The sequence below is a fragment of the Haliotis rufescens genome, unplaced genomic scaffold (genome assembly GCF_023055435.1).
Source record: "Haliotis rufescens isolate VD_foot unplaced genomic scaffold, xgHalRufe1.0.p SCAF_31, whole genome shotgun sequence".
NCBI lineage: Eukaryota > Metazoa > Mollusca > Gastropoda > Lepetellida > Haliotidae > Haliotis > Haliotis rufescens.
The window spans coordinates 5,382,723-5,453,919 of record NW_025964013.1 but is presented as its reverse complement, the minus strand read 5'-3'; the positions used below and the strand labels follow the sequence as shown (position 1 = coordinate 5,453,919).

The following is a 71,197-nucleotide window of genomic DNA, read 5'->3' as shown; positions in this document are numbered from 1 at the left end:
GCACACGCACCCGCACCTGCCCCCGCATACGTATGCACATACAGACGAGAATGTTTTTTTAAATATATTACATATGTCTTGTCAGTTCCCATACATCAAAGCTTATGCAATGTTTAAAATTCATGTATCGGATTCAATACCAGCGGCACTGACGGATATGCATGGCCCGATGAAGGAATGTTTAGCTATATCATGAACGGTTTTTTGACGAAGCAGTTAATTATTCATAGGTTTCTTACTAGTGAGAAGACCCGTGAAGATCCGGGGTAGAATAGATCTTCAGCAACCCATGCTTGCCGTTAAAGGTGACTATGCTTGTCGTAAGAGACGACTAACGGGATCTGGTGGTCAGGCTCGCTGACTTGGTTGATGCATGTCATCGTATCACAATTGCGTGGATCGATGCTCATGATATCAATCACTGGATTGTCTTGTCCAGACTCGATTATTTACAGACCGCCGTCATATAGCTGCAATACAGCTACATACAAACAACGAACAAAGAAACAAAGAAATAAACAAAGTATTGAGAATGTAAACGTGAATGCCTCAGCTTTTCAGTCATGTGTGGTTATTCGGTCTTACATATATTTCCAAAGTATATATATTTATTGTTAAATTCAATACATAAGTTGGTATTCTCTTGTAGTATAGGGATGATATTGCTTTTATTTGAGAAAGGGACATTGGGATAACAAGCTTATTTCGCTATTAGATGTAGCAGGTAAACGTTTTACTTGTACTACTCTCATATATCTTCGCGCTTGGTTTGGGATCGAGCATTTGCTATTTGGAGGGAGTGGGATGGGCTGCCAAGGATTTAAAAAACTAATTTATCCCCAGGTTTTAGCCCTAAAAGTAACTTGTGGTTGGATGTTCTGAAATAATGTCTGGTGAAGTAAACTCAAATAGTGGGACTCTTGGGACACAAAGTGCGTGTTTTGAAGCAGGGGCCGATACACTAGCCTGTGTTAAACAAGAATCCCGGCCAAACATATTGGATAGTGGGTACGGTAGAAGTTACTGATAAGTCATAACAGTGTCACAAACTGGTGTCAGACATGACAATTTGTCTTATTTTATAGTAATTATAAACAATGATTTTGTATTGCCTATGCTATGGTCAGAATCGCACAATGGTAACAGTGCTTAGATTTAGGTACGTCAAATGGTAATGGAAAGGGTTTTGTCGCTTGTATATACAGTCGTTAGCTCAGTTGTAAATGTCTTTGATTTGAAAACTAAGCATCATTTCTACGCGGAATTCATTCATTTTTTGCAAGGCTTTTGATTCAGTTGAGAAGAATAAACTGTTGTTCTTACTTGATGCAGAGTGGAAATGTGAAAATATGTATAATTAATTATTATATCATTCATTTATATACCGTACTTATCCAAACATATCTGCCCAAAGGCGTTGATGTTATATGTGTTCCTCGATCAGTGGATCCGTATTCATTCCGGTCGTCATTCTCAACTCCCTCGGGTGTATATAGTCTCATATATCGGGGTAGCCGTGAAGATCCGGGGTAGAATAGGTCGTCAGCAACCCATGCTTGCCGTAAAAGGTGACTAAGCTTCTCGTAAGAGGCGACTAACGTGACCGGGGGGTCAGGCTCACTGACTTTATTGATGCATGTCATCGTATCCCAATTGCGTGGATCGATGCTCATAATGCTCATGATTCTCATGATTGACTGGTCCAGACACGATTATTCATAAACCTCCGTCATAAAGCTGGAATATTGCTGAGTGCGGCTTTAAACGACAAATAAACAAACAAACATATATCGGGTACCCGTCCCTGTTAGGTAAACAGGGGTACGTTTAACTAAGTAACCTGCCCATAGTAAAATGACACCGTTTTGACACTTGTGCTACGGGTGTATGTTCCTATTCGTGTTTTAACCAACAGATGAGTAGTTTTGTTTGGAGTGCACATAGTGAATGTAACGTACACTCGGGGTATTGACGGTACCGTGAAGACCTGCTTGTCTCGCGCTTTAGACCGCTCGGCCACTCCACCCCAGTAATGTGAGGAGAGTTGAAATGGGCTTTAACGTTACGCCAAAGATTATTGCACTTATATAGCGACTTGCATGCACGTGTGACAGGGAAACGACGCCATATACAACAAGTACATTCTTTCAACGTCTTTTGGTTTGTTGCGAGCGGGGATCGAACCCCGGACCTTCCGCTCTCCAGGCGGACGCTCTACCAATAGACCACGGAGGCGGTCAGCCGCAGTGCGAGTCAATCACAGATATATATTCTGTACTTCTTTTGGAGTCAGGGTTGGAGGCTGAACTCTCTGTTCTTCATATTCTTAATAAATCAACAGTAGAATCAGAAACGGGTGGAAGATATGTCTGTTTTTCGAGATTTTAATTGCAGAGAAAACGTATTTTTTCCGGACACATTTTGTGGATAATTGAGGTTTTGTTTGTAGTTTGCTTAGAAAAGTAAAGTAAAGTTGTGTTCATTTTCTTGCGGTCATTGACGAACAAAATACTTTTTCGCTTGATCAGTCTTATTTCAAGAACGTGTAGTGTAATTCTGTTTTTGTTAAATTCAAGTAGCCCAGTAGTTAAAGCGTCCGCTCGTCACGCCGAAGACCCGGGTTCGATCCCCTACATAGGTACAATGTGTGATGCCCTTTTCTGGTGTCCCCCACCCTGATATTGTTGAAGTAATACTGAAAGCTCACTCACTCTAGTTAAATTGTGTCGGTTGATTCAGTATTATTACCAATCGGTAAGTTGGGATAGACACATCTATTTGTCACAAAATCTAAACTACATGTATGTACTGTTTTGACAGCAAGTGATCCGTAACACATAAACAACTGAACCGTGTTATATTCCGTGTATGGGATGCAGTGTTTACAGCGTTTCAAGTCAAGAATAATTTGTCAAAAAGGATAAAACAATTCTCAATCTAAACTTATATGGCTGAATTTCACCTAATGACAACTACCTGTCATTTGAGTCTTTTTTCGATGTGTGGGTGGAATAACGATAATGATAGCTCTGGTAATACTGCCAGTATTTATTAGTTGTAAACAATGCATGAGCGAGGTAGAATGTGAAAACATAACGAACCGTGGACTGTAAATAAGTGTTACGTTGTTTTTATATTCAAGCAAATCTGTAAAAAAGGAAAATGTACCAATGTTTTGGCCAAAGAAATACAACACTTGGACGTGCTTCAGGGATTGAGTGAAAAATCAGTCAGTCCACCAATCTGTGCAGTTGCACAAATTACCCAAGAAGCTTTTTGAAAACTAAAGCTTGCATTATACTATTGATTACACAATAAAAATCACAACATCAAACCTACAGGCAATATGGCTCTACATTAACAGTTCAGTCTCAGTGTTGGGCACTACAGAATGTTTAATTTTGTCCATAGCTACAATGATAATCTTAACAAGAAAAAAGCTGATCTCCATCCCAAGGGGAATTAACGTTAAGATTGTGTTTAGGTTTGTCCGTCCAATGTTTGCATCCACTACTGAAACAATAATAATTAATTTTGCAATGTAAGTACTAAAGGTGTACTCACTAAACTTCCTGACCACAAAAATGTCAACAATGTCAAGCGTTGTCAATAGGACAATAAGAAACCCTAATGATACACATCCGCCTGCAACTGGGCCCAGTGGCGTACTGGACAGGGAGGTCATCACCATAGCTAGGGTGAACAGTGCATTACCAAGAATCCAGATCGCAAAGGCACCAATGGCATTCTCAACAAATAGTATGAACAGCACGTTGTCAACATGCCGTCCCTGCTTCTGTAGCTCGAGCTTGTGTTCGAACCTGGTTCTGTAGCTGAGGACGAGACACGCGTAGTAACAGAGCTCCGAACCTAGGAGGAAGACGAAGGCTAGTTCCAGAGCCTGTCTATCGAGGAGAAACAGCCAGCCGATGTAGAGTAGATCACCCAGGATGTGCACCCAGAAGAAGGCGGGGGTGAAGAGGACGGGGTGGAGGTAGAGAGGCCCCTCGGGGCCCTTCCTACAGATCAGGGTCAGCGAAAAGATGAGCCAGAGAATTTGAAGAGCAAATATGAAGGCAAAGACGTAGATAGACCATCGGGCTTTCCTGAACACGTTGTTATTAAGGTTGGACACATTGTTTGTTGTATCCAGGAAAATGTCTGAAATTTGATATCAAAGAATTCAATTTTTTACACAAAAATGTACAGCATGCATGGGATCCTTGAGTATACGGTATAATAATTTCTTACAAGTACCAAGAGATGGTACAATGGGTGGAATGAGTGCAATTACCTGATCCTCCAAGCTCGGCAAAGAAGGTGAGTATGACTGTCACCACAAACACCAGCAGGGTCAAGACGTTGAGAAGAATCAGGGAGGTGCCCGACCACTTCATTGTAACTGAGGCTCACTAAGTAACAAAAGAGAACACGTAGAGGAACAAACATTTAAGTGAGCGAGTGAGTTAAATTCAGTCATATAGCGACGACAACACGTTTCAATATCCAAAGCACGCCAAAAAGATACATCACTGATTTAATAACAATATTTCAGTACAACAAAGCTCACCAGTGCGTTGGATTAAAACAATAGCTGACGATAGTTACCTCGATCATGATAGGTATTGCATGTCACACAGAGGCACAATCACGTTAACTTCCAAAAAGAGAGACTTCAATTAGATGCCGTTGGTAAAGTGAAGTGGTAACATGTTGGCAAAGTGAGTGGACTTGAGGATGTACAAGAAACATGTTGGCAAAGTGAGTGGACTAAGGAACTTACAAGAAACGTGTTGGTAAAGTGAGTGGGCTTGGGAATGTACAAGGAACATGTTGGCAAAGTGAGTGGGCTGGGGCCTGTTTCAGATACATGTTGGTAAAGTGGGTGGACTGGGGAATGCACAAGGAACATGTTGGTAAAGTTAGTGGACTGTGGAATGTACAAGGAACATGTTGGCAAAGTGAGTGGACTGGGGAATGTACAAGGAACATGTTGGTAAAGTGAGTGGGCTGGTGAATGTACAAGGAACATGTTAGTAAAGTGAGTGGGCTGGGGAATGTACGAGGTACATGTTGGTAAAGTGGGTGGACTGGGGAATGTACAAGAAACATGTTGGTAAAGTGAGTGGACTGGGGAATGTACAAGAAACGTGTTGGTAAAGTGAGTGTGCTGGGGAATGTACAAGGAACATGTTGGCAAAGTGAGTGGACTGAGTAGCTTACAAGAAACATGTTGGTAAAGTGAGTGGGCTGAGTAGCTTGCAAGAAACATGTTGGTAAAGTGGGCGGATTGAGGAACTTACAAGAAACATGTTGGTACAGTGGGCGGACTGAGGAACTTACAAGAAACATGTTGGTAAAGTGGGCGGACTGAGGAACTTACAAGAAACATGTTGGTAAAGTGGGCGGACTGAGGAACTTACAAGAAACATGTTGGTAAAGTGTGCGGACTGAGGAACTTACAAGGTAAAGTGAGTGGGCTGAGTAGCTTACAAGAAACATGTTGGTAAAGTGGGCGGATTGAGGAACTTACAAGAAACATGTTGGTACAGTGGGCGGACTGAGGAACTTACAAGAAACATGTTGGTAAAGTGGGCGGACTGAGGAACTTACAAGAAACATGTTGGTAAAGTGGGCGGACTGAGGAACTTACAAGAAACATGTTGGTAAAGTGTGCGGACTGAGGAACTTACAAGAAACATGTTGGTTTGAAGCCACGTATTCGAGTCTACAGTGGCGACGCCGTCAGCACTGTGTGATACTGAAAACAACAACTCTGTACGTAAATATAAGTGACAAAGCCCCTTGTCCATATTCATAGAAATCTCAGTCAAAGGCAAAGTCGATGGTACGATTCCGACTATATCATGAACATGTGTTTATGAATCACTATCAAACAGTGATGACAACATGTTTTCGAATATATTTGAGCGTATCCTTTTGAAAGCTATATTGGGGCATTGTACGCTATAACCCCGACCAAAAAATATTTTGAGCAAGAGTCTGTCTGTCCTTGTCATTTTCGAAATGGGAAATCAATATAACCACGTAATGACATGTGACAGATTATTCTAAACATCAATAGACATTGCAGGCAGAGAGTTAAAAATAGGATATCCGAGTCGGATTGTATCTGACGTTGACGGTTTGAATTCTGTAACTGTAATTTAATTAAACGGGGTGATGATACATCCTCCACTTAGTTGGTTGTTGGTTGGTTGGTTTTTTAACGCCGCGCTCAGCAATATTTTAGCTATATGACGGCGGTCTGTAAACTCATTCTTATCAAATAGTCGGAAAAGTTCCTATTTTGGTGTGGATTGTATGGTTTGGTCGCTCTTATTTACTGTCATAGGACTGTCTGGCGGTTCATAAAGGAAAATCGGTTTCATCATCTATGACGTTAATGTTTCTCGAACGCTTGGACATTGCTGGCAACGCCTTGAAAAGAAGGGCAAGGTCACCGTAGAACAGATTATGAGAAACGGCAATAAACATACGTGAGTAATGATCAGCTCGGCTAAAGATGACCCCACACAAACCACATTGAAAACATCATTTCAAAAATAAACATGTCCATAAATCGGCATATGTCAACGCAATACATAGTGTGGTTATAACTATGTAACACCTGCAGGTAGTTTATAGAGATGTTGTAACATATATAGGGAGGTTAAAGAGATGTTTTAACATATACAGGGAGGTTATAGAGATGTTGTAACATATACAAGGAGGTTAAAGAGATGTTGTAACATATACAGGGAGGTTATAGAGATGTTGTAACATATATAGGGAGGTTAAAGAGATGTTTTAACATATACAGGGAGGTTATAGAGATGTTGTAACATATACAAGGAGGTTATAGAGATGTTGTAACATATACAGGGAGGTTATAGAGATGTTGTAACATATATAGGGAGGTTATAGAGATGTTGTAACATATACAGGGAGGTTATAGAGATGTTGTAACATATACAGGGAGGTTATAGAGATGTTGTAACATATACAGGGAGGTTATAGAGATGTTGTAACATATACAGGGAGGTTATAGAGATGTTGTAACATATATAGGGAGGTTAAAGAGATGTTTTAACATATACAGAGAGGTTATAGAGATGTTGTAACATATACAGGGAGGTTATAGAGATGTTGTAACATATATAGGGAGGTTAAAGAGATGTTTTAACATATACAGAGAGGTTATAGATATGTTGTAACATATACAAGGAGGTTATAGTGATGTTGTAACATATACAGGGAGGTTATAGAGATGTTTTAACATATACAGGGAGGTTATAGAGATGTTGTAACACATACACGTAGTTTATAGAGATTGTACATACACTTGTAGTTTATAGAGATGTTGTTACATATACAGGTAGTTAATAGCGATTTTGTAACATAATGCAATTAGTTAACAAAGATGTTGTTACATCTACAGGTAGTTTATAGAGATGTTGTAACATATACAGTTAGTTAACAAAGATGTTGTTACATCTACAGGTAGTTTATAGAGATGTTGTAACATATACAGTTAGTTAACAAAGATGTTGTTATATCTACAGGTAGTTTATAGAGATGTTGTAACATATACAGTTAGTTAACAAAGATGTTGTTACATCTACAGGTAGTTTATAGAGATGTTGTAACATATACAGGTAGTCTTTAGAGATTGTGTAACATATACAGTTAGTTAACAGAGATGTTGTTACATCTACAGATAGTTTATAGAGATGTTGTAACAGATACAGTTAATTAACAGAGATGTTGTTACATCTACAGGTAGCTTATAGAGGTATGTATACAGTGTACACAGATGTTGCAAATTGTATCAATGAACTATGGCTTACCTCACACAATGAATTGTCATGAAGATTGAAGATAGATAGAACCTCGTGGCTGCCGAGTGCTATGGTATAAACAGGTGACACCGCCTATCCCGGGGATAATTTCATCGACCAATCATCAACGTTAGATCTGTGACGGTAGGACTGCGTCTGTCAGGTGATGCCAAACGCTGGATAAACTGTCATGCCATGGATCTCGCCTGAATTAAACATAATGTCGACATCTCGTTATTGTTGATGCAGCTGATTCTGAGCCAGGAACTCATTGGCCATTCCGAACGTGTATTCTAACACATAAAACTAACGCAGCTATAGGTCTGTATGCAGAAACATACAGAAATTATGAATCAACCATGGGGGGAATGACTCGAATATGAAAAAGGCTAGATGATTCATCTTCAGGATCAACAGAGTCCCGTGTTTTTTTTCTCTATAACAGGAATCTTTCTGCTTCAGTAGTACTGCCCCTCCGATACAGTTTCTTGTTATGTTAGTAAGTTTGCTGGGCGTTGATTTTCTCAGATGTGGAAGTTGAGGTGAATCAGAGCAAAATATAGATATACATACCAACATCAGTAACATACTTGATGCCGAGCACGTATGGTAGACATTCACGTCATGCGAAAGTCCAGGGCCAGCGATGTGCCTTGCGTGCTACACTTGCTTGACCTGTTTTTGAAATCGTATTGTGATATGTTCTGTACAATAAAACATTGACAGTCCATACTATCTGTACAAGAACACACTGACGGTCCATAGTATCTGTACTGGAAACATTGACGGTCTATATTATATGTACTAGAAAACATGGATTGTCCATATTATCTGTACGAGAAAACATTGACGGTCTATATCATATGTACTAGAAAACATGGATTGTCCATATTATCTGTACGAGAAAACATTGACGGTCCAAAGTATCTCTGTAAGATACCACTGACGGTCCATATTATCTGTAAAAGAAAAGACTGACGGTCTTTATTATCTGTACTAGATAACATTAACGGTCTATATTATCTGTACTAGATAACATTAACGGTCTATATTATCTGTACTAGATATCATTAACGGTCTATATTATCTGTACAAGAAAACATTAACGGTCCATAGTATCTGTACAAGAAAACATTGACAGTCAACATTATCTGTACTGGAAACCGTTGACGCCAATATCATCTGTACTACAAAATATTGACGTTATTATTTCCATTTAACAAAATCCAACAGATTTAGACAATGTAATTTTCACTACGACGCACATGAGTATTTATGGTTTTATAAACAACTACTATAATAGTGCTTTCGTCATAAAACACTGTACGTTGTGATTTACTGTGGATTTCGAGTTGATTGTGACATGAATGTTTGTAATGTACCGAGGCGATGCTTAACGAGGGATACGAATTACACATATACAGTAACCCCGCATAGCACGTTTGAGAGGCACGTCACGTTTACCAACTGACTGAGTCCGGCTTTCTCCGGTACCTTCAATGCTTGATTATAACACAAAAGGTAAGCACCTGTTTCTTTTTATTGAATATTACAGATGTGTAAATGGTACTGAAAATGAACAGAATTCGTTCTAGTACACACAAGCGCCTGGGGATCAGCGACAACTATTGAGAAGATACGAGTTGGGTGATCCTCGTCTCTGCCTCGTTCAGTCATCGGCGCCATCGGGACTTGAACGTCATCCAAACGCATTATCATCAAATCTAAACTTAACGAACCGTAGAATTAGACATCGACTCATTGAAACCAGTTAACACTGATGTAAGGTCACACTTTAAGACACGGTACAGGTGTAGCAGGACGTGGTGTCACACCAAACAGTTGACATCATCAACGCCTGCTCGCGTGGTCTTAAATTTATTGGTATTTTTAACTTTTTCAGTTAGATAGATAGATAATTTATTCGTTCAAAACTGTGAGGCCACAGGCCCATAGTATACAGCGTTTAGGAAGCAGTTTTATACAACATAAACTTATTTCTAACAGACATAGCATGATATATATATTGACAAATTGCGTATGACATCAAGTTTAACTGAAGCTTTTAGAGTGACAAGTCTGTGGTACTGGTACACAAAAAGCTCTCATTTTTTAAGTACAGACTTCTTAGATTATGACATGTATGGAAAATTAACAGGAAGTGATATCCATCTTCAATAAGATCTGGATTACACTGATTACAAAATCTTAATTGTGTACATTCAATTAGTTTGTGGGAATTTCATCGAAATTATGTAATTCTATATTTTCTAAGATTGAAATAAATAAATAAGCTGGTGTGTGTATGAGATTTTAAAAACTTATTGCAATTACATTTACTAGAAGAGTCTACAATAGAAAGCGTTTTTGTGAAGGTATATATCTTTAAGTGTTTGCCTAATGGACAACAATACTTTATCTGGGCTTTCTGGTACACATTGTTCATTCCATACATAACTGTATCCACATTCGTTTAACAAACGTTTTACATATTAATAAACCAAATTTTGAACTCCATGGCTTTAATATAACAACATCATATTTTCACATTTTCTTGTCAATCTGTAAAAGGCATATTTAAAATTTTAAACCAAGATTTTATTTATTCTAATGTACTGAAACACAAAAAGGTACCCGCCCACTTTCGCCATAGATCATAACACTACACTGTACACAGTACACTGTTTGACACCAAGAAATCTTTTACATGCATACAAGTGTACTAGTCCAATCGCCCTGTACCCATAGAAGCCCCGTATCTCTGAGCCATATCATTAGTTATTGGGTCTTTAGTGGCCGTATACGGTGTTATATTGGGTTAGAAGAAAAATATTTGGCCATATGTTTCCGAAAAGTGTACACTATTTGGTATCTTTATGGCACATGTCAAGTCAAAACGTACAACCGGTACAAACGACAGGACCAGTTCATATGTTTCCGATTTAATGTAAACATAAACGTTAACAATGGAAGATATTATGTGAATGTTTAAACAAGTTTTATAGGTAAAATGTATCGAATTTTCATAAAAATACTCGCATGTTAACAGAAATCTGCGGGCAACTGTAACTTACAGCAGTCCGCTTACCTCTAACGACGGGCTGCTATCAATTCTATTGCTATGTGAAGTCATTGGCGTCACGTTTCTTGATTGTGACGTCATCCAATATTATGTTTATGCTATTTGTAACTCAGTGACCTCCGTTGTAATTTTTTTTTCTTTATACTGTTTATTAATAAAGTCACGAACGTGGTTTCTTTAAACACAAATGTCCTTGTGCATCACAATTTATGATAGTAAAACAAAAGACAGTGTCGAATAAAGAATTTCTGTACCAGAATTTTCATGTGAAATATATCAGGCAGGTTTTGCAAAATCTAAAATGGCTGTTACTGACGGTATACGGGCTCATATGGGGGTTAGTCGTTCTGCTCTCTGATTGGTCAATCTCACTTTGAGGCATAATTAAAAAGTATAGCACATAGTTTTACATCGTTTATCTTTAATAATGTGTTATTAGAAAGATCACTCCGGTTTTTAAATTTTGTAATATTCTTAATAATATTTTCTAAGCTTACGGTGCTGCATGACAAGTACACTAGTATTCCTGGATAACTTGCTTGAAAATGAAACCCCAAGGTATTTATATAATGTGACAGTTACAATTGTTTCCTTCGAAAGACCAGTTTTATCCATATTAACATTAAGTTTCCATTTCTCACAGTATATTACTAACTGACTGATCAAATGTGAACCTTCATAGTACTTGAAAACATAACAATATTTGTTGTCGTTTGTACTAGTCCGGACTTATGCCAGTGTTATGGTGCAAACCCACTGAGATACCACACCGCAGTTTAACATGGATCCTCTACTCAGACCTCAGACTTGTTGTATGTCTTTAAGGGTATGTTGTATGGCAGGGTAAAACAAGTACATCTGTTAAAGTCCTGTCGCATTACACAATCAGGGAACTGGGCAAATGCTCTATCCACTGGACCACGGAGGTGTCCTGTGTTCGGCTTCAGGGGAGGGGGTGACTGGAAGAATATATTAATGAGTCGAAAAGTATTATATCTGGTTAGGTCTACAACTACAGGGTACGTTGCATGCTGTTCAAGGTAAATACAAACTGGTTTAGATTTTGATAGTTATTTCGCTGTTTAATGTTTGGATGAAAATGAGAAACGTAAACACAGCCTCAACGTTTTTATGAAAACGAATTAGGTCAACTGTGATTAGTCCAAACATGGAAATATATGGCGGCTGCATGTAATTGTATTTCAAATCAGTTGTGAGTATTTGATGTGTATTTGATACTCTCTGTGTTATACAGTAGACTGAAGATGGTGAACAAGACCACTCTCCTCCAAGCCTTCGCCATTCTGGTGCTTCCGGTGTTTTTGGTGACAGTGATCTTCAACATCCTCGCCGGTCTCCCAGGCACAGGTAAACATGGGGCATCACAACAGGGCATGTGAGCAGGGTGCAGAGTTGCGTCCTAGGCCTGGCGGGATCCGATGTTCATTGGTTCCAATTCCAAATTCGACCTCATCTTGATCTGTGGTCTGTTAGAACTGCAACCGCGGGACAAAAAGTGTGTGGTCTACGAAACTGCTGGGCAAAAGAAAGTATACACCAATATTTGATGGTGGCTAAAGCTGACACAAACAACAAATGGTTATTCGACGATGATGTATATGACAGGGTATTACAGTTTTGTTTCGGACATGTTGGCAGTGTTGCGGCGACTCGATGCCCAGCAGCGTTTGGATAACGTTTATAATTTTTTATCAAATCCAATTTTCAGGTGCTGAATTTTTGTTCCCCGGCCGTTTACTTTTTTGGCTTTTGTCAGTTTTGGATTTTCTTCCACATTAAGATGTCAGTGCCATGCAGTTGTGAAGCACGATCTAGTAGACCTACTTCTGCCTCTTGCTACCTTGTGTTCATATATTCAATATTAGTCTTTTACAAATGGGCCAAACCTTTACAGACATAATGTATGTTATATGATTTACTAGTGATATGTAATTAATTACATCATCAAAGAAACACGTAAATACGTTCCTTATATCACTTTGATTGTAACCAATATACCTCAATTTCAGGTGCTTTCGTGTTTCTGACCACAACTGCCGCAATCTCTGACCGGTTCATCTCACAAATAACCCCCGCCGGCTTCACATTCATCATCTGGGGCCTGATATACGTCTGGCAGCTCGTGTGGATCATCTACGAGCTGACCCTTCTCTGCCGGAAGTCGGCCTCGGGGGAACCCCTCTTTCTGAAACCGATCCTCCTGACGACAGCATTCTTCGGCATCTACATCCTCAGCCTCGTCCTCAATGTGTTCTGGTTGTTCATGTTCGACCGAGAGTTAATAGGACTGGCATTCGTGGTTCTGGCTGGCATCTCAGTCACTCTCTACATCTGCCTCGGCCTGTCCTACCTAGCTATGTACAAGAACAGGTTCATCCTGTCCAATCAAAGTCGGAGGGTAGATATTGTCCTCATCTCTATATTTGTCCACAATGGTCTGGCCCTGTACGCCGCATGGACAACTGTGGCCACCTTCATCAACATGGCCATCGTCATCACCTACCAGTCTCTGCCCCCAATTGACCCGGGTACTGCCTCAACCATTGCTCTCGGCTTCCTGGCTGCTGTCATCATCATCTACGTGGTCGTCGACCTCTCCGTATTTGACAAGTATACCCGCTACACCTTCACGCCCTATCCTGTCGTCATCTGGGCGTTTGTGGGCATCATTGCAAGAGGCTATAATTTGCTTGACGCTAATACTATCTTTATCTTTGTCCTGTTGGCGCTGACTGTGGTGGCTTTCCTTGTGAAGATCGCATTAGCCATCTACAGAGCAATGACACAGCCGCTGTTTCCTCCTCCTGGGTCCGGGCCCGATGAGACCAAGGGAGAAGAGGTGACTCCGGAGGAAGACATGGAGAAGGCGACCACCACTGTGGAGCCCTCGGTCACAACGAATGAGGTTGAACATGAGTAGAGTGAACATGGAACTGATGACTTGAAACCAGTTTTAAGGATTATCCATGACAATTTCTGCTAACTTGACTTCGGCAACATCCAAGTCTCACGATTCAGATGACTAAAATAGTCCCAAGACCAGTCGTGTCGGGTGGTGGTATATATTCGTTTCTCAGTGCAGGTGCCCTTTGATATCACGATAAGATAAGACACTAAGTCTTGATCAAGTGAACACGAACGGGGACGTTCTTTTTGACAGGGTTGCCATCATGAGTGGTGATAGCTCACGTGAATGAACCTCACATTTAGATCTACGCTTTTTCTTTAATATGGCTCTGCATATAGATATTTTAATGTTGATTATATAGTTATATTTGCCACCATCTTGAAAGACATTTTCACTCACTTGCATTTATTAAATATATTATCGTAATATATGATAAATATGAATGCCATTAACAAACATATCGCTATGATAATGGATCGGTATTTTCGAGCAATTTTACACCTTTATTTTGCAGATGAATAATAATGGCCGACGGTGCTGTAGCTCACCTGGTAATTCAGCCTGATATTTTCATTGACAGTTCATTACCATTCTGTTGTTTTAGTGTTGCACAGATTTGCAATGTAATCAAAGTGTCACCAGTGATTCATCAGGAGATTGAAGCTTTTTTTTTTAACGTTGTCTGTGGTCGCCGAAGCACAGGTGGACAGCAGGACATCTGCGTAGACAGTGAGTTGGACAGCAGGACATATTTGTAGACAGTGACTTGGACAGCAGGACATCTTTGTAGACAGCCAGGTGGTCAGTAGGACGTCTTTGTAGACAGTCAGGTGGACAGGCGGACATCTTTGTAGCCAGTCAGACATCTTTGTAGACAGTCAGGTGGTCTGTAGGATATCTTTGTAGACAGCCAGGTGGACAGAAGGATATCTTTGTAGACAGCCATGTGGTCAGTAGGATATCTTTGTAGACGGTCAGGTGGACAGCAGGACATCTTTGTAGACGGTCAGGTAGTCAGAAGGATACCTTTGTAGACAGCCATGTGGTCAGTAGGATATCTTTGTGGACAACCAGGTGGACAGTGGGATATCTTTGTGGACAACCAGGTGGACAGTAGGATATCTTTGTAGACAGCCAGGTGGTCAGAAGGACATATTTGTAGACAGTCAGGTGGACAGAAGGATATCTTTGTAGACAGCCATGTGGTCAGTAGGATATCTTTGTAGACGGTCAGGTGGACAGTAGGATATCTTTGTAGATAGCCAGGTGGACAGTAGGATATCTTTGTAGACAGCCAGGTGGACAGAAGGATATCTTTGTAGACAGCCATGTGGTCAGTAGGATATCTTTGTAGACGGTCAGGTGGACAGCAGGACATCTTTGTAGACGGTCAGGTAGTCAGAAGGATACCTTTGTAGACAGCCAGGTGGTCAGAAGGATATCTTTGTAGACAGCCATGTGGTCAGTAGGATATCTTTGTGGACAACCAGGTGGACAGTGGGATATCTATGTGGACAACCAGGTGGACAGTAGGATATCTTTGTAGACAGCCAGGTGGACAGAAGGATATCTTTGTAGACAGCCATGTGGTCAGTAGGATATCTTTGTAGACGGTCAGGTGGACAGTAGGATATCTTTGTAGACAGCCAGGTGGACAGTAGGATATCTTTGTAGACAGCCAGGTGGACAGAAGGATATCTTTGTAGACAGCCATGTGGTCAGTAGGATATCTTTGTAGACGGTCAGGTGGACAGCAGGACATCTTTGTAGACGGTCAGGTGGTCAGAAGGATACCTTTGTAGACAGCCAGGTGGTCAGAAGGATATCTTTGTAGACAGCCATATGTGGTCAGTAGGATATCTTTGTGGACAACCAGGTGGACAGTGGGATATCTTTGTAGACGGTCAGGTGGTCAGAAGGATATCTTTGTAGACAGCCAGGTGGTCAGAAGGATATCTTTGTAGACAGCCAGGTGGTCAGTGGGATATCTTTGTGGACAACCAGGTGGACAGTAGGATATCTTTGATCTTTGTAGACAGTCAGGTGGACAGCAGGACATCTTTGTAGACAGTCAGGTGGTCAGTAGGACATCTTTGTAGACAGTCAGGTGGTCAGCAGTATATCTTTGTAGACAGTCAGGTGGTCAGCAGGATATCTTTGTAGACAGCCAGGTTGTCGGTAGGATATCTTTGTAGACAGTCAGGTGGTCAGTAGGTCATCTTTGTAGACAGTGAGTTGGACAGCAGGACATATTTGTAGACAGTGATTTGGACAGCAGGACATCTTTGTAGACAGCCAGGTGGTCAGTAGGACATCTTTGTAGACAGTCAGATGGTCAATAGGTCATCTTTGTAGACAGCCAGGTGGTCAGTAGGACATCTTTGTAGACAGTCAGGTGGTCAGTAAGACATCATTGTAGACAGTCAGGTGGTCGGTAGGATATCTTTGTAGACAGTCGAGTGGTCAGTAGGACATCTTTGTTGACAACCAGGTGGACAGTAGGACATCTTTGTAGACAGTCGGGTGGTCAGTAGGACATCTTTGTAGACAGTCGGATGTTCAGTAGGACATCTTTGGAGACAGTCGGGTGGTCAGTAGGACATCTTTGTAGACAGTCGGGTGGTCAGTAGGACATCTTTGTAGACAGTCGGGTGGTAAGTAGGACATCTTTGTAGACAGTCGGATGTTCAGTAGGACATCTTTGGAGACAGTCAGGTGGTCAATAGGACATCTTTGTAAACAGTCATATGACGAGTACACACATGACGGGGGACAAAGTAACCACCCTGAAAATTTGATTCTGTTCCCAAAACCAGTACATTTATAGTTCAGTGTCTGGTTTTTCCCGAACCGTTTTCTGTCTCTACCAAATATCCACCTCCCCATAAATGCCGGACCCCCACCCCGTTCATAGTCTCCGGAATACTACGTAGTCTTGTTCTTGTTTTGAGCGGGAATACATGGCGATACCAGATACATATCGATGTTCTAGGATGTGTCTGAATACTGCTATCAACTTACTAATAACTTCAGCCAGGTGTTTTAATATTTAATTTAGGACCGAGGCTCCACTTTCTTCAACCTGCAGTGACACACCTGAGGGGACCATCTCAAAACCCATGCGATGTTTTAAAGTCGATTCATTTCAACAAGAGATGGTTAGAAACGCCATTAAGACTCTGTATAAACAAAATATCTATGAATCTCTCCGTACTCTAAAAACATATATGGAGACAAATCATTCTTTGACCATTTCAAAATATCAGTTATGGAAATTGCTACACCAATTTGGTTTCCGTTACAAAAAAGTAGGCTCCGACAATAGACATGCATTATGCGAGAGGTCTGATTGTTCGCCTAAGGAACCATTTCTTACGCACAATACGAGAAAAACGTTACGAGGGTTATGAGCCCGTATACTTGGACGAAACGTGGGTAAACGCTTCCCATACCACAGGAACACAATGGTTCCCTAGCTCCTCCTCTGATTTCTGTGCAGGAAATTGCCACTTGGCAAGGGTGAGCGGCTTATTGTGCTCCATGCTGGCTGCAAGAGTCGGGGATTCCTACCAGGCTGTTCGCTAGTCTTCAAGGCAAAATCCAAGGACAACCGAGACTATCATACCGAAATGAACGGAGCGGTATTCCTAGAATGTGTTAAAACTCAACTGCTACCGGTATTGCTCCCCAAGAGTCTGGTTGTCATGGACAATGCTCCATATCATGGCGTTCAGGTACCTAACACAAAAGCCCCAACGTCTAACAGTAGGAAGGGCGATATGACAGACAGACAGACAGATAAATTTATTCGATACTTTAGGCCACCGGCCCATAATACAATGGAAATATACTGTATATATATTTGCATGCTGAATAGATTTAATAATGATTTACCGTTTCCTTTCGATATTCATGACTTGGGAGAGAAATTTACCTAAGCTTTTTTATAATTTGTTCGTTTTCAGCTGACAAAAGTCTTATAAAATTCTCAATAGAGGGAGGGGTAACGAGACGCTTGGGAAAAGAGTTTCTTCTTGCTCTAGAATACTGGTCATAAATCATGAGAACATGGAATTCATCTTCAGCATGGTTATGTCCCTTTGAAAAACAGAAAGTGCATACACGTTCATTATATGGGATGTTGTTGTGACGCCCCAGTTCAACAGCAAGTCTGAAATTATTACACCGGAACATGGCTATAAGTCTACGTTGGTAAGAAGACATAACACAAGTAATATATGATTCCACATTTAGTAATGAATTGAACTGTGAGTAGTAATTGCATTTCGTAGATGATGACAGGGAAAAGTGCCAATATTGATTGAGGCAGTCGTAAAATCTTCGTTTAAAATATGTCATGAAATGTTGAATATTACCAATGTCTTGGTTTAGCCAAACAAAACCAAATCCAAACTGGAATAAAATCATTCTAATGTGTGATACAAGTCAAGTTTTAATCCATATCATCAAATAACCGCCCGTTTAGTACATGGACATCACGTGTGCAACATAATTTTGCTCGTTTGACACCGTAACTGTTGTGTCGAGTGTCATCCTTTGTTTTACGGGGAATATCGAACCCAGCAGTTGGATAGTCATCACTGTTCTCATGGATGAAGTTGAGGTCATCAGCTGGGATATAATCCAGAAATGTACGCATCCTTGCATTGAAATCTCCAGCAAGTAGTGGGTTATGATTGTTATAGATATTTTTGATTGTCTCAATATATCCCTCAAGACGACTTATTGGATCAATGTTAGCCTCATTATTAACAGGGGAGTTTTCAGGCGAGATATAAACACATATTGAAACTGAATCTTTTTTGTAATCCAAAATAACTTCTTTGAAAGTGCAACACAACACAGTCGATAAATGAATGACATATTCGACGAATAAGATTGTTCTTGATTAAATTATCTTTCACCAATACGGTTACACCACTACTGTAACGCCCACGTTGTTTATGTTTAGGTCGACAAAAGTTAAATGATTGAAAACGGACAATAGATCAAGTCATCTTCCTGCTTAACAAACGACTCACAGAAACTAATAATGTCGCATCTACTGCAGAACTGTTTAAAATCACTAAATGAAGAGCTCGCGTGTTTGTACAATCCATCAATATTCCAACTGAGAATACTACAACTTGTGCCTTGGCCTTTTCATCTCCATCTCCATGATATGATAGAATGGTTGACACACAAAGCAATACCGTATCCACAAAAGGCAACGAAACCTGTTCTGTATGATATTATAAAGTCTAATAAAACCTCACCTGTCTTTAAAGATGACGAGTATCTTAAAGAACATGGCCATTCAGTTTTGCGATTGCCGCCCTATCATTGCGATTTAAACCCAATAGAACTAATTTGGGGTACCATTAAATCGGATGTTGCCAGGCAAAATACAACATTCAAACTGTGGGATGTACAGAAACTGGTTCAACAATCAATAGACACCATCACGCAGGAAACGTGGCAAAAGTGTGTTGAGAAAGTTGAGAATGAAATAGAGAGACAATATTGGGATCATAGTGGATTGGACCATGCCACAATCAAGCCAGTGATCATCAGGGTAGACTCGGACAGCGGCGGTAGCGATTCGGACAACAGCGACACCGATTCCGAATGCACTGTCACGGCTTCAGAAACCTGCAACAGTGACTCAGATTGAACACCCAAAACGTCTTTTGAGATGACCCCCATATACGGTGCACATGGTTGTTCATTACCTGGCTGCTCCATGAGCGACTGGTCCTCCCTGGTGTGGGATGGCGATAAATGTCAACAATATGATGATCGTTTGTTGAACAGTTGTTTTATTCGGTTGTCCAAAATTATGAGACAAACCATCAGAGTTGGTCTGTCCAATTCATGTCGCTGTGCACATTTTGGTTTTGTTGCAATTATTGATTTTGAGTTAGTGAGCAATTCATCGGTCTCAGATAGAATCAAACGGACTGTACTTGTTTTTAAACATTATTTGTGTCCCTTAATGTATTCATTCCGGTTGAGATTCAGGGAAGAATTAGTCCCCTCCCTCCCATGCGCGTCACGGGAGGAGGCCGCAACTACAAGAGAGGATCGGCTGGTCAGTTTCGGTGGCTGTTCAAAACGTGTCATCGTACGACCACAAGTCGTTGCTGATGTATTCAGTCACTCACTAATCATAACAGACCCCCGCAAAATAGCTATGACATTGCTGATTGGGGCGAAAAACAACGGTCATACACTTATGTATATGTGAGCTTTTGTGTATTTAGATATGAATGTCCTTTGTAGTTTATATTCGACGTAAGCACTGTTACAACTGATAAACGGCAATGTCTTTGTGGCCTTGAACATAGAGCAGGGATTGCCGAGTGATTGAGGGTGACACATTCGTTGTGCCGAGTTACCTTATTGGCTCGCTGACCGTTCTTCCGAATCCAACATCAGAGATTTTGCAGCTGAATATCAAACCTTACCAGAGACGTAACGTCTATGATCTGCGTTCTTTGAGTTTCGATCTCATAACGTTGAGATGTTGGGATATCTTCTTTTTAAACTCACTGAATCTTAACCTGACACTTCCCCGGCCGCATCATACCAAAATACATTAAAATATAGTACTTGTTACCCTGCCTGGCGCATTAAAGGGCTAAAACAAGGACTGGTCGGCTAGGAATCAGTATACTGTGTCTGAGTGGGGTTTCATGTTAAACTGTAGCATGGTATCTCAGTGGCCTAGCACTTTCAATTCAGCATACTTCCGGTATAGCGCGCGCACGCACACAGGCACAGAGGCACACATCGCTATATAAGTGCAATGATATTGGACGCAACGTTAAACCCCATTTTTCCTCACGAAACGTTCAATGAAGAAAAGACTCAGAATATTATGAGTTAAGATTTTAATCAAATAAGTTATATTTATATATACAGATTAGAGCATCATTGCTTTTCAAAGTTAAATATAAATAATAACACGCTTCTATTACAAAATACAATACAATATGTAAAAATGTCGAGAAATAAATCAAACAAGAAAATCAATTCTTGATCATGAGTTGAACACCTGGGAGATAGTCACACTTCAAATCATTGACTGCATTGCATATTACGCACATCTAAATATGTACCATGTATATGTTATTGTGTTGTCAGGCTTGTTCTGATAACAGAACATGCTTCAAAGAAGGGCGATAACTCGTGTTGTTGAGATTTGTATTTGACACGTTACTCGTTAATAGGGACAAATGCGAAACGAATCCGATCTTGTGAACAATGTGTTCACAACACTGGGAATATGATATAAATGCGACTTTGGCAATTCGCCAGCATAAAAATGTTTAAATACATCGTCTCCAGCTTATGAGTGTTTTCTTGTTTAACGCTGCACTCAACAATAGTCCAGTTATGTGACGGCGGTCTGTTAATAATCGAGTCTGGAACAGACAATCCAGTGATTACATTCATGACCATCGATCTACTGGATACGTGGCATGCATCCTCCAAGTAAGACAGCCTGACCACCCAATCCCGATAGTCGACCCTTAGGACAAGCATGGGTTGCTGAACACCAATACTGATACTGATCTTCACGGGTTTCACCAGTTTATGAAACGTGTTGATGACGTCAGGCCATGCCGACAGTGTCCTGCTTCTCCGGCATGGTAATGTTCGTGGATGAGGTAAACACAGGTTTGGACTTGCTTCTGATGATGACGAAGACTATCTTGGCAATGAGAGCTAACACGCCTATCACTATGAGTACAATGGTGAAGATAGAGTTCCCGCGAGCAGCGTCAAAGTTCTTGGCCAGGCTGCCTGAGAGAGCCCACACGATGACGCCATAAGGCGTGATGGTATACCGACTGTATCTGTCGAATAGGAAGAGGTCGGTGATGACGAAGAGGAACAAGGCGGCGGTGATGAAGCCGAGGGAGATGGAGGACGCGGTGCTCTGGTCGATGGCGGGGTTAGCTCTGTAGGCAATCACAAAGCCCATGTTGAGGAAGGAAGCAATGGTGGTCCAAGCCGCATAGATTCCAAGCCCGTTGTGGACGAATGCACGCACTAAAGTGTCCTCAATCTTAAGATTGAGTTTAGCCAGGACCTCCATGTTGTTATCCAGGGAGGTGTAGGAGATCCACAGGCAGATGTACAGGGTGAAGGCAATGGCGAACAGGAAGCTGAAAGCCAGCTCGATGAGTTGGCGGTCAAACAGCAGGAGCCAGCTGATGTTGAGGAACATGTTCAGGATGTACATTCCGAAGAAGGCGGGGGGCAGAAGAACGGGGTTGAGGTAGAGAGGTCCTTCTGGACTCTTCCTGCAGATGCGGACCAATGAGTAGACAATCCAGACAGCCTGCCAGGCATAGATGAGGCCCCATATGCTGAAGGTCCAGCCGGCGGGAGTGATCTCGATGTAGAATACGTCCGAGATGTCCCCTGTGGAATTTAGGAAGACGCCTGCAAGAAACACAAAGTAAAAACATCCACAGCTTGATTAATGAGTCTTATATTCAAAATAACAACCCATAACGGGTTCGCACAGGAGTGCACTGAGCACAATTCAAACAAATACTGATCTTGTTACTTTAACGCTTTATCCGAAAGATTAACTACTTCAAATAGCCACATCAGATGAGATGATCATTGGACGCTTTTTACGTCTCAGTCGGATGACTAATATCTGATGGCAACGAAATTAACAGAAATCCATGATGCGAGGCTTCAACACGCAGCCACATCACCCGTCTGTGGCATCAGCACAATATAAGACCCACTTAGGAGCGATAGAGAGTGAAAGATTAAAGACAAAAATTAGAGACAAATCTTAAAGAGTCGCACATCACTATATTTTCATAATACGTGATATATGTTCGCCCTGTAAAGGTGAGTTGATTTTAACGGCGCTTTGAACAGTTTTCCAGTCATATCATGACGTTTCAGCAATGTAGTGGTGGGGGTGGTGGGGGTGGTGGGGGTGGGGGAAGCCCGTAGTGATGCAGGTCTAACATTAAACATACCACTTACATAGTAAAATAAACATGGACATACTACCACATTTATTGGTGTAAACACAGAAATACAAATTTTGCTCAACTGCTATTTGACATTTCAACATTTCAAGAAATTATAACTTTCCACATTATTTCTTCAATGGTCACTGAAGCGGACGTAGAATATCTTTATAATGTTCTTGTCAGAAGTAATAGCCTACTCTCCTCATCAGCGTTATTATACAACACATTTCACGTTAAATCAAAAGATAAACACACTCAAACAAATTTACCAAATGCATATATTTCTCATGGAAATTTCCCCTAATCCCAATAGTCCAAAATTATCACCACCAAAGACTCATGCTTGTCTACAGCACATAGGAAAGACATACCATGCGCCCACAGTCGTCACTGACCTACCTATGCTAGTATCTGACGCCAGTCCGTTGAAGGCGGCGGTGAGTATGAAGGCGAGGAGAGCCCCTACATTGAGGGCCTGCAACAACATTGGCGGGACCGACTTCATCATGGGCGATCACAACCACACCTGAAACACAACACCTTCTGATTATGTATAGCTTTATCATACAATTTGCTGCAACATTAGCCAAATGATCGGTCCATCTAGCTAGTGAAATCCCGTACACCTATCTGTCTACATCCATGTATATCCTTGGGTACAATGTGTGAAGCCCATTTCTGGTGTTCCCCGCTGGGATATTGTGGAAATATTGCTTAAAGCGGCGTAAAACCATACTCCCTCACTCCGATGTATATCCTGGGATGTATCTGTATAGCATATTTGGAGTAAGAGGTCAATTATACTAAATGAGGTAACTATAGTAACGAATAGATCAGTAAACAAACATTTAGTCCCAGAATTAAGGTGATCTTATTTAAAAATATATATGTACAAAATCCAAACTATAATCAAAATGGAGCCGGGGACAATGGTTAATTTCAGGGGTGAGGCAGTCAAGACTTGCCAAATTTGTTTTTAATTTATTCTCTGGGAAACACAAGGACTGACAGGTTAGTATATGAATTTGTCTAGTCTAGAATGGGTTAAACAGTTAAATAACAGTAATATTGAAAACGAATTATAGCATGACTATGGTATCGCGGTATCGGTACATTTCGTAATCCACATCACCTGTCGATTGTTTTCTTATGTAATTCTGAGCAGGATACTTCTTCACTTGACTCGTTGCGGTATGACTCGGCTCCTCGTAAGTATACACGTTAACATTTTTATGATAGTTTCTGGAATGTTTTGAAGTGGAACAAAGAAAAATAAACATTTTGAGTACGACATTCTATGAAGATTTAACACACGCATTTTAACTATATGCTGAATACTAATCGAGTTTTCTAAAATTGATATTACAAGGGGCGAGTTTTTGTGTTTCATTTATTACTTACCGCTTATAACCTTTTAAAACTTCATTTGATGGAACTGTGGGAGTCCCCGTCTTAACTAGGTCAAGCGGATGACAGTATGTATCCATAGTGTGTGACACACGGCATACTCCATTTGAGTTTATCAGAATAAAACGTCTTCAATTACTACTGTACAACGGAAAAAGAGACCAGCTGGATCGGATGGACATGCTCGCTGACTTGGTTGATGCATGTCATCGTATCCCATTTGCGTGGATCTATGCTAGTGTTGTCAGTCTCTAGATTGTCTGGTCCAGACTCGATTATTAACAGACCATCGTAAACGTGACCATTGTAAACATCAAACATACAAACCTAACAACGGCCTACACACCTTTAGATTTCCGCCCCGAAACGTCACAATACACTATGACGTAAATTGTTACAGTTTGTTGAAAGATACATAGGCGAACAATGCCATGTGACGTCAGCCTGCGTGGAGTCATCGAGTGTGCGTGCATAACGGTCTTATCTGTCATCTCTACACGTATAACATCGATGTTGAGAGTTTTCTATATTTGTTAACCTAGTTCCGGTGGTACATATACACGCGCTTTGGGATTAAACAATGTGTAAAACCAGCTTATTGTTATTTAGGTATCCCCTGTATAATGGGACACTTCCGGTGAAAACTACGACTTTTGCCGATGTTTCCAACATCGGCAATGTTGGGGTGATGTAATACCGAGTAAGAATTACGCCCCTTATTGTAAACAATCATGGCGACTGGCAGACAGCTGTGGTCGATTCAAAAAGGTGAAAGACCGGTAATCACACCAAAATATTAAAATCAAACGTGCTCATCCACCACAACTACCCAGCTTGCCATGTTTACTTTGGTGATCCTTGCAAGGACGACGACTGTCCTCTTTTTCGAAACACCAAACTCGGCAAATACGCAAGCAGAGATGGAAGGAAGAGCGAAGGATGGTCGAGCTCGGGGAACTTCTCTCCAATCTCGTCGCTTGCAAATTGGGCCCTATTCCATTAACGTATGGGAATATTGTCGGCGAGATGAGGAAAGGACTTAGCGGCTGTTTGTGCGTGAAATGTCAGACAATGTGGGCAAATAAACATGGTTCCATACGGGAAGACGCACAGGGAGAAGAAGGGGAAGTCAGGGATGCCATGTTTTGTTATCAACACAAAGCTTGGAACAGGTAAATTTTTATTTTTGTTTTACATTTAATTGACCAATAAAATGCTCTCAAAGTTTTGGCATTCCGATGATGTAAAGCACAAATATTGTCCTGTTTTCGATCATATATTTCAGCGTCATGCCTTTCTTATTGTTCATGTCACGATATCATGTTTTATTAATGTCTTATGTTGTCTTGTTTTTTCAACAAAAGGTAAGTAAGTATAGTAAGGCTTTTTTCCAGTATGCTTCAACATGGGAAAAGGGTCAGACATTGCACGCTTGTGACAGTTGTCCTTGTGTCTAGGGGGTGGGGGTGAAATTTAAGTCAGTATTGCTCCCAGACAGCTATGCCCGATTTATAAAAAGTATTGATTAAACTTAGAATTTTTACTGCCAACTATATGAACAGGCACACATCCCTCCCTCATTCCTAAAAATAATATTAGATACATTCTTATAATTATCATGATTATATTGTGGCTAATATCTATTTACAGCTATGATCGATAGCGTTGGGGGACCAGACAGGATGAATAATCTCCTTTCAACATTAAATATCAAACCAGAGAAGTTTAAAAAGCATGGAACGGAGGGATGGAGGCTATGTTGAAGCTGTTGCCAAAGAGTCGACTCAACAGGCTGCAAATGATTCATTTAGAATGGAGATGGAGTAAGTTCTATACAATGTCATAACAATGTTTGTTTATGAAACTAGTCATTTGTGTTCAAACCAATTGTTAATAACACAATGATACAATAGACATGGTGGATACTCTGAATCAAATGAATTCATTGTTTAATGACGACCGTGTGTGTAGATACTGGAAATCGTCAAATATAAACAAAGAATATCATCTTGTATAGGTGTCGGATATTCAAAAAAAAAAAAATTGAATTTGGAATTCCTGTTTCTCATTGTTGCTCCTGGTCTGGCTTTAACCCATCAGGTTTATTTCTCTACCAGATGCACCTCCTGAAATTAGGTTTATTCTTTTCTATATATTTTTAGTATGTACATGTATAGCTTGTGTTGAATAGTGGGAGATATGTTCAGATGGAAATAAGATTATTTTGAAAATATTCCATTGTACAATGTATATGCAACTATTGTATATCATTTAGAAACAACAAGACACTTTTCCATAGGTTAAATATTTCTGTGGGACATGGAAGATCAATCCATCAGATGGGACTGTAGAATAAGTTGTTCCATGACTGAAATTGTTTCAGCACATAAAAGAACCAATATTAATTCGGGTATAATACATGAAAACAATTTGGATTTCAATTTTTCATTTTTCAGATGATTGATGTCATCCCATTCCTCTACTGTACCAGTAGCTGATGCTAGTTCTGATGATGAAAGTGGACATTCTGACCAGACTCCTTAAGCATCTAACATTGAAAGTCTACCAGTCTCATCTTCAAACAGGTGAGAATTTTGAAAAAATTCAACTAATAGTTTTATTTGATCATGTAGCCAAGTGCATGATTGAGAGTTTAACCAACTAGGCAATCAATCAAAAAGTTGCCAGTTCGAATCCTAGCAAACCCACTTGATGATGCTTGTTGTGTCCTAAGACAAGTCACTTTATCTGCATTGTCTCAGCCCAGCCCAGCCCAGCCCGTTGTATATAGCCATCAACTTAGACTGCAGGTTTACCTGCAATGGTGCAATGGTGCACTGGTGTAACGTCCAAGCGGGAGGACCTTATCCCATTAGCACCATGGAAACCAGGTATAATCACCAAAACATGGGGCACATGCAAGTGGTGGTGGATGAGGAATAGACCTAGACTACCAATCCGAAAGTACAGATGTATCCTAAATCACTTCGGTAGTGCTCGGTTAATGAAATGTACTTCCAAAAGTACCAATCTCAACAGGTTACTGGTATAGTGGTATACTAGACAAAAGAAGTTAAGGATCACCCAATTCTTTTCTATTACTATAGTTAATCTCTCATGCCATTACAGATTAACTATAGTAATTTGAAAGAATCTGCTGATCCGTAACTTCTTTTGAGTAGTATACAATGACGGTCAATAGGAAACAAGTTCAGCCTGAAACTGTTCAGTTTGCAGTTGACAAGTTTTGTAAATGGCTCAGTGGGTTTCCCAATGTATTCCTTGTGGCACATAATGGAAGAAGATTTGATGTTCCTGTATTTTCATCTGCATTGCTAAACATCCAGTGTGAAGCACAATTTTTCAACTGTATCAGGTCTTATTGATAGCCTACCTGTCTTCAAGGCCGTTCCTGGACAATCATCATACAAGCAAGAAAATCTAGCCAAGACCTTTTTGCACTCATCATATGAAGCACACAATGCCATAGAAGATGTAAAGGTCCTTGGTAAGCTTGAATCTCATACAAAGATGAAAATTCAGGAACTTGCTAGGTTTAGTTTCCCACCATCAGCAGTCCACAATCTACTTCTCTTCAACAAAGAAAAGGCCAAACACATCAAAACACTCCATTCTCTCTTAGCCGAAGGGGTCATGAAAATGTCAATTGCCGAGAAAATTGCCAGATCAGGACTGAATCTTGGTCACCTGCGCAAAAATTTTCAGCGTGATAGAGAAGATGGTCTTGGCAATACAGATGTAAAGAAAACCCTTGCGGATGTCATTCCGAAATTAGTCCTCTTTCTCAACAAGGACTATACCAAGCTTACAATCTGGTTGTGTGTAAGGGATGGTTTGGTGACATGCATTTGATACATGTATTGTTCTCATTATAGTACACATATTCATTTTTATCCCCTCTGCATATAATGCGGTTGGATATTGTCATCTGATCTGTCTGTCCATCCATATTTTCGGAGCATACTTGAAGACTGTGAGATATGTTTTATTCGAATTTGGTTCAAGTATTAACAAGGGGATTAAGTGCTGCCTTTTGCTATTTAGGGAATAATTATTTTAAAAAATTTTTTGTTCCTGTTTTCACGTTTTTTTACTTTGACTCTGTTTAGCATGGTTTATGGTGGTTTGTTTGTGCAGCCCATATCTCTAAAACTAATAGGTAAAAAACTAGGCTTAAAACTGTGCACACACAAAGACCAGGTTGTCAACAGGTGCCTTTTTCTAATAAACCTTTTTTATTTTTTTATATATTTTTTGTTTCCATGGCAACAAGTTTGATTTTGACTCATAGTGGTGTGTACCTGACACAGAAATACAAAGTTCCGAATCCCAATTCCATCTTATTGTTTTGATAGCACAATAACTACTCTTTTATACGGACAGACACATTAAATGGAAACAGATGATTTGTTCTTTCAAATTTGTCATCTTCTGATGGTTATGTTAGTCAGAAATTGTTTCTGTGCAGGTCTGACTGATAAACTTGATGTTGATGTATATGTGAAAATAGAAATGCTTGACGACATGCTTTTGTTGTCTCTGGGTGCAGATGTTCATGACCAAAAAAAGGTGATTATGATACTTGGGAATACATGATACTGTCTCTTTGAATTTTAGAGAAACACCTTATGTATATATATGTACTAGACACATACGCTCTTCTGCTCCCAATTTGTACATTGTAAATTGTGTATTCATGAGTACTGTATTGCATGCTTTCAGTGTATATGGTCACGTAATATAGATAATGTGTTGTAAAGAGTGTATTTGTCTATCTATCATCTTCACTTTCAAATCTGTTAGTAATACAGAAATGTATTTATTCATTCATATCTTTATTAGAGATGACTCATTGTTACTGGTAAAAGTACATCATGTTTTGGTAAGAGTCAAAATACATGACCAGGGTTTTTTATGAAAGTACATATCATTCACACACATCCATACACACATTCACACTCACTAGAAGCTTTAGTACTTATGAAGACAGAATGCAGGATATATATTTAGTAACGTTTTGGAATAGCAAATGTTTATATTTTCAAAAGGTTTTCATAAGGAGCCCATTCCGTATAGAATTCAGTCTGTTTGGCTTTATTAAAGTGTCTATATTTTTCTATTTGGTAATAATATTTAACCTCATTTTGGAAATGTGTAATGGTTGGTTGGTTATTTTTCATCTATAAATGTGAAATTTGGCCAATAAGAGTATCAGATAAAAAATATCATCGGTATGGAAATGTTTTGAAAAGCCAAAAAGAATTAGGTCTGAAGTAAGATTTATCTTGCCAGTATGTGGACACTTGGATTCAATCCATTGTGAAAATCTTTTCCAGAAGTTTTTGCTTAGCCTACAGTCCCAAAACAGATGTTGGATAGATTCTGGCTCGGCATTACAGAAAGTGCATAGACAGTTGTCAACAATATGCATCTTGAGTAGATAAGTATTAACAGGTAGAATTCTGTGGAGCAATCTAAGCTGAAAGCATCTAAGTTTAGGGCCTGGAGTAGTTTTGTGTGCTCTGATAAATAAGCTAGGCCAGTTCATATCCATTAAAAGTTCCTCTTCCCACTTGTCAATAACTTTTAAGCTTTCATCGGTTTGACTTATTACATAGTAGTATTTCTTTGAGCCTTTTTTACATGAAAAGAGATTGGCAATAGATATATTTGTATTGTTTGTTGTTTCCAGATGCAGGTCTTTATTAATGCCTAATTGTATCCTGTATGTATTTACTGATCTTGTAATACCATAAAATTCAAGAAAATTTATATTGAAGTATTTCTTACAGAATTGTTGCAATGTCATAAAATTTCCATCATTGCTTAGCAAGCAATGTATGCTGTGTATGTTATTGAGATGAAAGGTTTTGTTATCTAATGATTTGCCATTTATAATAATATTTTTATTGTATAGCAGAGGTTCCCTCAGGAACTCTTCATAATTATTGGGTTTTATTTTATTGCTATATTTAGAAAAGGCAGTAAAACAATCTTTCCAAAATTGTTTTTTTTTTTTTTAGCAAGCTTAAGTGGAAAATCACTTCCCATAAATAGTAAATCAGGAAATTCAGGAGTAGTATTAGTCATTAAAATTTTCCATTTCTTTTCCAAATCAACATTTAGTAACCTTTTTTATCCAGATTATTTTCAAAGCATCAACATATGCAAAAATATTTATCATACCAAGTCCTCCAAGGGAAATAGGTTTACAAGCAACTGTTCTCTTTATTTTGTCTGGTTTATTATCCCATAAAAACTTGAAAAGAATAGTATTTATCTTTCTAAGGAATTCATCTGGGGGACTAGGAAGGGTAAGGAAAAGGAAATTAAGTTTTGAAATGAGCATTGATTTGATAATTGTAATTTTGCCTAATGGGGTTATAATTCTTTTCATCCATCTCTTGGTGGTTTGTTCAATTTCAAAGATTTTGCTTTCAAAGTTAAGTTTAATCATTTTATCTCGATTAGTAGAAAAAACTCGTTGACATGTACATGGGTTTGACATTTCAATTGTGTAATTTTCCAAAATAATCCCCACAACTTCACATTCTTGAGTAGTATTGTCATTATCGTAAAGGACAATTTTTCACAAGTTGAGAATACAGGGGGAAAATCCAAGTGCTTTGTGAGAGATTTTCTTTATTTGAAGTAAATAATATGTAATTCTCACATGTATTATTCATTTAATCTTTATCTTCATTCCATGCTGCAATATTATAACATTTCCGGGGTGAAATGACACACGAGACTTGGTGTGTTTTTTTATGTGAACTGCTGCAAACACACGGGGGGGGGGGGGGGGTTATTAGGATTGGGGTCATAATACTAATAAATAATGGTAAATTGTTTTTCTTATGTCTTGTTTTTATTTTATAGTCACTTCAGACGTTTTTAGAGAAGTGTTTTCATATCTCTGTGTCTTGTTTGTACTTCCAGAGCAATAACAACACTGTCTCAATTGAAGATAGACATGGAAAAAACAAGCATTTCTAAAGTCTAAATACAAGTTCACATGTTGAATGCCTCAATAAACTACTTCTGCATTGAATTTACTGCTTATATTTATAAACTTACATGGTTTCCCTGCTGTTTAATGAAACAGATTAACTGAAAGGTAAATACTGATAAAACTTTAGAATTAAATCCAGGGAAGGATGTAGATGATATAATAAAAGAAAGTGTTTCATGATATTCAACACTGCCCATTATACAGGGAATACCTGAACAGAGGTATTTCGGCGACAGAGTAATAATGTATGTTATTACATCCTACTTTTATTGACTGATTTAAACCAACTTGTATTTAAGTCAAGTATTATAAGCAAGAACGCTTTATAAAATTTATAAATGAAAACAACTATTTAATTCATGAACAGTATACTGGCGTACCATGTATATTACAATGTATGTAGGATATTGTGGCTGAACGTTACTTTTAAATTACATGTCCATTCTATTTTGGGCATATACCTAGCTTATGTAACCTGAGACATAAATAAACTATTTATCTGTCAGTATTTACCTGCTATACACGTGTCTATCAGGGTGTGAACACCATTACTGACTGGGTGTGAACAACATCACTGACGCGATGCATCCAGTGTATGCAGTGAAGTGTGTCGTTACCGCCCTGATCTCAGCATACTGACGCTTACCTTGTAAACAAAGTCGTTATCAGTGTAGTGATTTTATCATTGCTACCAACATGCATCGGAGTGATTTTATGTATCTTATTTTGCAACCAAACCTAAGTGAAGTAATCAGCTTGACTGACAAGACATCGGAATCCTAATGACTTAAAAGAACTTCTTTGATGGGCATTTAGAAGTTGGAGTACTAAGTAAGGATAAGAATTTGTGTGTTGCTTGATAACGGTGTTAGAACCTACACCGAAACGTCGCTCTCAATTGTAATAAAGAAGTTGTTCATCCATAAATTCTTATCCTGACTTAAAAGAAGAAATTACAACACATCTGCTTTCTCAGACATCATTCCGCATAGTCACATATACTGGAAAACCATCTATTAACTAATATCGGTAGTGGTAATTAATCACATCAGGTGATTGTTGGGGGCAGTAACAATGAACTTTTTTGGCCACATTATTAAACGAATAAACTCAATATTAAATTGGTCGCTTTACATTATCCCTCTGAAGTAGCGCCGAAATACTCTACTCACCTTTCACACTAATCAACGTTGTACATGCAGCAGTGTTGATACAATTGTGGCGACTTGTGGCGTCCTGCGTTCTTAAAGTCAGCGCTTACACAACGCTCCTAAACTCTGAACCTCCGTCGGTGCATGTACTCGAGCACGAGATGCAACGTGACTTCGTGTGTGATCCGCACTGTTGAACAAGCCCACCCCTAGTTCAGTCACAGCCAATTCGGGAAGAATTCAGCTTCTATGGGCTGCGTTTGGGTGAGCTGTTCGCGTGTCACTAACATACATAGTAAATAAGACAAAATTGTTATGGATGAGCAACTTCTTTATTACACCAGGTACATTTTATATATTTATATATACATCTGAAGAAGTCTTTTGTGATGTAAATGAAAATAAAATATTAAACAAAATATCAGGTACATGCATTTTCCTCGGTATTTGTGTGTGTGTGTGTGTGTGTGTGTGTGTGTGTTCGTCATTGTTCGTCTCTTATATATGGTAGTCCATGCTAAAATGATGGATGTTCATGGATGACACTGTGCTAAATGCCTGCCACCATTATCCTTCTATTGATCAGTGAAGTACAAATTATTATTATTACTGTTTACACGGCAGTATTAACTGAACCAAATTCACTAACCATAAGTTTCATCAGACGTCTTTGAATCTCACTTCATGTTTTGTCCGACATGAACAGACACTAGCACACCAAACAAGAATATGCACCATTAATTCAATACTTACACGTCATTATTATTGAAAGAGGGTGTTTTGTTATCACTAGGCGTCGTCGCTTGCCCTGTTCTTGCGTTGTTCTGTGTGTGTGTGCAGATCTCCCAAACGCACCAGGTTACGCCCACTGCCCGGGCCAGCAACAGTCTTGATGTTGTATTTACTTTGGAGAAACGGGGTCACGACATCAGGTCACGTGGTGATATAAGGACATGTGTCCTCACACGTGTAGAATAAACACAGTTTCAAGACCTATGAGACTGAAAGGAAAAATATTCATGCCAGTAATCAGGGTATCATAAATTCAAATATAAGTGTGTCTTGATGGCTAATGTAACACAACGTTCTCGTGTCTGTACATTTCTTAATAGTATGTGTCCAAAAATTGAAGTAATACTATTTATATTAACGTCAGAAAACATTTGTCTTGTGCCCGTCTCGATTCAAGGAACGATTGACGCGTTTGACTCCCTGAACGTCTCCATTGTTACAAGGTTAATACAGCTTATATAACATCGTCACACGTGTACGTCACATGACTTTTGCTAAAACTTTATAGGATCAGGATTATAACATTTAAGGCCTCAATAAAGCTTTCAAAACGTTTAATGGAAGTGATGTAAAGGGCATTTCCAAATTTGACTCAATTGTGACGAAAATGATGTCCGATGCATTTCTTTATTTTGTCTTGATTTTCAAGTGTTTGTGACGGGTGCCACCGTTTGGGCAGGATATGCTCACCTTGTCGCGAACACCTGGTTTACAGCTAAACCGAAAATCGTCAAATTAAATACCTATTTACATGTATTTGTATGTTGTGTTTTAACAAAGCTTATCTTTACATATTCACTTGGGACAAGAGTTTTACACATTATACTGCACGTGCTTTCAACATGAGTTATAAAACCGATCTTGCATAACCCAGTGCACTGACCTACATCTTGGTGGGCCATGGGTTAAGTTGGGCGAGGTGGATACAAACAAGCAAACAGGGTAGAAGCAGCGGCATACGAGATCACGTGACCACCGAGCCGTGTTACCTAACTGCGCTAGTTCAGAACAGAGCGTTCGTCAGGGCGAAAAATACAATAGTCACCGTGACAGACTGTATGTTGAGGGAAATGTCCGAGAAGCTCTCCATTCCTTACAAATAATGGTGAGTTACGAGGATATTCCCCTATTTAAAACACATCCCAACTCTTATACTTTGACAAAACATTATCTTGTAGAAAATGTTTGAAAAATGTATTTGTCGAGGTGTGTCGTCATTGCGTGATGCACGAGGAATGCGTTCTCTATCGCGGTTGCACGTGCACCAAGCTCCGCCGCGAGCTGATATTTACAATACATGGCACATGACTCTATGAAATATCAGCCCTGAACAAGGATACATAATGTTTTATTATGTTTACCTGATTTTTTTTCTCGCCAAAGGTTTATCTACTAATATAAATATGTGAGTCTGTTATAGGTAACCCTCTGTAACACAGCATTATATATATTATAAGTTGTAGCATGATCACTCGGGGTACATGGGTACGGTGTTTTGCGTCCCGCGTTAGGATTTATAACACGAGCCGGAGGCGAGTAGTATAAAACCTAACGAGGGACGCGGTAAATCCCATGTAAAATCGAACAGCTGTTTTCTCTCAGTTTTAAAATTTGTGTTAGTTCCTTTACAATGTCACATTAAATCTTGTCGGTAATATAAATTCTTTGTAGGAAGATCACTCCGGGTACATGGAGTTTTATGCTTCCCTCGTTAGGTTTTATACCATGTAAAAACGGGGATTATCCTACCGCGGATTTCGATTGAGCTGAGGTTAACTTGTGCGATGTGACGTGACACGCTTTTTGCTTTGAAGCGGGGTGTAAGGTGAGTGAATGAGTTGGGTTTAACGCCGCTTTTAACAATATTCCAGTTATATCACGGCGTGTCAGCTTAATGTGGGAGGAAAGCCCGAAGTGGTGCAGGTCACGGACGTTTACCGCTTCGGTGAAACCCACGAGCACGGGTATGGTGCTGACAAACCTAGAAACATAATCGGGGCGAACCGGGATTCGAACCCACAATCATAGGTTTCTGGCTAGCCCAAGGGACGCAACTCTGCACAGCGAATTGCGGCGCCTTAGGCGACTGGACCACCGGTGCCCCCCGGGGTGTAAGGGATTTATTCGGTCTCTCAGAAATGCAGTGCAGTCTGCATTGCTCGTGGTGGGTTATAAAAGAATTATTTCACCGATAAGAAATTTCTTACCCTCCAAGGCGGGTTACACAGTATTTTATCAAGATCATGTGGACCAATCAGATCTAATCATTCTGATATGGAGGTATGATAAATTATTTTATAGCTTTTAAGGATTATGCGAATTTACGAAAATATTTAATAGGTAATTTACACACCATTTATTCACTTGTGTTGACACCGACTCTTTTAACACAAAGAGACAGGTTGGCGACAGAGACAGTGCGACGCTATTGTTGTGCTAGGTGAAGACGTGTTGTTATCTCGTTCAGCTGTTGACAACTGACACCCTCTATATAAAATGTTCAGCTGTTGATATCTACTGACACCCTCTATATATCGTGTTCAGCTGTTGCCATCGATTGACACCCTCTATATAACGTCTTCAGCTGTTGACAATGACAGACACCCCCTCTATAACATGTTCAGCTGTTGACAAGGATCGACACCCTCTATATAATGTTCAGTTGTTGACATCGACCGACACCCTCTATATAACGTGTTCAGCTGTTGACATCGACTGACACCCTCTATATAACGTGTTCAGCTGTTGACATCGACTGACACCCTCTATATAACGTGTTCAGCTGTTGACATCGACTGACACCTTCTATATAACGTGTTCAGCTGTTGACATTGACTGACACCCTGTATATAACATATTCAGCTGTTGACATCGACTGACACCCTCCATATAACGTGTTCAGCTGTTGACAAGGATCGACCCTCTATATAACTTGCTCAGCCGTCGTCAACGACAGACACCCCCTACATAACATGTTCAGCTGTTGACAAGGATGGACACCCTCAATATAACGTGTCCAGTCGTTGTCAACGACAAACACCCCCTATATAACATGTTCAGCTATTGACACGGAACGACACGCTCTATATAATACGTTAAGCTGTTGACAAGGGTCGATATCCTCAATATAACACGTTCAGCTGTTGAAAAGTATCGACACCCTCTATGTAATATGTTATGGTACAGATTGTCATGTTACAAGGAGGAGCTATACTTTTAGATAGGTTCAGCTCTTGACAGAATTGTATAGACTCTCTCTCAATACATAATATCATATATCTGGTCCAACGATTGAAGGCAAGTAAACGAAGAGTTAACTTTTATCTACCACAACAACGAGCTCAGTCAAAAACGATTTAAGATCTTGATACTACAGGAGGACATAAGGACAGTGGTGGAAAATCAATCATGTGCTTTATTACAAAAGCGTACAAAAACAGGTAAAATGAACACGTATTGACAATTGTTATGAAAATGTACCACAGCTTGTTGACGTTCAGAAGCGAAATGTAAAGTTATCATCAAGCGTTGTCACTGCTTCCTTTCTTCTGTCGGTCTCTCGAATATGTCGGAGAATTGTTAGTCCAATCTTCACCAAAAATGCGATCACCGATACGACAAGCAACACCACGGTGAATATAGAGTTAGCTGCCCCTAATTGCCAGTTCTGGACCACGCTACCAGTGAGCGCCACTATCAACACAAGGTAGGGAGAAACGGTGTAACGGGAATACTTATCAAGAAATGTCCAGTCAGAGATAGCAAATAACACCAGCTCACCAGCGAGGATGCCAAGCGAAATGGTTGAGCTCGTTCTTGGTGAGATTCCGAAGTCTCTTGCATAGGCGAGTGCTGCTGCAAGGTTAAGCAACGTGGCAAAAGTACACCAAGCTGCATACATGGCAAGGCCGTTCTGGACTAACACCCGCACCAGCCAGACATCCACCCTCCTGCCTTCTTTGACGAGGGTGGGTCTGTGGGCGGCCATGTCCCGGTAGGACAGACCCAGGCAGATGTACGTGGACAGGCATGTGAGGAGCAGGAACGCGAAGGCCAACCATAGGTACTCCCGGTCAAACAGGAGGCTCCACCCAAGGACCACGCCCCAGTTGAGGGCGGAGGTCAGGAATAACGTAGGACTCAGTAATACCGGGCTGACGTACACTGGGCCGTGGCGGGATTTCCTGAAAAAATAAAGATTCGGTTTCATTTCCAGTGCATGAGTAGATGCGCCAAACAACTTACTGATGTATTATTTTATGTTCATTGAAAGTTATTAATATATTCGTATAAGCGTTTTCCGCTATGAGTGAGTGAGCGACGTATTCAGGCGAAACAGATAATATGAATTTTAAATACATTAGACGATCATTGTTATGAGAAAAAAGAAAAATAGGTGTTGCCGGGGCCAGATGTGGCCAGGTTATCGTACATAGACTGTTGTTGTGTCTTCGTAGCTATTAAAAGAGCCAACACCACGGCTATAATACAGTCCATCCACAACCGAGTCTTTGCACAGCACTCTGCTGTGCCAGGTTTATTATCAGCTTTACTGCTGACCATGAATGCATAGTGTGGTGTGGCGATTGTTGCTGGTTTGTTTAAGGTGGTTCTAGAAGACTGGCTGTACCGATAGGAGCTACATGACACTGAACCCAGGTCTTTTTCGACCCGACTTGAGTCAAGTACTTTTCAAGTGCAGATTTGATACTCATAAGAAAACCTCGAATTCCTGCAAGCTTCCAACACTATTTGGGACTCAAGAGTCAGGTTCAAGACATTCCACAGAAAAAACCCAGGAACATTCGTAATTATACTTAATGTGAGTGAGTGAGTGAGTATGGTTTTACGCCGCCATTAGCAATATTCCAGCAATATCACGGCGGGGGACACCAGAAATGGGCTTCACACATTGTACCCATGTCGGGAATCGAACCCGGGTCTTCGGCGTGACGAGCGAACGCTTTAACCACTAGGCTACCCGACCGCCCCTTATACTTAATGGACCCATTGTATTGCCTTTGTATTGTCACCCTAAACCTGTGTTTTAATATCACGTGCTGATTCTCATTGATCTTGTGTGATCCTTTACTGATTTCACAATTTAGTTCTGTACGAACCGAATCTGGCTTTTCCTGTTTCAATTTGGAAATCGCCTCGTAACAATAGTGCCTCCATTAACACGGTGTATATTGCAGAGGGCAGCTTGTAGCACATTTACGCTGTATTGCTGAGCGAGTGAGTTTAAATCTGTCAAGCATTATTTAAGTAATATTAAGTAATATCACTGTATTATTTAAGTAATATTACTTAATCTTAATGTAGGAAAACGGTCCAATATGGTGAAGGTCTCAGACATTTACCACCTTGGTGAAACCCCCGAGTACGGGTATGGTACTGTCAAATTTTGAATTGGGACAGATTTGGATTCGAACCCCCTATCAGCGGATCCTGTCATGGGGCGTGTATTTCTGGGAGCGCGTGGGATGACGTACCTGCAGATGTTGATGAGGGCGAACACCATCCACAGTCCCTGCCACACAAAGATGACCCACCAGATAGCGAGCATCGGACTGGCCGGAGTAATCTCTACAGCATACTTGTCAGATATGTCTTTGATGTCGTAGATCAGTAGTTCTGTTATGGAACATCACACAAGATTAGATCGTCATGTGTGAATAAACAGGAGGTACATTTTGGCTCTACAAATGAAAACCTAACCTAGTGGTTGAAGCATTCTTTATCATACCGAATTGTGTTGTTTGTAATATTCCAGCTATATGATGGTGGTTTGTAAATAATCGAGTCTGGAATAGACAATCAAGTGATTGACATCATGAGCATCGATCCAAGCATTTGGGAAACAATGACATGCATCAACCGAATCAGCGAGCCTGACCACAGGATACCCGTTAGCCGCCTCTTACGACAAGCATGGGTTGTTGAAGATCTATTCTATCCCGGATCTTCTTACCGAAGTCCCGGGTTCGATTCGCCACATGGGTACACTGTATGAAGCGATAGGACTGTGAACATTGCTGAAGGCTGAACATTGCTGAAGGCAATATGGGATTCACAGTGGTTGTTCATCTAGAAAAGCATTTAACACCCATAAAGGTGGGATTCCCATGTGTGTTCACATCTTACAAGCATCACCCACCCATGCAGATGGGCTTACAAGGCGCTACTTGCGATGTATACCTGAAATGGTGGGAGTGTTTATTAACTACAGGCTCTGTCAACCCAGACAGGTTGGAGTGTTTATTAACTACAGGCGATGTTAACCAAGACATGTGGGAGTATTTACTTACTACAGGCTCTGTCAACCCAGACAGGTGGGAGTGTTTACTTACTACAGGTGCTGTAAACCCAGACAGGTGGGAGTGTTTACATACTACAGGCTCTGTCAACCAAGTCAGGTGGGAGTGTTTACTTACAACAGGCTCTGTCAACCGAGACAGGTGGGAGTGTTTACTTACTGCAGGCGTTGTCAACCAAGACAGGTGGGAGTGTTTACTTACTACAGGCTCTGTCAACCCAGACAGGTGGGAGTGTTTACTTACTACAGGCTCTGTCAACCCAGACAGGTGGGAGTGTTTATCTATTATAGGTGCTGTCAACCTAGACAGGTGGGAGTGTTTACTTACTACAGGTGCTGTAAACCCAGACAGGTGGGAGTGTTTACATACTACAGGCTCTGTCAACCAAGTCAGGTGGGAGTGTTTACTTACTACAGGCGCTGTCAACCATGACATGTGGGAGTGTTTACTTACTACAGGAGCTGTCAACCCAGACAGGTGTGAGAGTTTACTTACTACAGGCGCTGTCAACCCAGACAGGTGGGAGTGTTTACTTGCTACAGGCTCTGTCAACCCGCACAGGTGGGAGTTTTTACTTACTACAGGCTCTGTCAACCCAGACAAGTGGGAGTGTTTACTTATTGTTGGCGTTGTCAACCGAGACAGGTGGGAGTGTTTACTTACTACAGGCGCTGTCAACCAAGACATGTGGGAGTGTTTACTTACTACAGGAGCTGTCAACCCAGACAGGTGTGCGAGTTTACTTACTACAGGCGCTGTCAATCCAGACAGGTGGGAGTGTTTACTTGCTACAGGCTCTGTCAACCCGCACAGGTGGGAGTATTTACTTACTACAGGCTCTGTCAACCCAGACAAGTGGGAGTGTTTACTTATTGTTGGCGTTGTCAACCGAGACAGGTGGGAGTGTTTACTTACTACAGGCCTGTTAACCCAGACAGGTGGGAGTGTTTCCCTCTTCTTGTCGCTGTCAACCCAGACAGGTGGGAGTGTTTATCTATTATAGGTGCTGTCAACCCAGACAGGTGGGAGTGTTTACTTACTACAGGCCTGTTAACCCAGACAGGTGGGAGTGTTTCCCTCTTGTTGTCGCTGTCAACCCAGACAGGTGGGAGTGTTTATCTATTATAGGTGCTGTCAACCCAGACAGGTGGGAGTGTTTCCCTCTTGTTGTCGCTGTCAACCCAGACAGGTGGGAGTGTTTACTTACTATAGGAGCCACCCACCAGCTGTGGCGTCCGTCCAAGGGAGAAAATCAACAAGTTGAGGATAAGCATTGTCCAGTTGAGCAGCAAGCTCATGATAAGAACAGGAGAGTGTCCACGCGTCTCGGTAACCATGGTAATTGGATACCCTGGAAGATAACAGAAACATATCATATCATTGTCTTAGAATCATATATTATGCTACCAATACTGACACGTTTGAAAGGAAAGCTCTCGATTTGAAATCTGACGGAGGAAAGATTTATGTTATATTATTTTAAAGCATGATGTATACTGAACCAAATTAAAAACTTCACAATCCTAAAATTTTAACATTTTGACCAGTGATCATTGTGGACCCTTATTGTGTATTTAAACAGTAATGGCCACGTATTGTCTTCAGATAACACCCGTTTTTGTGCAGGTGAATCGATCAAAATCATGTGCACAGCACTATAGTGGCAAAGGTGTTTTTTCACGTGCAACTGGTCACGTGGCCATAATACCGCACGTGTTTTCAGCCACACTTGTTAGCGGTCATTAACAAAAAAAGAAAAACACAAGAAAACAAAAGTCTTTACGGCCATTTGTCATGCCACGCCTCTCAAATGTGCAACGTGAACGTGCCATCGGCATGTTGCAGACGGGAACGTCCGTAGCTGAAGTCGCAAGGACGATGGGCTGTCGACGGACTGTTTATGATTTACAGACGCGTCTACAGCAAACGGGTACCAACGCTGATCGCCCTCGGCCAGGTCGACCACGTGTGACGTCACATGCAGAGGATCGTCAGATTGTCTTACGCCACCCCCGTAACCGATTTTTGACGGCTACATCAACCAGAAATGAACTGTTTAGGGGTAGACTGAGTGCGCAAACTGTTCGAAACCGTCTGAGAACTGTTCACCTTCAAGCACGACGGCCATACTGCGGGCCGATTCTGACTCAATTACACAGACGAAGGCGGAAGCATAATGGTGTGGGGTGCTTTCTGTGGCAATGCACGTTCCAGGCTTCTTGTCATCCGTGGCAACCTCAACGCTGCTGCTTACCGCGACCAGGTACTGGCACCAGAACTTCTGCCTTTTATGGCAGTACATGGACCCGGTTCGATCTTCCAACACGACAATGCCAGACCCCACACAGCAATTTTGACGAGGAATTTCCTTCAAAATGCGGGAGTCAACGTCATGGACTGGCCGTCAAGGTCTCCCGACCTCAATCCCATCGAACACGTCTGGGATGCTCTTGGCAGAAGTCTGCGTACTCTCCAGAACCAACCACAGAATTTGCAAGATCTTGGCACCATTTTGCAGCAACGATGGCGTGTCTTCCCAATCATGTGTTCAAAAGCATCACAAGGTCCATGCGGAGGCGTTGTGTGGCAGTTGTCAACGCACATGGTGGCCATACACGCTACTGAACTTGTGTGCCATCAGATTCTCGTGCTTGGGACTAATGATTTAAACTGTTGATGTTATTACCGAATACCGTAGGTGCGTGGAACAAATTATGGTTACCACCGTTAATTAAAATCCTTCTTTGGACATTAATGATTAAAAATTACCTTCTCTGATACATTTGTCCATTGTATATCATATAAGGGATTACTTTTTAAAATGTGAAGTTTTTAATTTGACTCAGTATATTTACATGGTGCTTTATGGCAAAATTACTCGGGTTTATTAATAACAACAACGATAATAATAATGATTGTCTGGATGTCCTGAACACTGTGTTTGGCTCTCTCTATTAATGAAAACAACATCCTAAAGCAGTAACCGAACAAATAACTTAGTAACAAAAATCTTTTTTTTCCATAATCATGAAATATAAAACGTCAGCACCAGGTATATTTGTTTGTTTGTTGTTGAACGCCACACTCCGCAGTATTGCAGCTATATGTCGGCGGTCTGTACATCGTCTAGTCTGAGTGAGTGAGTGAGTATGGTTTTACGCCGGTTTTAGCAATATTCCAGCAATATCACGGCGGGGGACACCAGAAATGGGCTTCACACATTGTACCCATGTCGGGATTCGAACCCGGGTCTTCGGCGTGACGAGCGAACGCTTTAACCACTAGACTACCCGACCGCCCCCGTCTAGTCTGAACCAGACAATCCAGTGAATGACATCATTAGCATCGATCCACGCAACTGCGATACAATTACATGCAACAACCAAGTCAGCGAGTCTGACCACTCGGCCCCGTTGGTCGTCGCTTACGACAAGAATATTACCTCTTATGCCAAGCATGGGGTGCTGAACACCAATTCTACCCCGGATCTTCACGGGTCGTCAAACCAAACTGTGTAACTAGTCACCTGTGTCTGCTTGTATGGTGTCATGGACCAGTGCTAGAGAGAGATGGTGTTTTCCCGACTTTATGCGTATTTCTCACACGGGCCCGCCAGGTCAATTAGTGGTTTGTGTATGCGAGTCTTCAGAACAACAACACAGTGTCATTAGACAATGACGTTAAGACTCTTTTGTTCAGGTATTCCTAAGTTACGTTTTTGTGTGTGCCTTGTTATTTGGGTTGGCCCCACTTTGTCGTATTTAATCGCTTTACTTCCTTTTCAGTAAGTTCATTGTTTCCCAAACAATTGTGTATAATAACAACAGTAACTAAAGCTTGTCTTCGTGGAGTTGGACCCCTCACAGTAATCTCCTTAATTAGCACCTCTTGAACAAACACCCACATTGTTTATATTGTTGTCATTGTTTATCGGTGTAAACATCAAGTACAAACAATAGCCCGGGATTCCGATTCTTTGTGAACGCGAGATGTCGGGTGGTACAGATGTGACTTCAACGTTTAAAACTGCACACACTACCTAACACATCGAACCGCATTACAAACCACCCTCAATCTAAACAAGGTTCTCACTCTAGAAGCAATACTAAACCCACAAAATAAACTAGAAAACTTCAAGGCCTTAGGCGTATTCTTAATCAAAACGGAACTAATATAACGCATCTAAAAACACTATAATCTACCAAATCAAAAATACATAAACAAACAAACATCCACCATACCCAGCTCCCTTAGTTCTCCTCCCCAATCCCATCGACATCTATTCCAAATCTCAAAATTCCCAAATTCTATATAAGCAACCCCTAAAGCCCCCTATTGGATTGCACACACCACTTTCGCCCCTTTCGGAAACACATTAAATGGCCTGGCCGGGCCCGTGTGCGAAATACGCATCAGTCGGAAAGCGCACGTTAAATCTCCAAAGTAAGTAAGTAAGTAAGTTAAAACGAAATACATTAGAGTACGGGTATATGTGAAAGGTGGAACGAGTCCGCCATCCGGATCACTATCATCAGGAATATACTATATACTGATATACTATTCCAAATGTGGACTCATACGAAGAGGTGACCAGGACAGTGGTCCCAAGGATCAACTGATTAATAGTTTAAATCTTATATTCGCCCTGCTTACGACCCTCCTTCTCTTTCTCCTCCCATTTCTCCATAATTACTTTCCTCACCGAGCAAGACTATTTCTACTCAATGTTTTTTCAATTGTACACAGTGTATAAAGTGGTTGGTTGGTTTGTTGTTTAACGCCGCACTCAGAAATATTCCAGCTATATGACGGAGGTCAGTAAATAATCGAGTCTGGACCAGACAATCCTGTGATTGATATCATGAACATCGATCCACGCAATTGGGATCGATGACATGTATCAACCAAGTCAGCGAGCCTGACCATCCGATCCCGTTAGTCGCCTTTTACGGCAAGTATGGGTTTTTGAAGACCTATTCTACCCCGGAATCTTCACGGATCGTGTATAAAGTGAGGAAAGTTATTATCCCGAACGAGTGAATATCTGCAGCTATTGCTTGCACATGAAAACAAATCAGCCCATGCTGGCCAGGATCGCCAGAAGGTTTTTACATCCACCTCACATATCGGGTACCCATTCCCTGCTGGGGGAACAGAGGCACATTTGAACTAAGTCACTTGCCCAGGCTGAATAACAACCCGGCCACCAGCGGGATATGATCTCAGCACCAGGCGGTTGCTAGCCCCGCGCCTTCCCACTAAGCTAGTTTAGTTAGTTGTGTTAGTTAATTTAGAATTAGTTTGCATTTAAGTGTTGTTATTGGGGTTTAAACGTAACTTAAGGGATGTAATAAATCTTTAAAAACTAAATTTGTGTTTGTGGTTATTTCAATACGTGACAGGGAACCAGGCTACTGGGAACTTACCTGTGTTTGCTGGCCGCAGACGATGAGAAGCAGGTGGCAGATGGACTGTCTAACATTCGCTTTGAGGTGGGGATTACAGCTTACGACTGAAGAATCAAACAAGCTGTTTTGCGACCGGTTTTAGTGGACATTTCGTATGAATATGGTATGGTTGTGTACTGTGAATATTCTCAATCCAGCAATGATTTCCAGAGTAGTAAACCGGATGCCAGTTGTCTTGGAGTATGCTCCGCTGTAACATACATACACACCCGTGGGTCTGCCAGGGAGAGGATACTTGCCGAAGGGAAGACTTCTGACCTTTCAGCTATATCTGCAGCGTTAAACCTCGCCAATTTCAATTGGTGTTTACGCTCTATTTAAAATGTATAACTCTTTCTAAATATACATTTGCACAAGAAAGATTTCGTTCACGGGAAAAAGGGTTGTGTATCAATAGTAAAATAATCATGTAGAAGATGATCATTATTTTTTTATTAGTATGATTCTCTTCGTAAAATATGTATACCTAATAATTATGTTGCGCAACCCTCTGTTCATAATTTTAATATTCTTTTATCAACATCAAATGTGAACACCATCCAACACATAGCCATGTTTGTCGCCCATGCAAACTGTCGGAGAGATCCTTGTTAGTGTTTGTGTCATTCACAATATACTGTCTGGCGTACACAATGTACTTGCTACAGTGCAACAATGTTATGTTCATGTAATAATGGACAGCCATCGTGAACAAAACTACTATACACAATTGAAAGACAGTACACAATTCAATGGCAGTACAAGCACAATAGCAATATTAAATATGATAGCAGTGGTGATAGAAAATATCAGTGATGATAATATTAACCAAGCAGCAACAGTGGTCAAGCACGTTCTTGTTCTCTTATTTCCAAAAATCCAATCTGGAAATTTTCACAAAGTGCCAGACCAGTGTAGAGGCACTGGAACATTACAGAAGATTCTAGATCACTCTTGACCACACAACCATCTAAATATAGCAACTTCCACAACGCTGATTACGTAGTGCTACATTCCTGACAACTAATTATTGTCCAAACACAATGCCGTAAACTTCCAGTAAATGTAACTTATATACTACAATTGTAACATTGTTTAACAATAAGTTACCCTGCAATATGACAATAATGTAACTAGGACATTAAGCTCACAGTCGTAGCAGTTGAATACAATATCTGTTCTGGGTGGAATTGGGTTGATCGCATTCACTGGAGCGATGCAGAACACGGCCCTTTGTAAGACTAAACTGTATGTTGCCATTTCCTTCCTTTTGCTTTCGAGATTTTAGTACAAATTAAATGCAACGGAAGGATGTGTGTTCTTACATAAAGATCTATAATCGGATTATATCTGGTACGAATTGATATACAACCGTGATGTGTAATCGGCCGTAGCGGCTCGCAAGTGGAGGGAAGCAGTACGGGTTTACCACGAAGAACACCACAACGCAAATTGTGAAACATTTGGAAAAATAAGACCTTTATTTCTATCAAAGGTAGGTGATATACGCTGACGTAATATTTACATTAAAATGAAAAAAAAATAATACCATGAAAAACACATAACACAGGCAAGTTACAGGCACACATTACAGGATGGATGAGTGTTGAGTCAAGTATTACAAAGTCAGTAATTGCAGTAATGTCTTTTGAAGTGTGAATGAGGCTGGAATGGCGGTGCAGGAACACACCAGTGTCCAACAGGGTGAGCATCATTGTCCAATGGGTCACCATAGCAACCTCACTATAACATAGAAGGTTAACCAGCCGGGGATTGTATCAATCCTAGAAGTGCACAAAAAACAAAGTCCATGGTGATGTACTCGCTCATAAGGGATAATGCCCGTTTTGAGGTAAAGGGAGATATTCAGATATTGTCATCATGTGTGTTTTAACTTGGTGACTTCACGCTGTTCCGCCTTGCGTTGACTCTGTCGTTGGAATGAACACTTTCTGTCTGCCTGTGTCCCGGAAGTGACGCCACAACATCACGATCATCTTCACGACTAAACAAAACACCGCCATACCCAGCAATACAGCAGTGAAGATCGAGTTCCGCTTCTCGGGATTCCAGTTGTTAATGATACTCCCGGAAAGGGCGATAATCACGACGATGTACTCGCTGAATATATACCTCGTATACCTGTCCAATACGGTCCAGTCTGAGATGGAGAATACCACAAGCTCCACGGCCAGGATACTTAATGCGATTGTGCTGGACGTGCTCTGGTCAAATCTGGGGTGTTCGCCGTAGGTCAGGGCAGTGGCCACGTTCAGGAGAGTAGCAATGGTGCACCAGGCTCCGTAAAACGCCAGTCCGTTTTGAACAAATGCCCGGATGAGCCAGATCTCCTTTTTCCGCTCTTGTTTGATGAGTGTCTCGGAGTGCTCAGCCAGGGCTTTGCAAGAAAGACCAATGAGTGTGTATATGGAAATAGCGGCGAGAGCCAGAAACACAAACGACGCCCATACTAGCTCCCAGCACCACAGGAAGGTCCAAGAAATGACGATAAACCAGTTGAGGATGGAGAGGCTGAAGAAGGTCGATGTGAGCAGGGCGGGGCTGTTGTAGACGTAGCCGTCGGGGGCACGGCGGCAGATGTTGACGAGGGCGTAGATAGTCCAGATAGCCTGCCACACGTAGATGGCCCCCCAGATGCTAAAGGTGGGACCAGAGGGCGTGATCTCGAGCATTAGCTTGTCCGAGATGTTTGCAATCGTATTTGGGTAGAGCTCTAAAATATACAGCAACAGCACAATGTCAGTTTTCTGCTTCAATATTGACAACTTTTTGGTCTCGGCCCGTCGAGAAAAAAAGTAATTATGCTTTAGACTAGCTGTAAACATACTAGCCCCCTCCCCTCACCCCCCGAATATCTAATTTGTGTAGTATATATTACAAATCCAAGTGAATTCATCAGTGCCGGACACTGGCTGTCATGGCTACCTTCGGTAAGAGGTACCCCTGCGCCGTGGCAATGTTCCTTGGGTTGACAGCAAAATACCAGTCTTAAGGGTTGTCAGACAAGGGGGAAACGTGGCGTGTAAGTAAACTCGGGCTTTTCTCCCACATTAATCTGACACGTCGTGATGTAACTAAAATACTGTTCAAAGTGATGAGTTACAAGTCCTTAAAAAGTGATAAGGAAAAGCTGGAAGGACGCTAGGAGTAGTACAAGTGTATGCCATGAAACCTACAACGAAAGGTATGGTGGCGACAGACTACCCTATCGTCCTACCCCATGACCAGCGGTTCCCACCATAAATAGCGGGTCTTTAGACTACCTGTAAGTTGATGATATGTAGTGAAGAAAGTTCAGTGTTGCAATTTGCTATACAGGAGCACGTTTGACACTTTATGCCTTATGTATAGTTGTTTGAAAGCACACAACCAAAGTTATGGGGGCGAGAGATGAATGGTTTTATCTTGGCATTGAGAAGGGTCCAACTCTGCATAAATCTTTGCGGCGGTTTAGGCAACGATACCACACTTGCTTCCACATTCCCCATAAATAGGAATAACACTTTACTAAGGAAACCAACACTTTCGCCTCACATTTGGTAATTAACTATTACGCTGGATTTTGCAAGTTAGACATTATTGGGCTAATGAAAAACAGATAGAAGAAAGAGCTGCATGCCGTACTTGGGTTACAGCTGGTAAATATGAAAACGTTCGTCACGTGATGCGTATAGTTTCTTTGTTTGAAACCACATAGAACCTTGTCATGTGTTTAAATGATACATGTGAGGGTGACGTACTTAAGTCGATCCCCAGAAACTCTCTGGTGTTGCCCAGGAGGCTGAGGAACTGGTTGGCGAGGAAGGCCACCAAGTTGCCGACCATCAAGGCAATGAGGAACGGCGAGTGTCCAGCCATTCTGGTCAGTGGTGGAGGGGGCGGCTGGAACAGAAGAATACATCTCAAGTAGGTCTTCATATGTGACAACTAGACTGCACACACGGACATTCAAACAATGGAAGATCCACTCGATATATGACAACTAAACTGTACACACGGATATTCAAACAATGGAAGATTCACTTGATATGTGACAACTAGACTGTACACACGGATATTCAAACAATGGAAGATTCACTTGATATGTGACAACTAGACTGTACACACGGACATTCGAACAATGGGAGATTCACTTGATATATGACAACTAGACTGTACACACGGATATTCAAACAATGGAAGATCCACTTGATATGTGACAACTAGACTGTACACACGGATATTCAAACAATGGAAGATTCACTTGATATGTGACAACTAGACTGTACACACGGATATTCAAACAATGGAAGATCCACTTGATATGTGACAACTAGACTGTACACACGGATATTCAAACAATGGAAGATCCACTTGATATGTGACAACTAGACTGCACACACGGATATTCAAACAATGGAAGATTCACTTGATATGTGACAACTAGACTGTACACACGGATATTCAAACAATGGAAGATCCACTTGATATATGACAACTAGACTGTACATACGGATGGCGCATGGCGAGTTGGGTATTTGTCCACACGGACATTGGACCGTTTACATTGTGTCCGCACTGACCACACCAGATGATCGATACAAGGTGAGGTGAAATGGGGTTTAACGTCGCGTCCAAGATTATTGCACTTATATAGCGACGTGCATGTACGTCTGTGTGTTTGTGTGGCTGCTTGTACTAGTCCGGACTGATGCCGATTTATAGAGCTAGCTAACTGAGATACCATGCCGCAGTTTAGCATGAATACCCCACTCAGACACAGTATACTGACTCCGAGCCGACCAGTCCTTGTTTTAGCCCCTTAATGCCGAGCGCCATACAGGGTAACAACAAGTACCATCTTTTAACGTCTTTTGGTATGACGCGGCCGGGTATCGAACCCCGGACCTTCCGCTCTCCGGGCGGACGCTCTACCACTAGACCACGGAGGCGATACAAACGTATTCTTTGGCTGCTTGATCTTTGTCACGATGAGGTTAATATGCAACGTGTATTCACCAAGCTATCTAGAATATAGCGCGTTGTTATAAGAAATAGGACAAACATCGCTCTCTCCATCAGCATGTGTGACGCCATTCCATGCGCGTGATGCAGAGGAAGGGACAGGCGGGGGCGACTCCGACCTGAGTACATCCCCTCGTCTATATATATATCTATATCTACTGCTGCAATCACCAGGCAACGGACACGCTAGAGATGTGCCTCCGGTAGAAGGCAGATTGTTATCGACCTCCCCACTTATAGTTCAAAGACAATTCATCGATTTGACTTATTCTAAAACCACATACAACTGTCATTTATTTAAACATTTACGGAATGAGAGTCCCGAGAGTCCGTGCCTCGTGTCAACACCAACAGCCGCACGGTCGCGAGGTCTGTTTACACTCTACAATATTATTTTTCAGCTTAATATAAATAAGTAAATATAAAATATAACATAAATAAGCAACACTTGCTTGATACCGGTGTTAGCACCTACACCGAAACGTTGTTCATCCATAATTTCTTATCCTTACTTAGTACTCCAACTTCTAAATGCCTATCAAAGAAATGAATATAAATAGACTGCTATTAACTTTAATCTAAGTTCCTACACTAACAGTTCAATTTTGTTAAATTCTAAGATATACAGACATTTATTTCTACTCACATGTTTCAGATTCTGCGTTTCTGTGTTCGACTGGTAAACGTGTTCACTGACTCCCCAGGACTTACACAACAAACCCACGGATTAAGTGACGAACAGCAATAACGTGGCCAAAAACGTGAATATGATTAGCCTGAAGTGAATCCACCTATTCTCGGTAACACGAAAGATGAAAGCATGTATTGAAGGGAGGTAACTACGGTAGTTGTAAATTCACTCAAGCGTAGCAATGTCTGTGGCATGTGTGGGAATATGGTCAGCGGTGACTTGTTTTCTCTCGCTATACCGCCACGTGACTGTCTGTTCCAGGCTACCTTAAAACATACATGAGGGTCGTGTCAAAGCTATTTAGGAGCAAAATTGTAAATAGGGGTTACTCTAGAGTATAGTATCCTACCTTAGTGTGGGAAATCTGGGATAAGTTATGTCCAAAAATTAAGGGTAATTCATCCAAGTGAAGCATACCTAAGTGGAAATAGGAAAATGTATCCTGGGATAATTTACACTAACTTTTATTGGAAGAAAATGTGGCAAGATGTCGACAGATATGTGAAAACATGTGAAAAGTGTCAATTTAATGCAAAGAGATGGGTCTTGAGTGTTCAGATGTAAAAAAAGTGACAGTGTATCCGATCCTAGATAAATAGAACTAGCAACAGGTTAACATATTCTGGTGTTATTTATGTTGATACTTGAATTTTTAATCATGTTTGGTTGGGGTGTGGGGTGAGAATTGAGGGGGGGGGGGGGGGGGGGGGGGGGGGGGGGTGGGTAAATATATGTTATATATATGTTGAGTAGGATTAAACACACTGGTATGGGTTCAAATTCACCAGGGAGAATCAGCCTGACCACTAGATAATTTCATCCCCGGATGAAGAATAGGGTAGGATGATATTCACTCTTACATGCACATGTAACCTCTATATGTACAGTCAATCATCACGCCTTCATTGGTTTGCCTACCGTGTACAATGGTTGTAGGCATTCTGAGACGACCCCGTTTTAAATCCGTTTCGCGCAACTGCCCTCTGCTGCGTCATTGTAAACATAAAAAAACTGGTATTTGTCTTGGTCAAGTGACTTGACCTTAGACTTGCACAAGTCTCTAATTATTAGTTTAAATCTGATCATACTTTTCTAGATTATATATATACTATGAATAAGATGTCCCTATAAGAGACAGGATCTCTGTACTGTTCATTTGTCTTGACTTGCCTATTAGGGGGGTAAAATGACAACCCATCCATGGACTTATCTTTCAGTACAGCCTTGGAGCAAGGGTAGCGGGTCCTGTCACCTGCGGGTAAGGCCAATAGTACAATGAGATATAGCAGAGACTATTATATGGTCTCTGGATATAGCCTTAGCCCTTTGTGTGAAACCGGATCAGAAACCTCCGGAGCATTCATATCGGAACATTAATTGTACTCGCTCGAGGACGTTATCGCTGTTATGTGCTGCCTGGCTATCGGGTCAAAATGGACTATTTCATTGTTGGGACAGGACCTACACGTAGATCTTCATTAAATAAACATCCGACAAAAACTATCGTTACGGTCCCAAGCTAAATCATAAGTCAAATCGCCATACTTGTATATTTTGTCTCAGCTCACGTTCAGATCCGAAAAGTAACTTTATGTCCAGGTTCGCTTTGAAGCTAAAATTCTTCTTCAAAACTACTGAAAATATCCATCCCATATCTCCAAAACATGTTGTGCATTTCTCTGACACAAACTTTGAATTTTATTTTTTTTATTTTGAACAATTCAAACTTGAAGCCTTCACACAAGCTGGTTCTCATATTTTATTTCTCAATATTAATATTAATATTTCTTATATTAACTTATGACTAGACAGACAGATAAAGAAAATACATGTGTCTGGTGTGGTTTCGACGTGTTTTGTTAAAAGCAGGTTTCAAACATACATTTGTCGGTAATTTGCAAAGCCATTTAGGATATAGGTTTATTTACTGATTATAGGAATGTGATTGAAGTCCCGTCATATACTTGTTGTCTCCGTGTCACATATACCGTGAAAGGGGATTTTATTTTAATGATGGAATATATACAAAATAGGGCCCTTTCTAAACAGTTTCAGAATGAAGCTTGAACAGAATAAGGTCCTATCATTACAGTTATATAACAGAATATTTACAATCTGTATATATAGAGGTTACCATACTTGTGTGTTTTGTGATGGTTAATATCATTGTGTTAGCGAGCCTAGACGTAGGTGATGAAACGGTTCAACAGAAGCTGAAGCACTACAAAGACAACTACACCTGGAACATGGGCGTCATGGACGGATAGAGGCATACATCATCACCTACAACGCCAGTTATGCTGTAAACGAGAGCCACAAACTACGTCGTAGAATCTACTTACTCGTGGTTCTTATTTTGCACATGACACATGTATGTACATAAGTACAACTGTAAGCCGAAAAGCACTGGTGCATATTGACAATTGCTGGGGAACTGGTAACCTATGGTGTGTGCGGGAAGGTCGGGGGTTTTGATGGTCACAGAACTGTATCATACGCCCCCCCCCCCCCCCCCCCCCCCCCACACACACACACACACACACACACACACACACACACAGACACACAAATAAAAAATAAATAAAAAAGATTTTTTTCATTCCATTCCGAAAACACCTCCCTCCCCACCCCAGCCCCACCCGCACCCCTTTGTGGTGGGATGAAGTAGTAGATAAGCATTAAACAAATATGTTTACCTAACCCAACAACGTGATATTGGTGGTTACACAACCGTCGGTTACACACTACTGAATCTGTTATGTATGCCTGTCACGTTTCCCGACACGAGGAAAACCACAACCTGAACGGTGGTGAGAATTATGCAAGGGAGACAACTGCAGAGTGTATGTATCGGAAACTGGGTACATTCATGGTATGAGTATGGCGATGAGTTTGCTAACGGAATCTGACTGCACCTAGTGACAGCCGACATTCCCCCAGGGTCTGTGTGTATGCAGCCAACACAGACACAACCTATTATAACGCGGACATTTCCCTGTGTCCGGGGGGATGGATAGAAGAGCAAATGGGGACGCTAGATAAACAATTGGTAACGGGAAACGGCACCAGTTGAATTCACACCCATGACAAGTTTGAGGTATAGGCGTGTATTAAAATGAGTTTGTTGACCAACAGGAAACTAATGTTGAAGTGAAAATTGATTGTATGGCAAGTGATAATTGTTTGTTGTTTAACGCCGCACTTAGCAATATTCCAGCCATATGATGGGGTATGTAAATAAGCCAGCCTGGGCCAGACAATCCAGTGATTGACATCAAAAGTTTCGGTCTACGCAGTTGGGATGCGATGACATGCATCGACAAAGTGACCGAGCTTGACCACCCGATCCCGTTAGTCGTATTAACTCAATTAATTGTTTATTTTTTTAGATAGTTTAAAAAAAGGTGCTCTGCTGCTGTTTGCAAAAAAGAAAGACGAATTCCATTATGACTTTAGGCCAAGTGTTACTAAAGGCATTCCTATCTATTATTATGGCACGATAAGTATCTTAACGCAATTCCCTCTTGGCTCCGACTAGTCAACACCAGGCTACCCATCTATCGGTGAGATTGTGCCCCTTAAAAAGGCAACCCACCATATTATCATATGTTGATAATTATACGTTATTATGTGAATCTAAAGACTAAGTGGTTGCTGTCGCGTGTCTACGAGAAGATGCGGTGAGGTGCAACGTGCATGTGTGTTGGTGTGTGCGTGTATCTGTATCATGTACAAAAATGATTGTCTGGTCTGACGATATACCTTGCATTATTATTATTATCTTTATCTACACAAGTTATATATAGAGGATTCATCACGAGTGTTTTTTAATATGGGAAATATCAACCGAGTCTTAGTTAATCGGTATTTGCCGAGCCTTTGGCGAGGCAAATACCGATTAACGGGACGAGGTTGATATTTCCCATATTAAAAAACACGAGTGATGAATTCTATTTATCATTTTCACATTTTTGCTTCCAAATCAAGGAATAATTGCATTAAACATTAACATCAGCAACTTGTCGAAATCTTACGTATAGATCGTGCGTAGTGATACATGTTTTCCATAGCCATGTGACCAAAGTAAACAATTCGCTGAGAAAAAAAGTTCCTCGGATTATTTTAAACAAAATACTTGAACAGACTTTTGCAGAATAATTGAAACTTTAATAACGGTAACAACAACGATTCTGTGTAATCTGATTATATCTCTGGTGTAACTTCACTTATAATATATAGTTTCAAATCAAACCGCTCCCTCTTCCGGTTATCTAATTTGCATATCTAATTTGCATACTTATGTCATTGGGGTATGACATACATGTTTTTATGTCATAAGCTTATGTCATGGATAAATGCTTAAGTTAAATGATAAATATATATACGAATTGTCTAATGACACTGTCTCTTCTGTAATCTAATAAAGCATGGAACCAGCATCCTTCTGTTACATCCTATTGGTCCTCTTCTCTCGTCGGCATCAATCATATGTGCGTTTATTACACACTGACATGATCGTATCATACGGAAACTCTATACACGACACTTAAGCATTATTCATCTGTTTTATTTTCTTTATATCTGTGGTTACAGTGTCGGGACTGTGTAACTATCACATGGCACTTTGAATATACTCAACATTACACACATAGAGTGACAAAAGTTTATATCAACACGTTTCTCTACTGTAAACTGTTCAAAAGGCTGGGACCAGCATCGCCCTGTTACAGTCTAGTACTCGTACTCTGCTTCTCTGTGATGGTCGGAAGTTCAACTTTGTCTCTGTTCGAGTCCCGACAATGTCGCCAAAACATGAGAACTATCTTGGTGATGAAGCATAATATCGACACGCCCAGTAAAACCGCTGTGAAAATAGAGTTTGTCTTCTCTGGATTCCAGTTCTTGACCATACTTCCAGAAAGTGCAACCATGACAACGATATAGGGACTAAAAGTATAGCGTGAGTATTTGTCCATAATTGTCCAATCAGAGATAGCGAAGACTGTTAGCTCAACGGACAGGATGCTAAGAGCGATGGTGGATGAGGTACTCTGGTCAAACTGGGGTTTGGCGGTGTAAGTCAGAGCCATAGCAAGGTTGAGGAGAGTGGCAATAGTGCACCATGCGCCATAGAAGGCAAGGCCATTCTGCACCAACATGCGCATCAACCAGATGTCCACCTTACGTCCTTGTTTCACTAGAGCGTCGTGGTGCTGCGCCAGTGCCTTGTAAGAGAGTCCTATGCAGATGTAGATGGTGATGAAGACGATGGCCAGGAAAACAAAGGCGATCCAGACGTGACCCCATCCCCACACGAAGGTCCAGGTGATGACGCACATCCAGTTGAAGATGGAGACACCGAAGAAGGTCGCACTGAGGAGGGTGGGGCTGTTGTAGACGTAGCCGTCAGGGGTACGGCGGCAGATGTTGACGAGGGCGTAGATGGCCCAGATAGCCTGCCATATGTAGATGGCGCCCCAGATGCTGAATGTGGCTGAAGAGGGCGTGATCTCGAGGTACCGTTGATCGGAGGCATCTTCCATTGATTGGCCGAAAATATCTGAAAGTTACAGGCAATCAGTTATGACGTGCATCTATGTCCTTCCACAAAGAAGACGAGCTCTATTCGAATTATGCATTGTTCGACATAATTTACAAACAAGTTCTCCATGTCTTGGTTCTGTAGATTGCAACGGAAGTCTTAACAGAATGAAGCAAGAGGTTTATGGCTGGATATTTTCTTATATAAAGTATGAATGTCTCCAGAATAGATACTCCAGTAGACGCAATCGGTTTGAGGGGCGGCATCGATTATATTTATACTACTCAAACGAAGCTAAGGACCACCCAAGTCTTATATATTACTATAGTCAATCTATCATACTAGGACAGATTAGCTATAGTGATATGAAAACATCGGATGGGTCTTAACTATTTGTGAGAAGTAAACCTTATAGTCGTGTTGCCATCTGACCAAGGGCATGTTTACATGGTTAGTTACAACCCTAAATGTGTCATGTCAATTATAGCTACACTGATGACATTTTACGAACATATTATCTTGCTAATTGTCCAATACAATTTTTTTACTCATGTGGTACTTACTTATATCAATGCCCAGCCATTCTCTTACTCCGGCCATGTTCAGTGCACCAAATAGCTGATTGATGATGAAGAACACCAAGTTGCCGATGGCGAGGGCGATGAGCAGAGGAGAGTGGAACGCCATCTTGGGTCAGCTATTCTGTAGAAAGCCAGTCAATGTTAACTGTTACAGAAATATAACAACGTAACGATACAACGGCTGTATTGTTGTATGCACCAGCCAAACGTTAGGGCTGAATCAGTTGATGTATGTACCAGTCAAGCGTTAGGACAGAACCAGTTGATGTATGTACAAGTCAAGCGTTAAGAGTGGACCAGTTGATGTATGCACCAGCCAAACGTTAGGACTGAATCAGTTGATGTATGTACCAGTCAAGCGTTAGGACAGAACCAGTTGATGTATGTACAAGTCAAGCGTTAAGAGTGGACCAGTTGATGTATGTACCAGCCAAGCGTTAGGACTGAACCAGTTGATGTATGTACCAGCCAAGCGTTAAGAGTGGACCAGTTGATGTATGTACCAGCCAAGCGTTAGGACTGAACCAGTTGATGTATGTACCAGTCAAGCGTTAAGAGTGGACATGTTGATGTATGCACCAGCCAAACGTTAAGGGTGGACAAATTGATGTATGCACCAGCTTAGCGTTAGGACTGAACCAGTTGATGTATGAACCAGTCAAGCATTAAGAGTGGACCAGTTGATGTATGTACCAACCAAGCGTTAGGACTGAATCAGTTGATGTATGTACCAGTCAAGCGTTAAGAGTGGACAAGTTGATGTATGCATCAGCCAAACGTTAAGAGTGGACCAGTTGATGTATGTACCAGCCAAGCGTTAGGACTGAATCAGTTGATGTATGTACCAGTCAAGCGTTAGGACAGAACCAGTTGATGTATGTACAAGTCAAGCGTTAAGAGTGCACCAGTTGATGTATGTACCAGCCAAGCGTTAGGACTGAATCAGTTGATGTATGTACCAGTCAAGCGTTAAGAGTGGACAAGTTGATGTATGCATCAGCCAAACGTTAAGAGTGGACCAGTTGATGTATGTACCAGCCAAGCGTTAGGACTGAACCAGTTGATGTATGCACCAGCCAAGCGTTAAGAGGGGACCAGTTGATGTATGTACCAGCCAAGCGTTAAGAGTGGACCAGTTGATGTATGTACCAGCTTAGCGTAAGGACCGGACTTGTTGATGTGTCAAGCGTGTGGCTTTTGCTTATTACATAGTTTTGAAACAACTCGTAAGACACATGGCATCTGACAGACACTCGTGTATTCTTCTCTATGTTTCAATGGGCCAAAAATAGCGTTCAGATCCATTGGATATGGCATTGGGAGCGCATGACATCTTGACTGAAGGATTAATCCTGGATTACTACTGTAGAGGATACACCTGACTGCACAGATGTGATGCTGGACACACGTGACTGCACACACAAGAAGCGTGATACGTGTGTCCCGTAATCAGGTATACGGACGAAATTCCCACTCTTTGTCCAGTTACATTCTGGCAATACAGTACTAAGTTTACAATAAACACAATTAAATGTAAAACATTCTTTCAGAAGAAACACTTTGACATCAACATATCGGGAGGGAAAGAACGAGATACACTATCACTTTAACTTTTCACTCATACACTTTGGCCTAACATCATACTGATCTTACCTCACGGGTCCCAGTGTGGACTTCTCTCGACCAACTCGGGAGACAACTGAAGCTCGTTTCCGGCGGTTTCCGACTTCTATACCTGCTGGCGACATAAGCGACAACTCGTTTGTATCTAACACTCGCCACATGGTGAAACACGTGACACAAAAATAGAATTACATGTGTCGTCAAAACACACTCTACCAGTCATGGGCGGACGGAGGGCAACGCTGGTCCTTGTAGATGCGTGCCAAGTGACCCAACATAATAGCCAGAGGGAACGGCGCTCCAATGCAAAAGCATTTATAAGTCTTCCACCTTCCCAGAAGTCACTGAAGCCAAACAACGCGTACTTGTGTGTTTATATTTTATGTTAATAAATTCTATGACTGTATACATTGACATTGTGAATTTTGATACAACAAATTGTATAAAAGTGCTGAAAAGGACATACATTGCAGGAGTACCTACAAATCTTTGTGTGTGTGCATATAAATATGGGGATTGCATGAAAGTCGGGCCGGGCCAGCGGGTAATACTAAAAATGGATTGCAGAATAATGAAACGAAACGTACATATCTCGGCAGATCTCAAATGTCCACAAACTTATATTTTTTTCTCTCGTTTAATTGAGTTTGAATCAAAATACATCTTCAACAATGTAATAAATTGATAATTATGACTACATTCCGTGAGTCCTCGTAGAAAGGTCAGTGTCTTGACAGTGTGTTTTCTTTGATGAGAAGGTTTCTCACCGACCTTAGCGTGTAGGGGTGTGATGTCCTGGGGAGGAAATGACAGTGTTTTGACTACTCTTCTTTAATTAATTAACGTGTTGGGCATCCCTAATTAACCTTTACTAATTCATGTTAAACCAACACAGGATGTTTTCTGGAAGTTGATATTCTTCGAATGTGATAGGGCTGACACGACACGTGTTAATAACTGTCCTAGCACTTCAAAAGTTACTAAACATTCTTTACACCTAGAGACTAGTATTATATCTAATTATATATCACTTTAGTGTCTCGTATTGCAGTAGTTAAAGAAAACACGGTGCTCAAAGGGAAGCCCTTTTCCCTCTACATTCTCAACATTCTATATTAGAAGTGATTGGTCTGTGTTCGGTCCGACTTGGCCCGGGCTGTCAAAATCAACTTTAAACTCACAGATGTATGATCAAATGTGTTTACATCTATGGACTAGTAATATATCTACCTACATATCACTTTATAATGTCACAGAACACCGCATTTAAAGGAAACGGACCCGTTAAAGTCAAGCACTTTTACTGTATTTTCTCATGAAAATCTGTCACATGTGTTTGCCCCGACTCGGCCCGGGCTGTCAAAATCAACTTAAACCTCATATATGTTTCATGCCATAGATTAGTATTATATCTACCCATACACCACTTCATAGTGTCTCATATATCTAAAGAAAACAAGGTGCTCAAAATGAAGCCCTTTTCATTCCACATTCTCAACATCCTCAAAATAGTCTATCAGAAGTGTTTGGGTTGTGTTCGTTCCGACTTGGCCTGGGCTGTCAAAATCAACTTTAAACATACAGATGTATCATCAAATGTGTTCACATCTATAGATTAGCATTATATCTACCTATATACTACTTTACAATGTCACAGTACATCGCATTTAAAGAAAACTGGTCCGTAAAAGTCAAGCACTTTTACTGTATTTTCTTACGAAAATCTCTGTCAGAATTGTTCGGTCCGACTTGGCCCGGGCTATCAAAATCAACCTATATACCTACCTACCTACATATACCTCTTTATAGTGTCTAAGATCGCGGTATTTAAAGAAAACAAGGTGAAGCCCTTTTCCTTCTACATTCTCAACATAGTCTCTATAAGAAGTGTTCGCTCCGACTTGGCCTGGGCTGTCAAAACCACCTTAAACATTACAGATGTAACATCAACTGTGTTTACATCTATAGACTAGTATTATATGTTGTTGTTGCATTAAGTGTTTAAGAGGTCGCCTTCTGCCTAAGCAATTTCGGCTGACCTGTCCCTCTTTGGGACTCCTGTGTGTGAGTAGGTTACACCTATCTATTGTGAGTTTGGTGTTCACATAATTTCTGTTTTTGTATTGATATGATTTCTATTTTCTTATATTGATATGATTTCATTTTTATCCTTGGCTGCTCTATTTATATACGTTCGAGTAGCTGTCAATATCTCAGAAATAGAGTTAGTTTGGCCTTCGCTATTGCATCTCTTGGCTTTAGGAGATCTATGACAGATAGCGGATCTAACTGCAATTCTTGTTTTAACCTAGCCCAGGCTGGGGCATGGTCTTGACATTCTAGTAACACGTGATCAATGGTTTCAGCCTGATCGCAAGATGAGCAAACCTTGTCATAGTGCTTTTTGTGACCGAGTCTGAGGCGTGAGGTGTCAATTTCAATTTTCCTTTCATTTGAGTATGAGTTTGGCTTTTGTTGGACCTTGGGTTGAATTTTGTATAGCCATCTACCGATCTTACTTGCGTCCCATTGGGCTTGCCATCGTTCTGCTATGGAGGTTTTGCTTTTGCTTTTTATCTCTATAGGCTGTATATCCGCTTTGTCTAGAGCTAGCTTGGCCAGTGAGTCTGCTTTTTCATTTCCATGAATATCTATGTGAGGGGGGATCCAACACAGCTCAATCTGTTGCCATTGGTCCGATAGTTTTGTATATTCGTATAGAATATTGTTGACTGTGTTTGGCCTGGAGTTTGAGTTTCTGCAACTGATGGCTTGAAGTGCACTTAGCGAGTCTGATAGGACGACTGCCTTTGCTTCCGGAAGTTCCGGTATGAGTTTGAGTGCATGATGAATTGCCTCCAATTCAGCCGTGAATACTGACTGACCATCAGGCAAGCGAACTGAATGTGCTTTGGGTTTGGAGCTGTGGATATGGATCCCGTAACCAGCACTGTTGTTGATAGGATTCTTGGATCCATCAGTGTATATATGGGCCCAGTTGTCCCAGGTAGTTTGAATTTTAGTGATAGCTACTGATCGTAGTAGGGTTGGGTTTTCTTTTTTAGTGACTTCTGATGTTAAAGCTGTGTCAACTTTGGGAGTTTTGAAAGTCCAAGGAGGGTGTAACCCTATGTAGTGACTTTCTGGAGGCTGAATGTCATCACAATTGTGACTTCGAATGAGTTCACGTACTAATATCCCAGATGGCTTTAGTGAGTGATGTTTTCGAGCTAGGGCTTCATCTCGAGTGTTTTTGTCTTGCCATATCTTTTTAACCAAAGGGTTTGATGTTCGTCCCCAGAACGATAATATTGCCTGCTCTCTTCTTTGTATTATATCTACCTAAATACCACTTTATAAAGTCTCAGATTGCGGTATTTAAAGAAAACAAGGAGTTCAAAGTGAAGCATCTGTGTGTAATCGGTTTAATTGTACGGTATACATTGTAGACAGACAGACAATAATTTATTAGTGTCTCACTTCTGTACATACATAAAACAGCTTTGTACAAATAAACATTGATACAATGTACAGAACCATTCAATAGAATTATGAGAGATTATAAACAGAATATCCCTCTGCTAAGTATATGATAAATTGTTGAATTAACATTAGATAAGGTTGGGAATTAATTGTGTTTTTTCAATACATCTTAGACTGGTGAGACTAGAGTTCGATGATGACCAGCCTGCACATATTGTAACATTTTTTTACCCTGTTCCCCAGTGATGGAAAGTGTGTCTACCCCAGCTGGAGCCATCTGGTAACAATTGATCACAATCTGTCAATATACAATACAGTATAATACATCAAGATGGCAGTTTCCATGTAACGATTAAGTATTTCTAAGCAACTTAAAGATATGTACAATATCTTTATATATGTATCTTTAAGTTTCTTAGAAATACTTAAACGTTATATGGAAACTGCCATCTTGATGTATTATTCTGTTTTGTATATTGATAGCTGGTGACGTGCAGAGCCGTGATTGCTGCCAAGGGCGGTCACACGAGATACTGAGTTCAGCGCACCCTCGTGGCCTTATGTGACATGACAATGGACAGTTCAATGCCTTTGCACAACGACATGTGACTGTCGGACTACAAAATTTCATATTTGTATCTATGATATTAAATTAAATATATCGACAAAAATTTACTATAAATCTACCTGTGCGTATCCTTTTTCGAAGAGTGTATATCTCCTTTCGCTAAAGTTGACTGGTCTTTTTTTTGTTAGAACAAACAATTGCGCATTGAGCGATTATCTCCTTTAGCTATATGCGTAGAATAGAGCTTTATCACGCGTGACCTTGCAATGCTGTACATCGTATCTTATTCAAGCTGTATCACTAAACGTGGGTGATTATCTGCCTTGCCCAAATAGCTCTATTGCGCACTACCTTTGCAATGTAACTTATGTTATTCCGGCAGCCAGCGAGAATGGTTCCAGGGAGGAATTCAGGTCAAGCATGTAACGCGCACTCAATCTTTCTCCCTTCACACTGCTATTGCAACTTATTGTTCAACACGATTAAATACCAGGCTTCTATGAAGCATGACTTTGTTCAATAAACAACACATGTAAAACAACGGGTTCGATATCATCGAAATTTGTAATTATGTGCAGATTTGAGCACAATTTCAAGTAGTTCATTGTATGTAAAGTATGATTCATACCGTTTCATACGGCGGTTTATTGTTCTGCATAGTTTATTGTATTGACAGTTGTTTTAACTTCCTGCAGAGATTATACACCTGTATAAGTTCTTTGCTTCTGGATACATTTGAAATCAACATGTTGGCCTGTAGTTTGCAATTATGTTCCTGAAAAATAATTTGGTTGCATGATATATTCACGATGTTTGGCTTAAACATAGTTACATTCTTCTAAACATACTTCAAATATAAACCGGAAGTAATCACAATACAAACCCAGCTAACCAAACGTACACAAGAGTAGTGAGTGAGTGAGATGGGTTTAACGCCGCTTTGAATAGTATAATTCCAGTTATATTACGCCGTGTCAGCTTGATGTGGGAGGAAAGCCCGAAGTGATGCAGGTCTTAGACGTTCACCACTTTGGTGAAACCCACGAGCACGGGTATAGTGCTGACAACATAAACGGGGAGAACCGGGATTCTGGCGTGCCCAAGGGACACAACTCTGCATAGCGAATTGCAGCGCATAAGGCGACTGGGCCATCCGCGCCCCCGTAAACAACTGTAACAAACTATGTATTGCGTAACATTCCATGAAGAAACAGTTGCAATATTATACTATCACAAACTACAAAATATATGCCCAATAAGTGCAAAACACACTAGTACATTCAACATAAAAAGAAGGCACATTATAACAAGTTTATTTTAAAACACGTGTATTATAAAGATATGGAAACAATATGAGAATTGAGCCAAACACTTTTGATAGAGTCTATGTTCAGAATGTAGAGGGAAAAGGGCTTCATTTTGAGCACATTATTTTCTTTAAATACAGCGATCTGTGACATTATAAAATAATATAAAGGTAGATATAACACTGATCTATAGATGTAAACACATTTGATGATACATCTGTGTGTTTAAAGTTGATTTTGACAGCCCGGGCCAAGTCGGAGCGAGCACAAGCCAAACATTTCTGATAGAGACTACGTTGAGAATGGAGAGGGAAAAGGGCTTCACTTTGAGCACCTCGTTTTCTTGAAATACCGCGATCTGAGACACTATAAAGAGGTATTTAGGTAGATATAATACTAATCTATAGGTGTGAATCCATTTCATGTTACATCTGTGAGGTTTAAGTTGATTTTGACAGCCCGGGCCAAGTCGGACCGAACACTTGTGAAACTGTTGAGAGTATGGGGAGAAGAGGTCTACTTTAACCAACGTGTCTGCTTTAAATACGATGAACAGTGACATAAAGTGGTATTTACTTAGATATAGTACGTTCCTATAAGTATAAACGCTATGCAGACAGATTGAAATTTGTATCACGATAGCTAGAAGTATATTTAATACGTTTCAAATCTTATTTCGTTTAACGATTGCTCTTTTCTATGTTACCTAGATCAGCGACGCTTACACACTGCTCCGCTTTCTGGTTTTCAAGTGATTTACTCCGAAATACTCAATTATGGTGCACGTTTTTGGTTGGTGATTGTTCAATAATGTCATGTGTATATGTTGCATCAACAATATGTAGGTGTGATCGCCGATAATGAAGTAATTAGCCAATAACACTTTGGTCCGTCTTGGCCCGGCCCGGCCCGACTTTTAGGCAATGCCATAAATATGACATAGAACGAAGTTGTCTGTCCTTTGACGCTAGTCCTGCAATGCAATTTCTCCTTAAACACTGTTATTCATATAAAAATGCACAATGTCATAGTCTTAGAAATTCGATTTTATGAAAAAGAAAGCAACCAAAATCTTTCCCTTTGTTTCTATCCACATCTAGTTGTTGATCCTGCGCTATGATTGAGATGAGGCACTTCTGGGTACAACTGATTAAGGGTAGCCGCCGACGAAGGTCTTACAGTGTGTATGAAGCTGAATGGCGGCTAAAGGGCAATATCATCTTGCTATGCAATGTTACACGACTGCTCCGGGTGATGTGAGGTAATGTCTCACATCCTCGCCAAGGGCTACAACCAGTACACCAGGGTATGAAACTCCCAAAAATTTCAGCCAGACCACAGGACTGGCTAGCTGAAATACTTGCCAGCCCTGACCAAAACCTGCCTGCCCACTATAATCATATGTTTCTCAGGATAAGCTAACGGGGTTTCTTTTTGGTTACATTTTATCATTCATCTTCACATGTGGATTAATGCTTATCATCGGGAAATATTTAGAATATTGTCACATATGAAATATAACCCGACCGTCGGGCAGGGGGATTTGAAAATCTGGCAGCCCGAGTTGAAATCAACCCGTCTCGGACGCTCGGGCAGGCAGGTATTTCGAACACTGAGTACTGCAAGGATTTCAAGTGTTTGTGTGTATTTAACGACGGAATATCCTAGCTGTATGATGGCGGTGTGTAAATAACCGAGTCTTGACCAGTCAATCAAGTTGGGATGCAATGACATGGATGCACCAAGTCAGCGAGTCTGACCACCCTATCCCGTTTGACGCCTCTTACAAGTATGAGTTGCTGAAGTCCAATTCTAATCCGGATCTTCACGGGGACATGTGGAAGTCAGGAGATAGTCATTAACTTAAAGTAAACTAAAGGGCAAAGAAAGTATACCGAGTTAGTTTATTACATATTTGAAACTTGAAAGAACTGATGTTAAATTTGACTATGTCTGTTTTACCATCACTTATTCCTGCAACAATTTGTAAAAAGTAATCTTGCTGAGTAATTTTGTGTAAACACAAAATGGTTCCATGACGACTAGGGTAAGAAATGAATTTGCAGCCACATGACCCCCTACCATGTTTGAAATGTACATTTGTGCCCCCAAAAGCTATGTTTTATATTTTCAAAGATAAAATGTCTAACACACTCATCACCAGTTGCGTATAATGCGAAATTTCTTTTTTAAATTTTAATATTTAAAAAAAACAACAATGTAGACGTATTCTATGGGTGCTGACTATGTGCCGGTACAGTTCATTTGTAATATAGTATAGTTAACTTAACATATTTTCAATTGAAAAACAAACATATCATAATATCAACTGAGAGGTACAGTTTCGTTTATTCCTCAGTGTATTTAGAATATTAATTTGGCATTGTTATTATGTGTGATGTGACAAAGAGAGTAACACTGTATCCCGTGTTCAACTGAGGAACCCTCATCGTGCTGTTGTACTGGGTTGTTTATGTGATAACCAATGCTTACATGTACGGACAGTGAGTAATAATACGTCTACTGTTCAGATGTTGAGTGGACATTCCGACTTAAGATTTACATATTTAAAACATCACACGTTTGGCCCATTATAACATGATGCACATGTCACGCCAGGTCGTCTCACATGAACAGACTATTTAATGCACTATAAACAAAACGCCTGCTGTCTTGTGAGACAGACACATTGCATTGTACATTAACTGCCAGCCACCCTGAACGAGCTATGCAACTATGTCACTTCTCATTATTAGTTTTATTTATATTAATGACTAAATCGGTTTCAGATGACCTTGGATATATACGCCAATGTTCAGAGACGAAGAATAGGAAGGCCCCACCCTTAGACGTGCCAGGGTTAGTCTAGGTGCTTCAGGGCACCGACACAACAACCTCTACCACGTTGTGCAGACCTGGCACATAGGGCCTCTTGTAAATATGTACCGACATGTGTAACGCAAACGTGTATACACTGCAAGCTATTGCTTCAATGTTGTCACTTTCGAAACCCGTACACCAGAGGAACATGCAAATAATCATTATCGACGTTATCAATGTCTCCAACGCACTTGCATCGGGCGTTGTCAAGAAAATCGTGTCGGTGTACCCGTGTTGGCCATGTTCGTCTTTCCACGTCGGTACAGTGCAATACTTGAGCTGTCGTATAACAGGTTCTTTGACATAAATTTGACATGTTGTCCCTATATCACACACAGACGTGGTCGCCCAATACGGAAAACGAAACAAAAGCATTATTCATCTATTTTATTTATGTTTTTTTACAAAAGTAAAATATAAATATATTGTAAAAAGTAAAGAGTTACCCTATAACCGAGTGAGAGACGTGAGTAGGTTCTCACATTGTTTGGGATCACTGTGACACTGTGCATTCTAAACGTTCAACACACAGGGTGACAAAAGTTTATATCAACACTTGTCTAATGTAAACTGTTCAAAAGGCTGGGACCAGCATCCTCCTGTTACAGTCTAATATTCTGTTTCTCTGTGATGGTCGGAAGTACAACTTTGTCTCTGTTCGAGTCCCGACAATGTCGCCAAAACATGAGAACCATCTTGGTGATGAAGCATAAGATCGACACGCCCAGTAAAACCGCTGTGAAAATAGAGTTTGTCTTCTCTGGATTCCAGTTCTTGACCATACTTCCAGAAAGTGCAACCATGACAACAATATAGGGACTAAATGTATAGCGTGAGTATTTGTCCATAATTGTCCAATCGGAGATAGCGAAGACTGTTAGCTCAACGGACAGGATGCTAAGAGCGATGGTGGATGAGGTACTCTGGTCAAACTGGGGGTGGGAGGTGTAAGTAAGAGCCATAGCAAGGTTGAGGAGAGTGGCAATAGTGCACCATGCGCCATAGAAGGCAAGGCCATTCTGCACCAACATGCGCATCAACCAGATGTCCACCTTACGTCCTTGTTTCACTAGCGCGTCGTGGTGCTGCGCCAGTGCCTTGTAAGAGAGTCCTATGCAGATGTAGATGGTGATGAAGACGATGGCCAGGAAAACAAAGGCGACCCAGACGTGACCCCATCCCCACACGAAGGTCCAGGTGATGACGCACATCCAGTTGAAGATGGAGACACCGAAGAAGGTCGCACTGAGGAGGGTGGGGCTGTTGTAGACGTAGCCGTCAGGGGTACGGCGGCAGATGTTGACAAGGGCGTAGATGGCCCAGACAGCCTGCCATATGTAGATGGCGCCCCAGATGCTGAATGTGGCTGAAGAGGGCGTGATCTCGAGGTACCGTTGATCGGAGGCATCGCCCACTGATTGGCCGAAAATATCTGAAAGTAGTAACGTAGTTAACATCACATTTAACACATATGGAGTTCAAAATGCACATAGAGGTAAAATTAATGTAAAGCAGATGACGAAGACTCGCACTAGAAGCTGAAAAATATGTTTGGTTTCATTCGTGACCAACTCGTGTTATTCCGGGACAAGCCGAATAGCGACTCGTGCCCTTCTCATGGCCATTTTTGCCACCGAATTCCGTCTTAGCGCAAACGGGCATACCTAAAATAATTGTCAACTCATTACGTAATGGTTCACACATTTTCCCCATATATTATATATATTTCAGATGCAATTTAAAGCACATCGGGACGTGCGGAATTATACAGTATGATTGAACACATTTAACTGTGTCTTTGGTTTATTTTTAGATGCAAGACATATGTAAAATCAGAAATTATTTCTGAGGGATTCTTTGACGAAGAACTTGAAATCATACGTGCATTCTGATTGGTTTGTCGTATTTTCGCACATAATTATAACATTCATCAATAGGGGGAAGAGTCTTCTTGCAGGTTACGGAAAGGGCCGAGTGCTGACGAATGGTTTGGTTTGTGCACCCCTCGTACGCCGGTGTCACGAAATATATTCGCCCCCAGAATAAAATCCCCCCCCCCCGGAGAATTTATACCGGTACAGTTCCGCCCCTCTCGAAATAAACTCTCCCCCTCCCTACGAAATAAAATCACCCCCAGAATATTTCCTCCCCCGATCGTTTTATAAACGGGGTGATACGGGGACGTCGTGGCTTGGTCAGTAGCTAAAAGGTCACAGAGTTCCTTCACAAGAAAATTGCAAAATTCCCTTCCCACGTATTGTCAAGTTTTAACAAACACCACGCCCATTTGGTAGATATGATTTATCTCAAAATACGTGACACTATATTTCATTCTTCAAGATATATGTATAATGTAATATTATCCAAAACCATGATGCATGTGCAATGTAATATAATTGTACAATACACATGCATGTAATATGGGTCATATGTCCTTGAAAGCCCAAAACTGAAGTGAACTGAAGTGAACTGATCGCAACTGAGTGTATTTAATATAACTCTTAGATACAATTCACGTCGCTGACCCATAGCAAAGCCATTTTCTTGGCGCATATTGATGCATTTATTGTAATCTTAGGGTACTTACTTGTATCAATACCCAGCCATTCTCTTACTCCGGCCATGTTCAGTGCACCAAATAGCTGATTGATGATGAAGAACACCAAGTTGCCGATGGCGAGGGCGATGAGCAGAGGAGAGTGGAACGCCATCGTGAGCCTGGGAACTATTAGCTCGACAATATTATCTGCAACAGAAATGTCACATGCCACATAGGTTTACTATTAAGCGAATTAACATCATATGAAGAATGGCTGCGCAAATAGTTTACTTGAATGGTCGAGAGAGAGAGAGAGAGAGAGAGAGAGAGAGAGAGAGAGGCGTCGGTTGTTTGATAATCTATAATTCTACACGAATGTGGGATAAGTCTTACCGTATTTAGGAGGAACCTCTCGCGGCTGCGTCCGGAGACAACTGAATCCTTTCGGCAGTTTCCGACTCATATACCTGCTGGTTATACAAGCAACAACGCCTTGTTATCAAACACTCGCCACATGGTGAAACACGTGACACAAAAATAGAACTACCCGTGTAAGCCAAACACATCCCATCGGGGCTGGTCGTTGTACAAAGGGAGATAACTGCTGTATGCTCAGCAGCACACACACAAGCCCGAGGGAAAGCTTCCCGTGTCAATGATGTGAAGGCGGAGGACTTGCCACGCTCCATTGATCAGCTATTCACTGCGTAGTAGCCACTGGGGGAAATGCCACCGGTCAAACCGGGTCCACTGGTAGTGCCTGGGGTAATCTCATTTCAGTTAACACAGAAAGACACGAGGACACATTCACACATTTTATTGACAACATACACGACGCAAATACAGTCCAGCGTTTCCTTGTCAAAACACATGATTATCATCGGCATTATTGTTTAACACTTGGCAAGGGATATATACACAAACATAATATGTTAAACACATCGGAAAATGATCTAAATAATTCCCAAATATTGACAAACTATGCTCTTACGTTCAAGTGGACTTACAAGAGACGCTATAAGCAACAGTAGACACAATCGAGAACAATAGACACACATCAACAACATACACTACGTATATCCAGGGAGTTTATATAGTCTTTGTGTTGTCTGCTTTGTATATCCATTATGGATTCTATTTCCCAAATTTGTACAAAGTGTGAAGCCCATTTCTGGTGTCCCCCACCGTGATATTGCTGGAATATTGCCAGTAGTGTAAAACCATACTCACTCACTCACTCAATTAGCGAGTGGCTGCAGCATGTCCGTGGCTGTGTAACAGCAAAGGAACACGTTAACACGCTAGCACAGTTCCTGACGCCGCGCTGTTGGTGTAAAATTAGCGTCCATTGTGTGACACAGCGGGGTGTTGCGGATAACACAGGCAGTGTGCGTGGAAATGTAAGCAAACGGTTAAGGCCAAGACCGCGATCGGAAGAAATATATTTTGATGTAATAAGTACGTAAATACACAAAGGAAAACTGCTGTTTTTCGGAACTGAAAATAAACTAACTTTACATGGAAGTGTGATTGAAATAATTATGCCTCAATTAAAGCACCGTCTTGAAACATTAACTGACTAGCATTTTTTAAACTGGCGTCATAAATGACTGGTGAGGAAAGAGTAGTCAGAGCTACTGACAATTCTGCCACCCGGTCACAGGTGTGTTTATCTGCTTCACCGTGTACAGGGGGCACGGGTGACCCAGTCGTCTAAGGTGCCGCGATTCGCTGTGCAGAGTTGCGTCCCTTGGGCGCGCCAGAAACCTATGATTGTGGGTTCGAATCCCGGTTCGCTCCGATTATGTTTCTAGGTTTGTCAGCACCATACCCGTGCTGGTGGGTTTCACCGAAGTGGTAAACGTCTGTGACCTGCATCACTTCGGGCTTTCCTCCCACATTAAGCTGACACGCCGTTATATAACTGGAATATTGTTAAAAGCGG

General features: G+C 41.0%; 8 protein-coding genes and 1 long non-coding RNA gene across 13 annotated transcripts in view; 2 read left to right on the top strand and 7 right to left on the bottom strand.

Annotated features, from left to right (window-relative positions):
• Positions 1-3,046: 3,046 nt before the first annotated feature.
• LOC124126499 lies at positions 3,047-8,046 on the bottom strand. 2 transcript variants are annotated; one of them, XM_046489943.2, is made up of 4 exons: positions 7,851-8,046; positions 5,694-5,761; positions 4,295-4,412; positions 3,047-4,161 (listed from the first exon to the last, which is right to left on the bottom strand). In XM_046489943.2, the coding sequence occupies exons 3-4, from the start codon at positions 4,395-4,397 to the stop codon at positions 3,353-3,355; spliced, it is 912 nt and encodes a 303-aa protein (XP_046345899.2). In that variant the 5' UTR covers positions 4,398-4,412; positions 5,694-5,761; positions 7,851-8,046; the 3' UTR covers positions 3,047-3,352. The 2 variants fall into 2 exon arrangements, with proteins under 2 accessions (XP_046345899.2, XP_046345900.2); XM_046489944.2 differs by lacking the exons at positions 5,694-5,761; positions 7,851-8,046 and adding an exon at positions 5,104-5,117.
• A 4,136-nt stretch (positions 8,047-12,182) lies between these two features.
• Positions 12,183-18,708, top strand: LOC124126489. Its single transcript, XM_046489933.2, has 2 exons — positions 12,183-12,291; positions 12,954-18,708. Exons 1-2 carry the CDS (start codon positions 12,189-12,191, stop codon positions 13,862-13,864), a joined length of 1,014 nt encoding a protein of 337 aa, XP_046345889.2. The 5' UTR covers positions 12,183-12,188; the 3' UTR covers positions 13,865-18,708.
• A 2,022-nt stretch (positions 18,709-20,730) lies between these two features.
• On the bottom strand, positions 20,731-32,677 carry LOC124128680. 2 transcript variants are annotated; one of them, XM_046492116.2, is made up of 3 exons: positions 32,476-32,677; positions 23,263-23,389; positions 20,731-22,306 (listed from the first exon to the last, which is right to left on the bottom strand). In XM_046492116.2, exons 2-3 carry the CDS (start codon positions 23,369-23,371, stop codon positions 21,471-21,473), a joined length of 945 nt encoding a protein of 314 aa, XP_046348072.1. In that variant the 5' UTR covers positions 23,372-23,389; positions 32,476-32,677; the 3' UTR covers positions 20,731-21,470. The 2 variants fall into 2 exon arrangements, with proteins under 2 accessions (XP_046348072.1, XP_046348073.1); XM_046492117.2 differs by lacking the exon at positions 32,476-32,677 and adding an exon at positions 24,265-24,642.
• Positions 24,908-27,750, top strand: LOC125371784. Of its 2 annotated transcripts, XR_007217772.1 has the most exons (4): positions 24,908-25,442; positions 25,921-26,093; positions 26,727-26,855; positions 27,647-27,750. It is a non-coding gene; the product is annotated as an uncharacterized LOC125371784 (long non-coding RNA). The 2 variants fall into 2 exon arrangements; XR_007217771.1 differs by lacking the exon at positions 27,647-27,750 and having other exon boundaries at positions 26,727-27,099.
• Positions 32,678-36,641: 3,964 nt separating the features above from the next.
• On the bottom strand, positions 36,642-45,317 carry LOC124126496. Of its 2 annotated transcripts, none has more exons than XM_048380603.1 (4): positions 44,993-45,317; positions 40,774-40,917; positions 38,742-38,883; positions 36,642-37,430 (listed from the first exon to the last, which is right to left on the bottom strand). In XM_048380603.1, the coding sequence occupies exons 2-4, from the start codon at positions 40,901-40,903 to the stop codon at positions 36,743-36,745; spliced, it is 960 nt and encodes a 319-aa protein (XP_048236560.1). In that variant the 5' UTR covers positions 40,904-40,917; positions 44,993-45,317; the 3' UTR covers positions 36,642-36,742. The 2 variants fall into 2 exon arrangements, with proteins under 2 accessions (XP_048236560.1, XP_048236561.1); XM_048380604.1 differs by having other exon boundaries at positions 40,774-40,920; positions 44,998-45,317.
• A 1,153-nt stretch (positions 45,318-46,470) lies between these two features.
• LOC124124096 lies at positions 46,471-50,842 on the bottom strand. The gene is made up of 3 exons (XM_046487215.2): positions 50,685-50,842; positions 48,775-48,916; positions 46,471-47,747 (listed from the first exon to the last, which is right to left on the bottom strand). The coding sequence occupies exons 2-3, from the start codon at positions 48,890-48,892 to the stop codon at positions 46,918-46,920; spliced, it is 948 nt and encodes a 315-aa protein (XP_046343171.1). The 5' UTR covers positions 48,893-48,916; positions 50,685-50,842; the 3' UTR covers positions 46,471-46,917.
• A 4,357-nt stretch (positions 50,843-55,199) lies between these two features.
• LOC124128686 lies at positions 55,200-58,709 on the bottom strand. Its single transcript, XM_046492125.2, has 3 exons — positions 58,506-58,709; positions 56,835-56,973; positions 55,200-56,289 (listed from the first exon to the last, which is right to left on the bottom strand). Exons 2-3 carry the CDS (start codon positions 56,956-56,958, stop codon positions 55,454-55,456), a joined length of 960 nt encoding a protein of 319 aa, XP_046348081.2. The 5' UTR covers positions 56,959-56,973; positions 58,506-58,709; the 3' UTR covers positions 55,200-55,453.
• An 8,376-nt stretch (positions 58,710-67,085) lies between these two features.
• On the bottom strand, positions 67,086-69,722 carry LOC124128685. Its single transcript, XM_046492124.2, has 3 exons — positions 69,646-69,722; positions 69,301-69,459; positions 67,086-68,145 (listed from the first exon to the last, which is right to left on the bottom strand). Exons 1-3 carry the CDS (start codon positions 69,713-69,715, stop codon positions 67,316-67,318), a joined length of 1,059 nt encoding a protein of 352 aa, XP_046348080.2. The 5' UTR covers positions 69,716-69,722; the 3' UTR covers positions 67,086-67,315.
• A 1,128-nt stretch (positions 69,723-70,850) lies between these two features.
• LOC124128684 overlaps positions 70,851-71,197 on the bottom strand; it is a 5,814-nt gene continuing 5,467 nt past the window's right edge. Inside the window, exon 2 of the mRNA XM_046492123.2 lies at positions 70,851-71,197. This exon is cut by the window's right edge and continues 2,513 nt beyond it. The gene's annotated coding sequence lies outside the window, so the exon portion shown is untranslated.

Bases quoted from the DNA above. Each gene is read 5' to 3' on its own strand.
- LOC124128685 (XM_046492124.2), bottom strand. From the start codon at position 69,715: ATGAGTCGGAAACTGCCGAAAGGATTCAGTTGTCTCCGGACGCAGCCG. The intron at 69,460-69,645 runs GTAAGACTTATC...TTTCTGTTGCAG, and splicing joins AGAGGTTCCTCCTAAATACG to ATAATATTGTCGAGCTAATA. The intron at 68,146-69,300 runs GTAAGTACCCTA...TACTACTTTCAG, and splicing joins ATGGCTGGGTATTGATACAA to ATATTTTCGGCCAATCAGTG.
- LOC124128686 (XM_046492125.2), bottom strand. From the start codon at position 56,958: ATGGCGTTCCACTCTCCTCTGCTCATCGCCCTCGCCATCGGCAACTTG. The intron at 56,290-56,834 runs GTAAGTACCACA...TGTAACTTTCAG, and splicing joins ATGGCTGGGCATTGATATAA to ATATTTTCGGCCAATCAATG.
- LOC124126496 (XM_048380603.1), bottom strand. From the start codon at position 40,903: ATGGTTACCGAGACGCGTGGACACTCTCCTGTTCTTATCATGAGCTTG. The intron at 38,884-40,773 runs GTAAGTAAACAC...GTTCCATAACAG, and splicing joins GCTGGTGGGTGGCTCCTATA to AACTACTGATCTACGACATC. The intron at 37,431-38,741 runs GTACGTCATCCC...TTATTTTTTCAG, and splicing joins GCCCTCATCAACATCTGCAG to GAAATCCCGCCACGGCCCAG.
- LOC124128680 (XM_046492116.2), bottom strand. From the start codon at position 23,371: ATGATGAAGTCGGTCCCGCCAATGTTGTTGCAGGCCCTCAATGTAGGG. The intron at 22,307-23,262 runs GTAGGTCAGTGA...TGTTTCTTGCAG, and splicing joins GGCGTCAGATACTAGCATAG to GCGTCTTCCTAAATTCCACA.
- LOC124126489 (XM_046489933.2), top strand. From the start codon at position 12,189: ATGGTGAACAAGACCACTCTCCTCCAAGCCTTCGCCATTCTGGTGCTT. The intron at 12,292-12,953 runs GTAAACATGGGG...CCTCAATTTCAG, and splicing joins CGCCGGTCTCCCAGGCACAG to GTGCTTTCGTGTTTCTGACC.
- LOC124126499 (XM_046489943.2), bottom strand. From the start codon at position 4,397: ATGAAGTGGTCGGGCACCTCCCTGATTCTTCTCAACGTCTTGACCCTG. The intron at 4,162-4,294 runs GTAATTGCACTC...ATCAAATTTCAG, and splicing joins TGCCGAGCTTGGAGGATCAG to ACATTTTCCTGGATACAACA.
- LOC124124096 (XM_046487215.2), bottom strand. From the start codon at position 48,892: ATGGCTGGACACTCGCCGTTCCTCATTGCCTTGATGGTCGGCAACTTG. The intron at 47,748-48,774 runs GTACGTCACCCT...TGTATATTTTAG, and splicing joins GTTTCTGGGGATCGACTTAA to AGCTCTACCCAAATACGATT.